Here is a 60,170-nt window from a genome sequence, read left to right on the forward strand (position 1 = left end):
TCTTATTGAGGATCAGGATTCTTCCAGGGCTATCCACCAGAACCCCCTACCTGGCCTCTCATTGTCAAGACCAAGGGCAGCAAGCATTTTCCACTGTATACTTTTGGCTGTGTGTGTGTGTGTGTGTGTGTGTGTGTGTTACAACCTTTCAAAAATGTAAAAACCCTCTGAGCTCAGCATCGTTAGCCATCTCCTGGTCTAGACCAATCTCCAGCGAAGGGAGAGTAGGTTTGCTCTGCTTGGTTTAGACCACTCACTCGACAGGTGTTCCAGAAACATTCCAGCTCCACTTCCAGCTGCCCCAGAGAGAAGGCTGGTTGCTGGTTCTCCCCTATCTGAGCTTGGAGGGCAGTCCCCACTGCACCTCAGGGGGAGCTGCCCCTCCTCCCCCCACCAGCCCTAGCCAGCAGAGGGGCCGCATCCTACGCCTTCTTCCAGACTCTGTTAACAAGCGGGCTGACAGCGCCATCTTGTGCCTGAAAGCGGGTGGGGCAGACCTGCGGGAGGATTGACCCCGGCGGTGAGATTAGCAGCTCCATCAGCATCATCTTCACCATCTCATCCTGACCACTGAGGGGTTTTATAGTTTCCAAAGAGGTTTTTCTTATTTCTTTTCTTTTTTCTGTTGAAGTAACATTGCATTATGTCATTATTTAAGTTCCAGGTGTTGACAGTTGAGAATCAACTTGTGTCTCTACTACTTTAAGTTCACCACGAAGGTCCAATGATCATTCCAGCAAATCTGCTCCAAACATTTTGCTGAGAAACCTATAACACTCGTTGGCTTTTATCAAAATGGTATCATTCATAACTTCTGTGTCATCTCTTTGTCTTTTCCAGTAGATCTTTTAACTAATGTCTATTTTTCCATGAAAGAATGGCTGCTGGTGCCTGAGATGTACTCAAATTTGGTTGTAGTTTGTTTGCAAGTTAAACTTATGATACAGTTAAACACTTGGAGTCATTTAAATAAATGGCAGGACTTGTGAAAAGGCAGGTGGAGGGCTGGGTATGTTCTAGAAGCAGGTGCAGAACCTCTCCCAAGGTCTAAACTATGCCAGCAAACACCTGTCAGTCATGAGCCCCCTCAGTGTTCCCAGCACCCCTACTTGGGTAGGGTGGCACTTTGAGGATCTCACATGTGTGATGAACCCATGTAGTGAGGTCAGTCCCAACCGCCCGAGGCAGTCATCCCTGAGAGACAAGCTCCAACAAATGAGTTAACTGCTCATGGCCAGGGTGTCATGGTGAGGTACAGCAGGGCCCTGTTTAGGGAGGTGACCAGGGCACACCTCACTGTGGAGGGTCCTCTCTGTACAACCTGAAGCACGAGAAAGAGATGGTCCACTTCTCTGCCACAGAAGCCTGCTCCTGAGAAAGAGTGGCATGTGCAAAGGTCCTGGGGAGTGGGAGAGTTTGGGGCATTCAAGGACATGGGGGGATGGATGTGTGTAGCTGCAGTGCAGGCGGGGGCCAGGAGAGCATGAGAAGAGGAGGTAGCAGAAGCCCCACAAGCCCAGAGCACACGCATTCCCCCGGAAGCAGTGTGAAGTCACAGAAGGCTTCTCAGCAGGTGATGCAACTCCGTTTGTCTTTAGACAACAGCGTTACAGTCGGTGTGGGGTGTCAGGGTCTCTCGTGTTATTAATGCGGCTCAGACACCACGCTGGAATTGCCCTTTTTAAGCATGACACACTGCACTCACCAGCTCCCCACCACCTCCACCTCCGGCATCCCCTGCGGTTGATTTTAAGGGGGCTAACATCCTGGCCATTCCCCCATCAGACCCCACGGAAGTGCCCACCCTGCCCAGGTTAGGCTGTGGATGCTCCTCACAGGGGAACACTCCCAAACCCCCCGTTTCTCGACAGCCTCTTGACAGGGACAGGGACACCGTGGAGGGGGAGGGAGTAGAACTGGAGGAGGAGGGACAACTTGTCAAAGCAACTCATGCTCAGCTTCGCTTGAGACTCAGACTCCTCCCAGCCCCCTCCTGGGGTGGCCACAGCCCCCTCTGATGCTCTCTATAGGGTCCGCTGTTGTGGGCCATCAGGCCGCCCCCCCTCACTCTGACCTGAAAGCGCAGGTGAGGCGCACTTGGAAGGAAAGGCGCCTGCGCCCCTGCTGGTCATGTGCTCCACAGCCACCTCCCTCCAGGTGGAAGATCTTACTGAATTGACATTCTTTTCTTTTTTGTAAGATTTATTTATTTATGCACACAAGAACTGGGGTACAGGCCAGAGGTGGGGGGGGTGAGAGGATTTACCGGGAATCAAACTCGTGCTGCAGAGGCTGCGGACAGCTTCATAGGCTGTGTCTTAACCCCTTGCACCACCAGGGAGGCCCTGGATCTGCCCTTTAATTTTAAAGATTTTTACTTATTTATTTATTTGTTTATTTATATAAGAACTGGGGTACAGGTACTGGGGTACAGGTCAGAGGCGCGGGAGGGTGAGAGAATTCACCAGAGACAGAGCGGGGAGCAGAACAGGCAGACGGACCGAAGACACTGCTGAGGGGAGCAGCGGGCGAGGCAGGAGAGGTCTGTGGCACCATGTGGGAATCAACCTGGCAGGCCAGGAATTGAACCCACGCTGCAGAGGCTGCGGACAGCTTCACAGCATGGCACTCAACCCGCTGCAACACCGGGGAGGCCCCCCGAATTGACTTTCTTTTTAAGATGATGAGGCTATTTGTAAAGAGCAGGAGAGGGCACTGAGCAGGTTTTCTAGGATCCCATGCAGACCGGGTAAAGGAGGAGTCAGAGTCCTCAGTGGTTTTGCAGGTCTTTTATTGGGGTTCACCAGGCATATGGCAGGCAGGGGTACTGGGGGCCGGGAGGCTGGCAGGCCTCCCAGCCCCCAGCAGGTCTTCACTCTGGGCTCTCCAGCTTTCTCTCAGCTTCTGCTTCTCTTACTTCTCTCTCGGCTTCTCTTACTTCTCTCTCGGCTTCTCTTTTGGCTTCTCGGCTTCTGCTGCTGCTGGTGTCCCCGTGACGCCGCCCTTAAAAGTCCAGTCTCTCAACCCAGGTGCACCCACTTCAAGTACCCGCCATCAGGCGTGCATTCAGGACCACAGGGTTCCCTCATCTATCCTAATGGCGGGAGGGCAGAAAAGCCTGATACCTTTTACCTACCCCACACTATTGCTATCAGTTATTGCTTTGCGAGAAAGTGCAGAATTCCAGGCATTCCCCTAATGATACGTATTTGGTTCACTAATAATATGTGTACCCTGTTTTTAAAAAAAATGATATGGCTGAGAGAGAAAAAGGCCTTGGATTTAACAGGCGTCACTGTCCACCTGCTGCAACTTACTAGCGCTGTGAGCATGGCCAAGAGGCGACCTCCATTCATGCCCAGCCACTGAGGCCCTCCGGCCGGTCTGCTCTGTGCAGAACAGGGGTTCACGTCAACCCAAATGGAATCTGTGGGGAAACCAGCTCAGGCGGTCATCGATGCAGGGAGCTTGTCACTGTATGCAAGACTCAGTATCCAAGATGCTTGCTGTGGAGTCGTTTATAATGGGGGGCGGCAGTGGGGGAGAGAAAGGAAAACCACTGCGATGTCTCTAAATGTCAGATGTTGTTCAGGAGTCTAGACTTGAGGTCCCTGGACTCCTGCAGAGAAGCTTCTGGAAGGGACTTGGCATCACCTGGGCCTCACTCCAATGCAGCCGAAGCTAGACTTCAGGGGGGCAGGGTAGGAATTCTAACAAGCACCACAGAAGGTTCTTATTCATACTGAAGTGAGAGTCAATGCAGGGGACCCTAAAATAATTAAGCAGCATACTGGTGTATTAAGAGGGAAAAAACAAATTACCTGAAAGTTCGGTATAAAACAATCCCGCCCCTGCACGTGCACACACGTGTAAAAAATTAACAGCAATTACTTCTAGGTGGGTTTCTCAGCATCAACACTATCAACGTTTGGGGCTGCATGACCCAGCACTGTGGGACAATCAGCAGGGGCGCCCTCCAGTCACCACACCCCAGTGTGTCTCCACACCTGTCTCGAGTGTCCTGGGGGCCGAGAGAGCTCAGAGCAGAGGACCCTGGCGCATGTTGACGCCCTACTTTGCATTTAGTCTCTCCCTGTTTTTTAGGGTTTTTTCCTAAAGTATTTTAGTCATGTAAAAAAAATCGTGTGCTTCTTAATGTCCCATGGCTGAGGCTTTCAAAAAAGAGACACTCAAGTGAAAAAGATAATCGCATTAGCATTTATAGTAAGTAAACTGATTTTATTATGATTTTAAAATAATAGTGGGAAACACACCCCTTCACAAACAACAACCTCCCTTCCGAGGCTTTAAAATATTTCTGATGCTTGGGGTAGGCACCCTGATTCTCCGTGCCTGTCCCCCAGAAGCCACTCTAGATATAGGGCGTGCTTTACAAGCAGGGCGGATCACGGCAACGTCACCTAAAAAACAAAGTTACAAATGTTCTAAAACCGACAGCAGGAATCTAAGGGAATGATGGTCCGTTCACTCGACAGCCTGTAGTGCACAGTATTCCAGTGAGATTAGCAGAGTCTGTAAGGAGCGGGGGGGGCTTACAGGTATTGATGTCCTGTCGTCGGTGGCCAGGGTCTTGGCAGCCACAGAAAGAACCTGTGCGGCTAAAAGCAGCACACCCGGCGCGAGGGAGCAACCGTGGGTTAACAACAGCAGGCTGGGCCAACGCGCTCTCTCCACTCTTCTGAAAGGTCCAATTTGTCTATAAATCTGTCTACATTTATGGTGAGGGCAGGAATGGTAATTCATTTTTAGAAAACTTAAAAAAAAAAATCACAACCCAAAAGGTGCCCAAATAGCAGGAAAGAAATGTCGTTATATTGATCTGTACACACACTTGCATCTCCAGAAAATAAAAATAACTTTGCTCCAGAAATTAAAGAGTCACCAAGTATAGGATAAACAAAATGGGATCAGATCTGCATGGATCAGAGGCAGGACGGGTCAACTCAAGGGGGCTGCTGCAGGAATGGTCAGGGGGCTGCTGCAGGAATGGTCAGGGGGCTGCTGCAGGAATGGTCAGGGGGCTGCTGTGCGCAGCCTGGAACGTGGGACAGAAAACGGTTTCCGTGAAAAACACTCTGGGCCAGTTTTTTTTCCAGCCTGGGATCAGATTCTTTCCTCTGGGCTGGATGAGAATGAACGAGCCCAGGACAGACTTCAGCCCCCATCGACCTGGCCAGACCGTGTTTACCTTCATCCGGCACGATGAGCAACAATGACCACGGACAAAGGGCCCTCACCAGCGTGCAGGCCGGTGTTTACCCAGCCTGGCTGTGCCCAGGTGGCACCAAAGGATCCTCACGCTCTCCCTCCGTGTCTTTCATGTGGAGCCAGGCTAGATCTTACAATAGACCTCAAAAAGGGAGGCAGCTGCATGCATTCGGTAGAAAATAGAGAAAGGCATGGCCAGGTTGACCACGATTATCCAGGGTTCAAAGCCAAAGACAATCTCCTCCAACCCGTTGTCATACTCGGGGCGGCAGCCGAAGGCAGGAGGTATCCAAAGCTGCAAGAGAAGAGAAGGCCGTTGTGGGGGGAGCTGTTAGAACCCTGCAAGCCGCCCCACACACCCTGGCGCTGCCTGGACTCGGGGAGACTGAGTCACACCTGCGACAGTGGCACAGCCCACTCAGCCTCCCCTCCTCTCTGCCTCTGCCCCCTCCTGCCTGAATGCTCTCAAACCCAGCCGGTTCTGTCCATCTCTGCAGCCCCCACCCAAACAGCTGCAAAGCACCCCCTCCAGAGGGAGCCTTCACCCCCCCACCCACAGTCCCAAGGTTGTGGAGGGATCTTTACAAACCCTTCATCTGACCTGTCATGTTGCTGGTCCCTCACCAGTGCCTCCTCCTGCCCTGCGCTCCAGTGCCCCTCAGCCCCCATGTGCCCACCACTCCCCAGGCTTCAGGGCTGCCCTCCTGTTGCTGCCTCTCAGGGACTCCCTGCCTTCCTTCTGCTGTCAAGCGCTCCTGTTCACCAAGTCCTGAGACATGACCTCTTCCAGGAAGCCCTCCTTGATCTAACCAGTGTGGGCAGGATCTCCCTGCACGTTCCCACAGCCCCAGCCTCGCCCCAGTGGAGGTCACCCTGCACCACAGCCGCCTCTGCAGACCAACATTGGGCTTGCAGGCCAGGCCTGGGTCTGGGCGGGCGAGTTCTAGGTCTTCTCTTGCTCCCTTCAGCTTAGAGCTACAACCCAGGCCCCGCTCCGGGAGAGGAGCACGCGCCCGGGAGGCTGACGTGCCCTGCGCCGGCCCCATAAGGAGCATCACCCCCAGGCCGGGGCTGGAGCCAGAGCCCGAGACTTCCCGCCCCGCGCGGGCATGACGAGTGACATCAGCCACAGACAACGGCTGCCTGGCCCTCGGACACCAGGCACAGCCGCGGCCGGAGCCACGGAGCCCCCAGGAGAGAGGAGGGCGGCCGGGGGGCTGGGCTCTGCAGGTGCCGGGCTGGCCACGGCTGCGCAGCCGTGAGAGGTGCGGCACACTGGCGCGGCACGCTCAGCAAGGGGAGGCTGGCCGCTCTTCTGTCCCGCACCCGAGAGTAAAAGTCAGAACCCGAGAGCCAGATCCCAACTCCCCCTCCAGGCGTGAGGGCCTCTGTGGCTTCCCGCCCCGTCGGGAGGAAGTCCTGGCTTGTGGCTTCTCAGGCCTGTGCTCAGACCCCCCCCCTTGTCTCCCCTTGTCTCCCGAGTTCTAGCCACGTGGGCACCCTTCCTGCTCCAGCAGCTCAGCCAGCCAGCAGGCCTGCTCCGCACCCTGCCTCCCCAGGCTGGCAGCTCTGCCCATCGCCCACCCCCACTGGCCCTTCCCCCGCCACACACAGAAAGCCCTTCTTGACTCCAGTGCCGCCCCCCAGTGCTCCCAGGCACCCTACCTCCACCCCTCACACGCCCACCACCCTGTCTCGTTGTGGGGTAAATGAAGGATCAGGCTTTTTTGTGCCTCCCGCCGCTGGCGTGGGTGACCAGGTGAGGAGCATGAGCGAGGGGCACACACGCCTGTGATCGTGGACACCTGGGCCCAGAGCGCGCGGGGTGCACATGTGCAAGTGCTCACACCTGTGCCCAGGTCGCCTGCCTGCCTCCCAGCCCCACTGCCTGCTGCCTTTCATGCCAGGCTGTCCGCCTGGCGTGCTGTGCACCTGGTTCCCTGAGGGCATCAAAGACCTGTAAAAATCCACTGAGGGCTCCGGACTCTCCGTCTACCCAAGCCAACAGCAAGCCCACCCTGCGCGCATCCACCACTCCCGTCCACTCCACGGCCGGAGGCTTCCCCCGCGGACAGGCACACCAGCCGCCAGCATCAGCCTCTGTCCCAGGCTGGTCCTGCAAACAGACCCTGCTCCCCGGAGGCCTGTGCCCGACGTGGAGTCAGTGCAGCCTTCCTAGGCTGCCCCGGAGCTGGCTCCCGGCATCCTGAGTCTCCCACTCCGCAAGGTCCATCTTCTGGCTGCCTTCAGCGGGAGCTCCTTAAACCACCGAGATGAAAGAAGAGGCCCCTGGACCAAATCAAACCTTCTGGGCCCTTCTTCCTTCAAATTTCTCCCGAGCTGACCTGGCAGGGGACAGAGGTCCCGGTGACCCAAAGCTACCAGACGTAGTGGCAGAGATGTGGCCTCCCCATTTGGGGGCCTTAGGGTGAAATCAAAAGCAGCAGCTCCTGGGTGGGCTGCACCCACAGAAATATGGGGGGTGGAGCTCCAGCCAATGGACTGATGGGGAAAGGCAGGGAGGTGAGGCTGCTCTCAAGGCTGCAGTGCAGACTTGGCTGGGGCCCCCCCAGCCCCAGTCTCTGCGAAGGCCTGCGTGGAGTCATCTTACCAAGCCCCTTCTTTCTGTGTCTGGAAACAAATCCCACCAACACACAAATCCCCCCACCCCCACCGACACTGCCCAGGTGCACACGCCCATCATTTCCTACCTGAGGGCTGCAGGGGCCTCTGTTCTGGTCTCCCCGCCTCTGGCCTGTCCTCCCCTCCAGGCTTCCCACCGCTGCTAAGGGATCGCTCCCACACACCCGCCTTCGAGGGTCCACAACTGTACCCAACACAACGACCAGACTCGGCCAAGTCTGACTCCAGCTAGATCCAGCTAGCCAGACCCTCAACCCTCTTCCCACATTGCTGCTCTGCTTGATATGCCTGGGATTCACGCTGCACTACGTGGTGCTCCCCAACTGCACTGTGGGGCTTTGCATGTTGTGTGCCTCTGCCCCAAACCCTTTTCCTTGGCTTGACCACTAGGTGAGCTTCCAGCCATTCCTTGATGCTGGGAGCAGAGAATATTGGATAACTGACTGCGCCTTTTTCTCTCTTGATACCTTCCATCCCAGAGGCTCAAAAGCCAAACACCCACTTTCCCAGCCTCCCTTGCTGCTAGGGTGGCCATGTGAGAGACATTACCAGCCCTCTCCCCACCCCACCTCCACTTTTTCCTGTTGAACCCAGATGTGATGCCTGGCGCTACTGCAGCCATCTTCTGACCATGAGGAGACACGCTCCACACCAAGCAGGGTCAAGAGGAAAGTTGAAGAGCACCTGGACCCTTGATAATCAGATTCAGCTGCCAGACCAGCCCAAGCAGCCAACCTCTAGAATTCTTGCAAGATAATTAAATGCCTTTAAGATGGAAGACACTGCAGGTCAAACTTTCTATTATCTGCAACCAAAAAATACTCTGAATTGAGATGTGGCCTCACCCCATGCACCCCCTACCCATTAGAGTCCTGGACCCAGGCTCCCTCTACCTGGCTCACATACCCTGTCCCAGCACTTGTCATGCTCCTCGTATTATGATTTTTCTTTGTCCCTCTGCCCTGCGCACTGTGACCATTTTGAAGAGGGAGCTAGAAATTGTGGCCTTTCATCTTTAGCTCCCAGCGCCCCACCGCCCCCGCCCCGGTGCACAGCAGGAAAATGGGTCTTAGCACATAAGCCTACGCTCCATCCTCATTTTTAACCTTACGCTGAAACTACTTTGGTTACAAGCTGCCTCCACTCCTAACTGGAAAGAAGGCAGGGAAAACCGATGCACTGATTATTTTTTAAAAAATAAATAACACGATGCCGTTTACCGAGATATTACAGAGGAACAAAAAGGCTGCAATATTCCTCAAGACTGTTCTCTTGGTGTTGCCCCGGAGGAACCGGGGGTGGCAGGCTGGGCCTGGGGCCCCTTCCCTGGCCCTCTCCTCCTCTTCTTCGCCGCCACCTTCCCTCAGACACAGATTCCCACGGCCCGCGAGCGGCACCCGGCTGTCCCAGGGGACCGTGTCCTGGGCCACTGCCCCGCCCTTGGGGCGGGAGGGCGCGGGGGATGATGCGCCATTGCAGACTGTGACCACCCGCAGGGTCCTGATGTCCTGGCGGAGCTTCTCGGGCTCCCGGTGCGTGGACTCGATGATGAAGACGTTCTGGATGTATTTCTCGACAATCACCAGGATGGAGTAGGGCAGGTTGTACCAGGTGTACGGGGGGCAGGCCTCGGCACAGAAGATGGCCAGGAGGGAGCCCCAGGAGATGAGCCAGGAGCCGGAGGCGGTGCCCACCAGGAGCTCGGTGTCCAGTTTGCGGGCCGGGTTTTTGGACTCGTCGAGGGATTTCTCGTCTATCCTGTAAATGCAGATTCCCAGCAGCCCCGCGGCCCCCATGAGCGCCAGCAAGGCGATGGCGTACAGGTAGAACATGGTGAGCGCCGACTCGCTCCTGGTCTTGGAGCGGCCGATCTGAACCAGATACACCACCACCACCCCGATGGTGGCGGCCAGCACGGTCAGGCCCAGCGCCGAGCCCACCACAACCCCGTGGAACTTGAGCTGCATCTTGGGGGGCTGGTGGCTGTCCACCTTGCGCCCGATGTTCTTCCACAGGACATAGAGCATGGTGGAGGCGAGGATCTGGTACTCTATGTTGAAGGGGTAGAGGTAGTAGATCCCGTGGGAGATGGCGGAGCAGAGCGTCGGGGGGGTGCAGTTGCACGGAGGCGTGTGGTCATCCAGAACTAGGGGAGACAGCAGAGCACGGGGGCGTTAGGAGGTTGGGAGCGGCAAGCCCAGGGACGTAGTCTCTCTCTGGAGTCAGCTTGGGTTTACCTGCTGGATCAAAAGCTTTAAAGCGCGGCTGCTCGCGCTTGTCGTCACGACTGCTGGCTAAATGGACAGCCATGAAGGTGTGAAGGGAGAACCGGCCACGCGGACCAGGTTTCACCCGCTGCGCTGCAGTCATTATAAATGCCAGGGCAGAAACTGACTTACCAGCCGTAAGGATGTTCACAGGCTATTGTTGAACAAAAGCAACCGGCCAGGGAGGAGAGAGTCTGAGTCCATTTTGCACGTTACAGACATAGAGCTGATGGGCAGATGGGAGCAGAAGAAACCCAGAGGAACACAAACTGAAATGTTCAAATAGCTGTTCTGGGGGAAAGGCATGGGACTCTCCTCTCCTTTTTCATGAAAAGAAACTTCCATCAGGTCTTTTTACTCCGGCTTTGCTGTGGCTACACAGGCCCCAGCCCCACGTGGGGACACACGTGTTCGCTCACCGAGATTGTGTTTCCCTGACTCCCGAAATTTTCTGTGACTATGATTTACATGTATGATTTCCAAGTTAATTTTTTAAAAATAACTTTGTGAGGGGAAAAAATCTTTCTGTTTGCAAAGGTTTTCTTCCTGAGAATATCTGTTGTGACGAGTGTGGGGGGATTCAGGCACCTCAGGCGGGACACGCCTCTGGGAGCCACTGGCGGTGACATAAAGCACCTTCCACAGCAAGGAGAGAAAATGCTCTAGATAAATAATGAACTATGGAGCAGAGCCTTAAAGATGACCTACAATCCCTGTCTATTTTATAGAGGCATGTTTTTGTTTGTTTGTTTGTTTGTTTATTTATACAAGCACTGGGTACAGTCAGAAGCGCAGGAGGGTGAGAGAATTCACCAGAGCCAGAGCGGGGAGCAGAGCAGGCAGAAGGACCGAAGCACACTGCTGAGGGGAGCAGCGGGCGGCAGGAGAGGTCTGCGTGCCATGTGGGACCCTCCTCCGGTGGCCGGGGAGCAGCCGCAGAGGCCGCGGGCAGCTTCGCAACCCAGCGCTCAACCGCTGCGCCACCGGGGAGGCCCATCCCTGTCTATTTTAAAGGGCAAGTCAAAAGGTAATCAAAGTATTAGGTAAAATTGCATGTGTGTTTGTGTATGTGCACACAAGAGTGGGCGAGCAAGCGAGCGAGCGAGCAAGAGGGGGGGGGAAGAGGAGGGAGGGAGGCAGGGAGATACCGCCTCAGTGTGCAAACATTTAGAAATTAAACAAATTTTAGTACATCCATGCAATAGACTATCAGCTGTATGCTTTGATGATGTGAAAAAATGTTACAATAACAATGGTCCACGTTGCTGCCTCGAGGCGTTGAGGCAAGACAAAAAAGAACCTTGTGACGTGCCTAGAACAGTGTAAGGCACTCAGCAAAACAATCTTTTAAGACTTCTTTGATATTGCTGTCATTGCTGTGACTTTTTTTTTTTTTAAAGAATTATTATTTATACAAGAGCTGGGGTACAGGCCAGAGGTGCAGTGGTGAGAGGATTCACCAGAGACAGAGAGGGGAACAGAACAGGCAGACTGAAGAAATACACTGCTGAGGGGAGCAGCGGGTGAGGCAGGAGAGGTCTGCTGTGCCATGTGGGAATCTCCCTGGCCAGCCGGGAATCGAACCAGTGCTGCAGAGGCTGCAGACAGCTTCACAGAGCTGTGCTTGACCCGCTGCGCCACCAGGGAGGCCCTGCTGTGACTGTTGTTGAGGCTAATGAGGAAATGAAAGCCCCCAAAGGAAAGGACCTTCCCAAGGGTGGGCTGCTAGCTGGGTGGAGACGGTGGAGAAATACAGCAGGCGTTTTTCATTTTGTCATCCCCACCCCCGTAGTGGGGAAAATCGCTCTCTGTGACTGGCCGGGGGTCTAGAGCTAACAGAGATGCTTGTCCACTAAAATGGGGGTGAGGGGGACTCATGGCTCAGCTCCCTTTACTTTTCAAACGAGAAAAGGGAGGCCCAGGGTGTGGACTGGCTGCCCGAGGTCACACGGCTTCTATGAGGGAGGAGCAAGCCCCAAGCCTGGGGATCCCGGCCCAGAAATGTGCACTCGCCTCTGCCTCGCCGTGCCTCTCAGCCCAGTGCTCTGGCATGGAATGAGAGATCACAAGCACTGAAGGATTTTGGAAGAAAATAGAAATATCAGTACTACAGGATCTCAAATAGCGACCCAGGGGAACAAACATGGCCAATATTATAAGCCTAGTAGAGTTCAATAAAAGTCCCAAATGAACTAAAACCATGACTCACAACCCATCATTAGATTTCTATGGATTTTTTAAAGCTATGCTTTCATAGAAAGAACTGGGAATAGAGGCTTCCTCAAAAGCACCCTCAGAAGCAGCTGCCAATCTTCCACAGGGGTAAACAAAGGCCTCATTCCCAGCCAAAGTGGCCATGAGCCATGGCGATTGGACGACAGCCTTTGGGCGGGTCCCGTCCGGACTCACTGGGGAACCCTCCATCACGCTCCGCACGCCCTGCTGAGACAGCCCGACAAGAGGCGTGGAGGCTGCAGAGGTTCGACAACAGAGGACTGTCCACCGGGGTGGGGTTGGGGCCCCCGCAGTTCCTGGGGCCTGCCCCTCCACCATTCTGAACACGCCGGTCTCTGCAGGCGCAAGCTGCTGCGACTCCCAGCAGACGGCCCCGCACTCACCGATGGTTATGTTCCCAAAGCCCAGCGTGATGAGTCGCTCCTTGTGTTCGTTGAGCTGGTGCTTCGACTCGTTCAGGACACTATTGGCCCACAGAAGCAGGTTGGTGAAGACCGAGTGGATCACCCCAAACCTGGAAAACATAAGGGCTGGGTCCTGGAGCAGTCCTGGAAGCGCTAAGCCCTATGGGGTGCTAGACACAGCGGGCATGTGCACACGCACCACACACGGGCACACACACACGCATACACACTCTGTCCGCCTGCTGAGCCGTGACTCTGGCTCTGAGTGGGTGCCCTGTTGGGCTGGGAGGGGCATTTCCACAGGACCATCCAAAACCACGATCTTGGCATTCTGCCTTAACCTGGAACCTGCCAGTACTCGACTCTTTGTCTACAGGACTAAAAGAAACTGGGTCTTGGGAGCAGGCACACCGAAATGGAAATTGACTGAAAGCAGGTAACCCACCTGCCCCAAATCATTTCTTCCAGGAGGGAAGAGGAGAGAAGAGTGAGGGACAGGTGAAATCTGGAGAGTTGGGTGCACCCTATGGTGGGCTGGCCAACCCACTGGTCACATCCACCCCCTCCGCATCGTCACTGACTTCTAAAGCCACGGAAGCAAGCCAGAGAATTGCCGTCTGGCTTCCCTTCCAACCAGGCACGGGGTGGGGGAGTGGGTGGGTGGGTGGGGGAGAGTCTGCTGGCACCACGGAAAAGGTTTTGTTTTCTTGACGAAAGCGATGAGAATGAAAAGCGCCTATTCACTGTCCCCTGCCCTTCCTTCCAGACTTGGATACACGGATGGAGGCTGGAGTTGTGGCAGCTCCCTTACGACCACGCGTCAACCAGCCCGGAATGAAACCCCGACCCACTGAATGGCAGAGTGGAAACATAGAAAGAGCTGCTTTGCGATGACATTGCTACACTCTGGAGTCCCTCAGAGGGTCAGGAACTAATCCAGGGTCACACAGAGTGAGGAGCCACATTAGGTTTTGAAAACTCAGCAAGCAGCCGGCTCTCCTAGGCTGACTCGAGGCCTGCCTTTGCTTCAGGCCACCTGCCGCCTGCGGGAGACTGAGGGGGAGAAGTGGACGGTGGATACTGGACCGGGAGAGCAGAGGGAGCTGTGGGGAACGTGGGTCACCGACTGCTTCCAAACCTCCAGAGTCTTCCCAGGCCTGCAGGTTTAGGATGGGTCACACTGGTGGCTTCAGCTCACTTGACCATGTGCCTTACACGTCAAAGGTAAAGCAAATTCTGGTGACCTGGGAGACGGTTCCTAAGAACTTCCCAGAGGCAGCGTGCCGGCCCCTCCCCCTTAACTAATCAAGAATGTGCTTGCCCACGATCTGCCCACAGGAGACAGGGCACAACTGAGTCCTCAGCCCCGCCCCTGTCCCTCCTCTACAGCTTAACCCCAGCTGACCCCCCAGGGCTCCCACGGGCAGCCACAGGCAAGGTCTCTCCTGTCTGACCCTGGCTTCCTCCGGCAGCTGCATAACGCCCGGGCACAGCTGGAGAAGGAACCAGACTCCAGGGGCAGGTGTTTGCCCATCTGCTCGCCCGGCTGCTGTCGGTCTGCGGCCAGCCTCCCTGCAGCATCTGGGCGGCATTGTACAGCGCCTTTGACAAAGGCGGACAATGCTGTTTGCTTCATTCTGGCCGCTTTTCTTTCCCCCATAATGCACACAGCTCCCCTTTCTCCTCTGTCCTGGCCCTTGGGGCCTTGTCCAATCCCCGGCCCCTTGAACCTGAGGAGCTGGTGCCGACGCCCACTGCAGCTGCGGACTCCTCTCGGCCAGAGCTGCCTGCATGCTGGCAGCCACCTGTTGGCTGGGCCTGGAAATTATCCTACGAAAGCAGGGCCAACGTGGTTTCCTCACGCCAGGGGCCTTTCTCATGCTCGGATCCCGAAGCCCCAGACCGCAATAAAGAGCAGGCTCCCGTGTGCCATTTCTGACCTCAATGCACGTTTGCAGCACTGCTTGCGAAACAATTGTTCCTCTAAGCCTCACCCTTGGGAAAAGAAAAGGAATCAAACCACTAAGGGGAATTCTCAGATCAGAAGAAAAGCCCTGTGTGTACGAAGAGCAGGGGCTAGTGGAATATTGGCTCAAAGGACTAGCAGAAAACAGCAGGACGGGGATGCAGGTTCCCAAGCCTTCAGGACCTGGCAGGAAATAGCAGTGAGTGAAGTGAGTAAAGTCAGGTGAAGGCAACATTAGGGAGTGGTGGGGACTGTAGCAAACTGAAGGGTTAGGGCCCATCTGGAGCAAACAACTGCAATTCACTGCTAGCCCCTTGTTGCCCCAGACATTTGGACATGACCACGTCTTCCAGTTTTTCTAGAGAAATCTAAATCTGAAACCTAGAGGTAATAAGCCATTTAAAAATGTTAAGCACTTCGACCTACAGACAAAAGAAGAGAGAACACTAAACCTCTGGTTCACCCACACCCTGACACTTTAGGAAAGAGGCTCAGAGACAGGGGAAGAGGCGCCAGAGATCTCTCGTTCTCTGCACACACTCAGAGGGAGGCTGTGGAGGAGCAGCAGGGAGACGGCCACCCGCCAGGCAGGAAGGGAGGCCACTAGGGAAACAAAACCAACCCCCCGGCACCTCGATCTTGGACTTGGAGCCCCAGAACCGTGAAGAGATGACAGGTTTCTGTGGGTGAAGCCCCCGCCTCACCCCGGCAGCAGCCGACTAGTATGCCGGTGTGCCGGGCGGGTGAGCGTGGTGGCGGCACGTGCACGGTGGATAAACATCACGCTGTTCACTAAGACTGACGGGAGGACATGGTTACACAAAAAGAAAAGCAGGGCAAGAGGAACAGGACCACCTGCGCCGGAGGAAGGAAACTATATATTCAGGGGGAAAGGCTGCTGCTTGAAGCGGATGCTTTTTGCACAACAAGGCTCAAGGCTCATGAAAGCGGTTTCTGTTTCATTCATCTTCTGAAGTTGCTCCATCCAGGGGTGACCGATTAATCAATCTTGGAAATATCAGCGTCATTGTCAGTGCTGGCGGGGCACTCTCTGCCCCTGACTGGCGGCTCCGGTGAAGAGGGATCTGTCTATAAAGCAAACACCGGCCCTTCCTTCCTCCTGCGTGCAGGGGGATCTGCCCGCAGGGTAGTGACACCCGGCCCTGAGGCAATTCACCCCTCCTCCTGTAGCTTCTTTCCCTCCCGAGGGAGGGAGGGAGCTGGACAAGGCCAGCTGGACTGAGCACTGGTCAAGGGCGGACGCGAGCTCCGGAGAGTGCCCTGTTCCTACTCGGGAGCCGGCTACGCAGGCTGAGGTCCTGGAGGGGAGGTGTCTGAGGTGGCAGGTGGGAAGCACAAGCCCCATCACCGACTTCCAGGGGGCGCCCAGGGAGAGGTTGAAAGCGGGTCCACTGTCCCCACCAGGCTGGGGCTCAGAGTCGCCCGGTCACCCAGCCGCTGACCCAGGGGAGCAGATGTTTCGCCGTCTGCGCCCGCACCACCCTCAACGCGCCAGACCAGCGCCCGCGGCCCATACCTTTCCAGGGTTTTGAACGACTGGATGACGTCCTTGGCGTGCCCCCACAGGAAGTACACCTAGTGGCGTGAGGGGGAGAGAGGCGCGTCAGTGGGAGACCCCAGGACCCCACACGCTGAGAAGCTGTCCAACTGCTGGGGACCCAGGGGGTGTCAGGACTTCCGTGACGTCCCCCCCCCCCCCGCAAAAGGCAAGGGGCTGCTGTCGTCTCCGGTGGCAGCGCCATTCCCTGAGGGGACAGAGCTCGCCGCCTGGGGCCCTGGCCAGGCTGTCACTAGCGGTCACGCAGGGTGGGCTGACCGGGTCGGAGGGGCAGGGGGTGGCCGGCAGCAGATCTGAGCACGAGCCCAGATTCCCCCAGCCTCATGCAGGTCCAGGAACCTCCCTGCTGTGTCCTCCGTCTGTGAGCGGGATGGGGGCACCACCTGCCTACTGGCTGGGGTGGCACTGGCGTGAGCCCCCATCCTAAGACCAGCCCTGCAGGGGTCTGGGGTAACGTCCCCGGCGCCTCATTGTCCACACTGGCTGCACACGACACGCAGAAGCGTGTGATTATCTTTAAGTGAAAAACGCAGACTAGAGGGAGTCCCTTGTGGTCTCCCCGAGGCTCTCCATGTTGCCGCTGGAGCAAGACTCGTCACCCTGGGATGTGACTCCCTGGGCTAAATAGCCAGTTAGCTCTGTGTTGGGGCGCAGGCACCTCCATAATAAAGCACCACAGGCTGGAACAGGCGTTCATTCTGTTTCCGAGGTGACAGGTGCTAGATCACCGTGGCAACGGTTGTTTCCCAAGGCTTTCTTCTTGCCTTGGGGTGCGGACACCGCCTTCCCCAGGGTCTTGGCATAGTTGTCCCCCTGACAGAGTCTGCATCCTGCTCTCTTTCTACAAGGACACCCCTGGTATCACACTGGGCTGGAGTCCATCCGGACCACCCGGCTTGCCCAATCACCTCTGCAAGCACCTGCTGTTCCAACAACCACCTTCTGAGGCAGTGGGGATGGGGGTTCCAACAGCTACATTTGGGGGACACATTCAGTCCAGAACACTCTTATGCAAGGTGACCCCTTGAATTAGTCTCCCCAAAAGTTCTCAGCCTACTGTACCCCAGAGCCAAGCTGCCCCAACCTCATCGGCATCATCCTCAAGGAGCTTCTCTGTGGAGGTTTCTTTTTTTTTTTTTAAGTTCTTTTTAAGAGCAGTATTTCTTGAGGTAACACTGGCTAACAGCACTGTGTGACTCAGAGGCCCAGGCGGGCGCCCCTTCGGGTGTGCACCCCACACCACGCCCTCCACCAAAGACCCTCCTCGTCCAACTGTGTCAGCCATTATTGGGGATTTCTGCTAAGGATGGAAGCTGCACTGGAGGTTTTCTGATTCTAAGCTACATATTTAGATTATATAGATGTAATTTAATATGTGTGTGTGTGTATATATATATATATATATATATAGTGTGTGTGTGTGTTTGTATCTTTCATTTCTTAGCCACACCAAGTTAGCCAATGCTGAGAAAAATAATCTCATACATTTCAAAAAGATTTTCATCCACAAGTGAGCAAACAAAAATGTGTCTGTGGGCCTCCTTGGTGGCAAAAGGGTTAAGATCCAACCTATAAAGCTGTCCGCAGCCACTGCAACACGAGTTTGATCCCCGGCCAGGGAGCTACCTGCATGGCATGGCAGACCTCTCCTGACTTGTCCGCTGCTCCCCTTAGCAGTGTATTTCTGTCCATCTGCCTGTTCTGCTCCCCACTCTATCTCTGGTGAATCCTCTTACCCCCCCCCACACCTTTGGCCTGTACCCCAGTTCTTGTATGCATAAATAAATCTAAAAAAAAAATGTGTCTGTGACATCAAGGAGTGACAGTAATGGCACAGGGTTACTTTTGGAAGTGATGAAAATGTCCTAAAATCAACCATTTTCACAGTGGCACCACCCTCTGAATATACTAACCACTGAACTGCATGCTTCGAATGGGCAAATTGCAAGGTCTGTGGGTTACATCTCACTCAAACTGCTGAATGAAAAAAATCTCCCAGGGAACCAAAGTCCCCCAGGCCTTTCCGGCAGAGCCTGGCTTAGCAGAACTTCTGACTGACATTGTCACGAGTTTTGCCACATAGGATCCCTGTGCAGACGGCTTAGGGGGCACAGGTCCCACCCCAGGGGAGGCAACTAAACCACTGAACCCCAGAGATGGATTCAGACTGTCCCCCCAACAGATGTCTTGATGTTTCAGGTTTTCACACACCTGGGTACCCTCAGCAGGCACCCAGGCATGAGCATCAGCCTGGCTTACCTGCAACAGCGTATGCACTGCGTGAGTGACAGGGAAAACTCCTTCTGTGGCTGATAAACATTCAGAAAATCCAACGAAGTACCCAATTTTAAAACATCCCAGAATGATGGTGATGGCGGCGAACAACGTGATACTACCTAAATCGGGAGGCAGGGAAGAGGTGCAAATACAGAAGTGTTAATACTCACTTGAAGTCATTTCAAAACAAGTTATATTAAAACCTCCGGTCAAACGATTTTTGACAATGTGTCAAGAACATTCAATGAGGAAATAATAGTCTTTTCAACAAACAGTGCTGGGAAAACTGGATGTCCACATGCAGGAGAATGAAGCTGGACCCTGGCCTCATTCCACATGCAAAAATTACCTTGACATGAAGCAAAGACTTAACCATAAAACCTAGAACTATAAAACTCTTAAAAGAAAACATGGCAGATCTCTATGATGTTAGATTTGGTAATAATTTCTTAGCTATGACTCTAAAAGCCCAAGTAACAAAAGCAAAAATAGGTAAGTTGGGCCACATCGAAATGGGAAAAAAAAAATTGTGCATCAGAGGGTACTATCAACCCACAGAAGGGGAAAGAATATTCACAAATGATACATCTTCTAAGGCTCTAGTATCCAGCATATAGAAAGAACTCTCACTAGGGAACAACAAAAAAACAATTTAAGAATTAGCAATGGCCTTGCATTGACATTGTTACAAAAAAGATACACAAATGGCTAATTGGCAGATTAAAAGATGCTCAAGATCACTAGTCATTAGGGGAAAGTAAATCAAAAACATGGGGTGTCACCTGACATCCAGGAAGATGGTTATTATGAAAAATAAATTAAGGGAGAGGAGGGCGGGCAGGAAGAAGGAGCAAATGTTGGTGAGGGTGTGGAGAAATCTGAATCCCGTGCACAACCAGAGGGAGTGGACAACGGTGTTGCCGCTATGGAAACCAGCATGGCAGCCCTTCAAAACATTACAAATACGATTTCCACAAATTCCAGCAATTCCATCCCCAGCATGAGTGAACGCAGAGACACAAGACACTTGTGCGCCCACGTTCATAACAGCATTATTCACAAGAGCCAAACGGTGGGAGCAGATCAAGTGTCCACCAGCACATGACCGGATAAACAGACTGTGGCCTGCGCGATGGAACAGAATCCCACCCTAGGAGGAAGGACATCGTGACCAGGCTGACTCAGGAGGCACCCTGAAGGCATCACACTAAGCGAAACCCGTCACAAGACGACATGCCCCGCCGACTGCACTCACATGAGGTCTGCGGAGTAGTCGGGTTCATAGAGACAGCCAGCAAAGTGATGGGGAGAAGGGGTACCGAGGAGCTGTTTGAGGGGGACGGAGCTTCTGAGGACAGGGCGCTGGAGATTGGCCGCACAGCAGAGTGCAGGTGTTTAACACGATTAAACTGTACCCTTAGAACGACCAAGGTGGCAAATGTCTTGTCAGGTGTATTTCACCACAATTCAAGATAAATAAACCTAGAGCACACATTTCTATGTAAACTCTACATACATAGAACATGTAAAACACATCCTGCAAGTGGCCAGAGGAGCTAGAACCGGAAGGCGGGTGCCGCGTCCTGTTAGCTGTACCAGGGTCCGACGAGGGATATGCTGTCCATGCAGCCTGGCTGAATTGACCTCTAGAAGCTCCCCCCCTCCCCCACCAAAAAAAAAATCAAGCTATGATTTTTCTATGAAAAAAAAAATCTCATCTTTTGAATCTTAAAACCCTGCCCTCTTAAGAAGGGGGTGAGCACTCGCAGGAGGGCTCTCTGCCATTTTCACAAAGCTTCTGAGGGTCTAAAAAGCTTCTGAGTAGAAAAGCATCTGTCCTGAAGGGCAGGGAGCCCGCGCAGAGGCACCGAGAGGCTGGGGCTGGGCAGGGAGAAGAAAGGACGCGTCCTGGGTGCTGTATCCAGCCCAGTTGCAACCGAAAAATAAAAGCAAACCAGCAAATAGACAGATGCAAAACAAAAACCTCAAACACAAGCCTCCGGAAAGGAAAATACGAGATGCATTCAAAAGCAGCTGAGGACCAGCCCAGGGGCGGGCGCCGAAGGCCCCAGGGCACGCAGACTAGGCCCCTCGAGCCGGTGCCTCTGCAGGCAGCGAGGCTGCCCTTCCCCTTTTCTCTCCCACGAGGCGCAGGAAACTGGCCGGTGGGGACCAGCCCGGGGTGGCCAGAGGGGACGCACACAGGGCGACTAGAAGCTGACAGCGGCCTCGGTGAAGAGTCACGCCATCGCCTGGCTCGCTGCCGCGGCTCAAAGCCCTGTGGAAACCACTCCAAGCCACTTTGTTGTGTGTTTTTTTAATGCTGGAGGAAAAACAACAACAATAAAAGCAGAAACTTAGGAAGATGGAGACTCAGTCCCTGCGCTCTGAAACGGCTTGACAGAGGCACGCTGGGTTTCCATCACAAAGGGAAAGAGCGAGGTGAGGCGGCGCCGCTGGCTGGGGCAGCGAGAACGCGGGCTGGAGCAAGGCAGCGGGCGCCCGGTCCAGTGTGCCCGAGACGCAACGTGGGGGTTCAGACCAGGCCCCCTGCTGCTCCCAGCCTCAGCTTTCCCAACTAGAAAATGAGATGGGGCTCAGTCGTGGTTCTCAAACTTGAGCGAGTGTCAGAATCACCCGGAGGACTTGGTGAAACAGACGGTGGGCTCCATGCCCAGAGTTTCTGACTCAGCAGGTCCGGGGCCCGGATATTTGTATCTCTGACAAATTCTCAGGTGGGAATTGCTTGGTCCCCGCCTGGAGAACCACTGATCTGGAGCAGCGCCCTCACGTCATTCCAAGAATTGTGATGAACACATCACACACCTTCTCATGCGAAGTCCCTCCTTCCTGTATCCATCCATCCGTCCATTTATTTATCTACACAACAAGTGTTTGGCAGACTCCTAGAATTCATGGGCCATTCTGCCAAGGGCTTAAGGGTGAACAAACAAGATGGATGAGAAAAAAAAATACACCTAGAAGCTTGCATAAGTCGGGGTGTGCAGGAAGGACAGAGGGAGAGCTGGCACCAGGCTTCTCACCTGCCGCTTGGGAAGCCAGAAGCCTGTGGAAGGCAGCCAAGGTCCACTGCAAGGAAAGATGGGGTCCAAGAGCCTCATTCCCAGCCAAGATGTTGCCCGCTCATCAGGCAAAAGACAAAGAAGTTTGAAGACATGCAAAGCATAGTCATTCCACAATATTTGTTGAGCGCCAGCTACGGCTCAGGCATTGGGGGTAGAAAAAAGTCAACAAAAGTAAGTATCTGTCCTTGGGGAGTCTAGTGGGGAAGACACAAAATAGTAAACACACAAGACATGCCGGGAAGTGTGCAGTGCACAGAGGAAAGGAAAGCAGCACAGGGGATGGAGGGTGATGATGGGGGGTCAGGAAATAACTCTCTGAGAAGGTGACAGTTGAACACCATTTTCCACGTCACGAGCCAGCCAGGCTGCTGTCATCTCCTCGAGGAGAAATCAGTCCTACTTGGTGGACAGAGGTGCTGGACGAATGGCCCATCACTTCCAGTGAATTTTGCAAAGGCAGTCAAGGTCCCTGCGGTCCACAGGGACACCCGTGGGTGGAGCAGAAGGCTTCCTGCTCCAAGAGCTACCTCGCAGCACAGCCCAGGCCCCAGAAACTTTCTCTGGAAACCGCAGTGCCTGGAATTCCCCAGGCAGGCGCTTCCCCGAGCGCCAGACTTCCCAGACTCACAGAAGCTGGGGCAGCGCCACGTCAAACCTGTCTCCCCAGCTCTGCTCCCAGGGAGAGCTGCAGCCGCCGGGACAGAGGCAGCCCTCAGCACCGTGGGCTCCCGGCATCCTCCAGGGAGTCTAGTCTCCTGCCTCTGGAACCTCAGCTCACTGACAAGATGGACAACGCTTTGCAAACCCCCACCTCCCAGCTCTCCCGAGAGGCTGAAGTCTGATTTACTGCCCAGGAGCAGGGACTGAAAAGGCGGACGGGACTGGCAAGTGAAGGCCGGGGCCAGGGCCTCGTCTGAAAGGCAGTGTTGCTATGGGGCAACTGCTGAGTGTCCAGGCCCCCTGACTTGTGCGCACCTACTATGTGCTCTCATCCACGCCATCGCTACTTGGTGTCTAAAGGCAGCGCAAATGTAACTTGGCCGCAGGCGACACCTGCCCGCGTTCCTCCCGCTGTCGTCGCAGGCTCCGGAAATGACACCACCACTCAACTCCGCATTTCATTCCCGTTTGCTTGCCTGTTGGATGCGGCACTAGGCTCACTGCCCTCCGGTCACTAAACCACAAGCCTCCTGAAAACACCCACTATCCAGACAGGAGTCTGCGCCAAACGGAAGTCGGGTCCGGCTTTCCCACGGCCAGATAAACCGGGCAGTCCCTGTCCAAGAAATGAAGGCTCACCCGACAGCCCAGCTCCCATCCGACTAGTCAGTGCGCGGACCCAGCGGGCCCTAGGCTGATGGTGGTGGGGGGAGCAGCTCCTGCCCGGCGCCGGGGTGGCGCTGGGGGAGGCCTACAGGGAAGGGGGTGGGGATGTGAAGGTGCAGTGGGCACCCACCAAGCAGTCGTGGCCGCACCGAGTGTGCAATTCCCGTCCAGAAGGGCAGAGAGCGGAGCAGAGGGTGGGCGGATTAAGGGATGAGCCCCAGGTCCTGCGAGGGAGCAAGAGCCCGTCCTGGTGGAGACCCAGGCCCTGGGCGCCCAGGCAGAGCCTAGTGAGGTGTGAGCATGCGGCCTGGCCCTGAAGGTGCCTCAGGCGGCTGCCCCCAGAGTCGGGCCACCACTGCCTCCTCCCTCAGACCTGCAGCTGTGGTCTTGGGGTGGGGGAGGGGGTAGGAGGGTTCCTAGCTTGAAGCTGTCCCAGTCTGTATGGGGGAGCGCTAGCGAGTGCCTCTGCCCCACCAGCGCCCAAAGGTGTCCACGCACTCATTCATGACTTCACTCCACCCATTCTGGACACCCACTCACGCCAGGTCCCCAGGGGGTCCTGGGACCAAGACATGAGCATCACCAGCCTCCCCAGGCCCCACTCTGCGAGCTGGAGAGACAGCAAAGCACAAGCACAGTGTGCACAGGGCACAGTGGGGGGCGGGGGGCGGAGGGGGCGGGAGTGGTCAGAACCATAAGGAGGGGGTGGGAGCGTCAGAAAAACTCCCCTGGGGAAGCCGGGGTGAGGCCGGGGGTCTGGGCCAGGGAGGGGGCGGCATTCCGGGCGGGGAACAGAACATGCAAGGGCTTGGGCGCACGAGGTGCTGCGAGGGACCCCACGCCTCCGAGGCTGGGGCGGGAGGGCGGAGGGCGGACGGGGGCGGGCTAAATCCAAAGAAACCAGCTGGGGCGGACCCCGGAGGGCCTCGCTAAGCCCGGGAAGCCGGCGCCGCTCGGGCAGCCCTGGGGGGGGAGGCGCGGAGCCTGCGTCTTGAAGAGCCTCAGCGCACCGCGACGGTCGGGAGAGCCCGGGCGGGGGACGCGCAGGAGGCGCGGGCGCAGCGCGCAGGCCCCGGGGCTGACCGCGGGGCACTCACCGCGGAGCCAGCGCGCGCCGGCCTGCGTGTCCTTCTGGCGGAAGAGGGGGCGCTGCGCGGCGCTGCGCCCCACGTACCACAGCATCCAGAGCAGCTGCAGCAGCATGAGCGCCGTGAGGAAGCAGAGCAGGAGGCTCTTGCCCACGCCCGCGGCGTGCACGGCCCAGGCCAGCAGGAGCAGCAGCCCCGCCACGAACACGTTCAGCCCGTACTGGCTGCTCAGCGCCTCGGCCAGCTTCTGGGGGACGCTGGCGCAGCGCGCGCCCCGTCGGGGGGCCGGGGCCTCGGGGGCCGCCGGGGCGGGGGGCTGGGGCCGCGGGCAGACGGCGGGCCCCGGCGCGCCGGGACCCGGACCCTGACCCGGAGCGCTGGAATCCGAGGCCCACGGGGGCGAGGCCGGCGCCTCTGGACCCTGGGGCATCATGGGGGACCCCCTCACGCACCCAGTTAGCCCCCCTCCGAGGGGTTTGCCGCCCGCCTGTTGCCCCTGACCTCTGCCTCGGCCCCGGCGCCCTTGACCAAACAGCCCCTGGCTTCTGCCCGCCCCTCTGACCCCGCGCTTCTGCCAAGCAGCCCCCCTCTCTGGCCACCCTCCAGCGCCTGCGCTCCCCCTTTCTGCCCTTCTATCCTAGGTCAAGATGACCGACTCGGCCGGCTTGCCACGTTCCCCCACCCCGCTGACCCGGGCCGCCCCGACTTCAGCGTCCCCGGCGTGCCCCGTCCAGCTCCCCGCGCCCGGCCCCGCGCCCCAGCTGCAGCCCAGCCCCACCCCGCGGGCGCGCCCGCCCAGCCCGAAGCGCAGACTGGCGTCGCCGGGAGGTGGGGAGCCCGGGGTCCCCCGGCCGGCCCCGGGAGTGGGCGGGGGGCGGGGCCGTCCCTGGGCGCCTGCGTCCCGGCCGCAGAGCCCCGGCTGCGCGGGTCTGGCTGTCCCTCCGTGTCTCTCTCTGCGCGTCCGTCTGTCCGTCCGTCCTCGTCCTTGGGTGTGTCTGGTTGGGCTGGGGGGCGGGGAAGCGTGAAGCTCGGTCCTAGGATCTGGAAGTAGGCGGAGGGGCCGGGGAAGGCTTGTTTGTCTGTCTGAGATGCCCGGACAGGAGGCGCTGGGCGAGAGAAGAGATCATCGCGCGCCCTCCTCCCCAGGAGCTGCCCGGGAGCCTGGGTGTCTGCCTGGGCGCCCGGCTCTGAGGCCGCTAAGAGGAGGCTCCGCTCCCCCTAGGCGGCTGCAGAAGAGCGTCCTGAACGCAGGCCTGGCCGAGCGTTCAGGGAAGGGGGAGTCGGGAGGGAGCCCGAGGCGGTGGCAGACCCGGGCAAGCGCGCGCACCGGCAAAGCTCAGCCGTTGCTGTCCCGACATTCGTTTTTCAGCGGCCCCATATAATTGCACAGGCCGATTCTGACTATCGGGGGCTCCTGGCTACAAGGAGCCCTGGGCTGGGAACGAGACCCCGCACCTTGGCTGCCTTCCTCTCTCCCATTCGCTGATTTGAGCAACAGGTATTTACCCAGCACAGCATCTTTTGCCTGGTCCTGTTCTGGGCACTGGAGACTCAGCTGTGACCTGCTGCCCTTGGAGTCGACACCCAAATGGAGACACATTCAGTCGACGAGCATTTATGAGAACTGCTTGGGATGCTGGGAACATCAGCCTAGGAGGTGGCTCTGCCACTAGGAGCTCTTGGCCCTGGTGGGGGCGGGCGGGGTGGAGAATGCTGCTTGGAGAGGAGGCTTGACTGAGCTCCACACCTGCCGGGAAGGGTGAGAAGTTCTGAGGGAGGCAGCCCCCCAGAGGCTTGAAGCCTTCCATCCTTCAAACCCAATGGAAGGAGCTGCCAGGTGGCAGGCGGCAGGGAGGACATTCCAGAGGGAAGATATGGCACATGCACAAAATTGAGTGTGCCCAGGTGGTGACTGGGGGCGTGTCCATCCAAGTGAAACAGTGTGCCCCTCAGCTGGATGGCCCCAGTGCCAGGCGGACACTCAGTAAGTAAAGCAGGTTCAGGATGTGCACATGACAGGTGCTGTGAGGATGGGTGCCGGATGGGCGCCTCCTGAACAGGGTGTGGAGCACCCCTCCTGCTCCAGCCTGGTTTGTTTGCAGCTCAGCGCTCATCACGTGACTCCAGGTGCTAACCATTGCTCTTAGATGAGTGTGGGTACAGCTGACTGTCTCTCCCACGGTGACCGGAGCCCTCGTCCACTGCTGTTCCTCCAGCACAGGGAAGGAACGGTGGTGCCTAGCACTTACTGGTGCCCCATAAATATGCATCAAACTGTGCCCAGATGTCTTAACCCCAGTACCTGTGAATGTCACCTGAGTTGGAAGTCAGGTCCCTGCAGATGACCAAGTAGAGGGTGAGTCCTAATCCAGTCTGACTGCCTTACAGCATCGCCCGTTACCCGCCCACCACCCCCAGCTGAGAGTGGCCATTCACAGCCGGACAAGAGTAACTACTGCCCAGGCAGGGAGCAGGGCCCAGATGTGCACGCAGCCAGGCAGGGGCTAGTCAGAGCCTCGACAGAAGTGCTGCCAGGAGAAAAGCAGCACATCAGGGACTCTGTCAAATGCTCGTGGTGTTGCGCCTGCATTTCAGGGTGGGGACACTCTCCGTGAGGGCTCTGAAGAGCAGTCACTTCTCTAAAAAGGAGCCTTACTTCTAGAGCTCACGCCAAGCGCTAATAGCTGAAAACAGACTATTTCAAAGTCTGAATTAACAAGACCCACAAAAAAGTTATAAAAATATTTTATTTAAATGTCAAGGGAAAAGTTATAGTTTGAATGATTAGAAGTTCACATGTTATTCAAATGCTAAAAACCCAACACTTTAGACAAAATCTAAAGTGATGAGAAGACACACGATGCTTTCGCTTGGTCCTCGTACCTAAGGGGAAGACCGTAGCAATGAGGTGACAGTCGTTGCTAAGGTTGGCTGAAAGGCACAGGGCGCTCCCACTGCTCTGTACACACACCTAGTCATCTTATACAAGGGACTAGCACCCCTCAAATGCATCAATATAGCCCCGATATTTGAAGTATGTTAAACCTAGTAAGAATTTGTTTATATTTACATTTTTACACCGATACTTTCTCTAATGAGTCAAACACTAACAATGCAAATCAGTTACTTCAATTTTTAACAGAATTATTTCTACCTTGAATCTGAAAACTTCAATAATCATTTGCACTTAAGAAGATGCAAATTAATTTATTCTGATTTCAACCACAGATGTATAAAGTTACAATTTCTCCAAGGAACCACTCACAGATGCAAAAACACACTGTAGCTTTTTCCCTTCATATCATGTGTTCATGCTTCCGGCTGGCTGTCGCTTAATCACTCGCTTTAACCGATGGGCCTTAACCTGAAAGAAAACCAAGGAGGCATTTATATTCAGCCGCTGAATTCAGCACTAAGAAGCACAGTCCAGCCCACAGACCCTCACCTGTGGCTCTCCGTCAGCAACTGTAAATTCATGTCAGCAGTGAGTCACACGTCCTAAATGTGTCAAGATGCTAAACTCAACTGAACAGCCAAAGATTCGGAGCCATCAGGCAACATAGGAGGGAGGCCAGTGGGGGGACCCATTGTGGGGTGACACACATCAACGGGACAAAGGGCAAAGCCCAAAAGGCCCTTGACACAGCATGGGGGGCGACATTCCCCCAAGGCCACATGTGCTCACAGCCACTTCCTGACTGGCCCCAGGCGATTCCACCCACGTCCTCTTCACCTGGTTACTGACTGTCCCTGCAAAGTTCCCAGGGCCTGCGTGCCATCCGTGAGCCGGATGCCAGTTTTCTTGGCATTTCATTCACTTACTGTATGAACTTTTACTTCTCTGGGCCTCAGTTTCCATCAACTGGCCTACAGGGTAGATGCAGGTGACATGAGGGACTAGCTCTGTCCTTTCACCAGGTCCCTGAGCATGGGAGTTAGAACTCTCGACACCCAGATAATGAATCAACTAACACTCAGCAAACGAGATGCCACACGCGGAGCAGCAGCCAGGGCCGCAAAGATCCGGGAGGCAGAAATTCCAGACACAGCACGCAAGATGAGGCGTCATCCACAGCATTTTAATGAGGCAACCAGGACAGTCAGAAAGTGGCAGACGTTCTCTGCTCAACTGGGTTAACACCACCCATTCCTCCCATGTTTCCCTTTCTGAAGAAAGATCTAGCTGGGGTTGTCTCTGTCGATGCTGACGGCAGCTAACTTCAACATGGAATGGCCTAATGTGTGAGCTTCTCCATGCTGGAGGCTGCCAGAGCCATTTTCCAGCTCTCTGAGGGCCAGCCCCCTCGCTGGACAAGTGTCACTTAGGACAAAAGGGAAGTCACACAAAAGGGAAGGGGACAGGCCCCTTTATGAGGGTGAGCGGCTCTGGTGTGACCCAAGCGACAAGGGGGTTACTGCTGCACCAGCTGAAACCTTCAAGTGAGTTCACTGACAAATGCCATCCCGGAAACCTTACCTTCAGAAATCACCCAAGGAGTGAGATCAACATCACAACCCCCATGAACTGGGTGAACAGCAGCAGTGGAGTGAAAAACGACCACACGTGCCAGAGCGCCACGTTGAAGCTGGAAAGGAGACAGAAAATGCACAGACCATTGAGGCCGCTGCAGAGGCCGGACCTAAGGAGGCATTTTTTACTCAGCTAGAGGAAGGTCACTCGGCCAGCAATTGTAACCAGGTGCTCGCATGTCCACATCCGTCAACATACTATATCTATAAAGGACACTCTTAGAGATACTTTTTAAGGATCAGTGTTTTTTCACTCTGCCTGCGAAGCAGGGCGTGGCTCGTGGCCCCCACAGCCGCAGTGTGAGAGTGAACAGCTCCAAGTCCTTCAGCAGGGGCTGGCGGAGTAAGCACGTGAGTCCGCGCAGTGCTAGCCCTTTACGAAGCACGTCACACGCACAGCTATGGAAGGATGCCCCCACACAGGGCCCCGCCAGAAAGGAAGGAGCAAGCATTTCAGAAGACAGCTGGAGGCGCGCACACCCGGAAGACAATCACTCCTCTTCCAGGCACACGTACGCGAGCACATAGACAGGACAACGGAAACGTACACAGGCACACAGAGGCATACAAAAGCGTGTCAAAGCATCGTTCATAATACCCTCCCCCGCAACACCCCAAACGCTATCAACAGAACACATAAACTGGGGTTCGGTCACAGGGTGGGAGGCCAAACAGCAAAGACAACGAACACTGTTGTGCACAATATGGACGACCCGCAGCGTCGCGTGTAAACAATCAAGCACACAGCAGACAAACCAGATGAAAACATTTTTACAGAGTTCTGAGAAAACAGACCATACAAACAAGGCTACTTAAGAGATGGGAAAGAAAGCAACTACCCTGAGGGCTGGAGCTGGCTCCCGCAGGAAGGCCAGCAACGAGGCGGGGCAGGACAGGGACCGGGTGCTGGGTAGCCTCGTGGCCTGGGCGGGTTCACGCCAACGCTCATTTTATGAAAATTCTCTCAGCTGTGCCATTCAGTTCACTCTACCTTCGGGGTGCACTATATTTCACAATGAAAATGATGTAACATTTGTGTTTTAAGTAAGTAAATACCGAAACAGAGGATGGCACGACTGAAAGGGGAATCCGAGGCTAGCGATGGCAGGGACAGGATTTCCCACAATTTCTTTCTTTCCTTTTGAAGTCTGGACCACACACATCATCAACTGATCGCAATTTTTTTTTTATTCCTATATTCGCTTCAAAGTTAACTTACCAAATTCCTGCTACAATGAAAGTGGCAGTTGTGATGGGTATCAAGGTTGGATACTTGACGTCATAGTCTGCGACTCCGCGGTACCACTCCAGGTAGAGGATGCAGTAAAAGGCAATCGACACGCTGACCAGCAACAAGGCACCGCCAAAGAGAAACCAGCTGCAGAGACAAAATGGCAGCAGGTCAACAGCCCCCAGCCCATCGGCTGGCTTCAGGGACACCTTCATGGGCAAGTTTTCATGGACAGCTTCAGTAAGTTATTTCTAAGGAGAATAGCAACTTCGGAAAGTCTTCATCTAGTGGGAGATGGGGGAGCAAGGACGAGATTGACGCACGTAAAGGAGGGAAGTCAGACGGTGCGAGTGGGCCCTGCACGCACCTGGGAAACCAGCCCACAAGGCAGAACCCTGGTCACAGCTACATGATCCTTAAATGCACAGAAAGACAGCAACTTTTCGGTGGTTTCGGAAGTTTGAGTGTGAGATTAACAAAGGTTCTCAACGGGTACCATGAACAGCTCCAAGTTAAGCAGGTTGCTTGGAATACTGAACAGCAATGTGGAGGGCGGATAATTCAAACTTGTCTCGTAAAAGATTTCTAAATGAAGCCCTCCCATTTTTAGAAGACCTTCACTCCTCCTCCAAGAGACATAGCCTTTTCCTCCTTTCCAATTCAAAGACCTGACCGTATGTGTGTGTGTGTGTGTGTGTGTGTGTATGCGCACACACACACACATGTGCACCCTTTCCTTCTAGCCCCTCCTGGTCACAGCAGCAGGCAGATCTAGGGAAAGAAGTTCCTAAGTCAACCCAATACCCAGTATCTTTTGCGTCTCCGTGGGGCTGGCATTCTATGTGGGAGAGGGGGCGTGGGGGTAGAACAGTCAAGTCACAGGCACAGTGTAGACTCTCTGAAAACAAACTCTTGAGCTCCGATTCTCAATCACCTCCTGGTCATTCCCTCCTCCCTGTACTTTATCTTCATAAAGACTGTCAGAACTCCCCCCCGCATGATTTATAAATGGATCCGGTCCTTCTTCAATCTGCCTTTCCTATCCTATTCACTTTTGTCTTGAGAAGGCTCCCTGAGACAATTTCAGGTCTCCTCACTCTGCTGTCCGCCTCCAGGGCGTGCACTCCCTTACTCATCTGTTCATAACCAACACCTCCAACATGATGGTGGCAGAAAGCAGGTGCCAGTTAAGTGTTATAAGAATTCAACTGACACAAAACAACATGAAGAATAAGACAAGAGTGTTTAAATTTTGAATCAATAAAGTTTTCTTACCTACTGGTGTGAAAATTTTCCTTAATGGTCTTAAAGAAATCAACATAATAGGTCACAACAATGGATGCCAGAATCCAGAATCCAGAATGGATATTAAGTCTTGGAAGAGGCTTCTCCTTTTTCTCAGCAGCTGAAGAGATTTCTGCAAATAAGAGAAATCCAACTTATTGTTACCTTAATAAGACAATTTCCTTGAGTTCTTTGAGACCCAGCTTCTCTTTCACTATCGCTCTAATCTCTTCTATGAATCCATTAAAAGAGGTTTATACATGCAGAAATACTAGGCACATGCTGTATGGTCAACACAGTCAATTATTTTCCTTCTAAATGCATTCTGAAATTGAATTTACATATTCAGTCTTACAGAAAGAATGATACCACCTACTAGTATAAGAATTATGATATTGTTTTCATGTAGGAAAATGATTCAAGAAAATACAAGAGGCAAACAGCACAAATCAGACTTGTATTTTTCCAAAAGTACTACCTATAGCTGCATATTTTATTTGTTTAAAAGAAAAGTTTTGTAGAGCAACTCGACAGTGAAAAAGCACAGTGGGGCACTAGCTGGGCAAGGGAGGGCAAGTCAAACTTCTTCTATCTGGGACCCAATCTGAAAGAATAGGTACCTGGGTCAAATGAGTTATTTCTAATAAATTCCTCAGACAACTGACATGCCCTCTCTCCTTCACGTGAGGACCAGGGGCAGACATGAAGGTTTGTCCATTAGCTGGCTACCCGAATCCATGGGAAACTGGTGCATAATACACATTCTGGGCGAGAGCCTCAAAATTCCTAAACTAGCAAGCCTGGACACGACGTTTTCTGTTTATTTTTAAAAGGTAATAAGTGCACGTGGCTTACAAAGCACAAAAGATGGGGAAAGACATCAGTCTCTCTCCCAGCCTCCTGCCCCGAAGCAACCACCAAAACCAGCGTCTACTGAATTCTTCTGAACTCCCGCATCTCCAGGCGAACACACATGGCACGCTATGTTCTGCACCGTCGATGCACCCCGCACACTGCTCTGTACCTCCTTGTGCGAGCGGCCACACTGGCACGTGAAGTCGGCGTGGCTGGCACGCGCGGACACATCCAGGCGCCCCGACCAGCTCCCTGCGGAGGGACCGAGCAGGCTCCGGCCCAGCCCCGCGGCCGGGCCCCCGGGCACCGGCGCCAACGACTTCCCCGGCGGGTCTCGGGGCCGCAGGTACTTTAATGCCAACGAGCGGCTTTCACCCGCGCCCTGGGCGCCCCGCGCGCGGCCGCGAGACCCTCAGGGCCTTGGGGACCCCGCCGCGTAACCCCGCGACCCGGGGCGGAGGCGGCCCGGGGGATGGGGTGGGAGAGGAAGGCCCCGGTCGCCGACCCCGGGCGGCCGCCCTCGGGGCCCCTGGCTCGGCCCGGAGCGCGCCCGGGAGGCGCCTCACCCGGCCCGGCGTGGCCGTCGGCGCGCAGCGGGGCCTCGGCGTCGGGCGGGAGCTGGAGGCGCCGGCGGAGCAGCTCGCGGGCGCGCCCGGCGTCCATCTTGGCCCCGGAAGCGGGCGGCGCGACGCACCCGCACTTCCGGCGGGACTTCCGGCGGGCGCGGGGCCGCGACCCGACGTCGACGCCGTCGCCCCCGCGCCGAGACCGCGGCCGAGGGGAGGGTCAAAGGCCGCGAGTGCCCCCCGAGCCGCCCCCGTCGTGCTGGGCCCGGAGGGTCAGAGGCCGCGGCCTCGCGGGGGGACGTGCCGTCCCGTGGTCTGGGCGGCCTCCGAGTGACGCGCGCCCGCCCTCCCCCGGGAGCAGCCGCCCGGCCGGGGCGCCGCGGCTAGAGTTGTCCCTCCCCAGCAACGGCCCTTCTCCTCCCCCGGCCGTCATGGACCCGCATGTGCCCCGCACCCCCAGAGGTCCCCTGTTGTAGGGGCAGGCATGGCCCAGCGCAGGGTTTCTGGGATCCCGTGCAGGCCCGGTGAAGGAGGAGTCAGAGTCCTCAGTGGCTTTTTGCAGGTTTTTATTGGGGTTCACCAGGCACATGGCAGGCAGGGGGGCCGGGAGGCCCCCAGCAAATCCTCACTCTATCTGGGCTCTCCGGCCTTCTCTGCTTCTCTGCTTTTCTGTTCGTTCTGCTGATTCTCGGCTTCTCTTTCAGCTTCTCCTCGGCTTCTGCTGGCGTCCCCGTGCCGCTGCCCTTAAAAGCAGTCTCAGCCCAGGTGAATCCCATCTACCTCTGCCCACACCCTACTCCAGGTGCCCGCCATCAGGCATGCATTCAGGACCCCAAGGATCCATCATCTATCCTGATGGCGGGAGGGCAGAAAAGCCTGACATTTTTCCTTACCCTACACCTGTTGACTGTCACGCTCTTGCCCCCTCCTGGCCGCGTCAGGCGTCCAGAAATGTCATGCTTAACCACTGCAGCGCTGGCTCGCACCTGCCGCGTGCCGGGAGCTGGCAGGCACCTTGCTAGGCACCCGGGATAAGGACGAATGAAACATGACGTTGCACTCGAGCCCCCGTACGGAGATGTCCGCGGAGACACACGGCAGTAGAGTGCAGTCCCTGCATGCAGGCAGTGAGCCCATGGGCAGCTGCATGTGCTCACGTGGGGAGGATGAGGTAAGTTTGAGTCCAGCTGAGCGGACCATTTGGATACAGTGCATAATAGGAAGACTACTTAGCTCCTGGGAATGAAGGGCATTTGATTCTGCTCTCGTGGGGAAGCAGGTCGTAGGGCTTCAAGTGGGTGGGACACGGTAATGCAGAGCCCAGGAGGCTACAGGTGGTGTAAAATTTGAATGACTCAGTAGGATCCCTGTGGTCTAAATGCTGTGCCTGTTTGCCCAAGAAATGTAGTAAGAAATATTCAAGAGACTGTCAAGTTCTTGCTGCTTTATTTCTGGTACATCTTCAGCCTTTCTAGGCCACCCTTTGAAGCAGAGGATCCACAGCTGGTAGATCGTATGGCTTGTCTACACAATAGTCCTTTTTCCTGCTTTGTTTCTTTCTCTTTTCAGGCTCACAGAATCAGCGTTCATCTCTTCAAAGCAGCTGGGGTCTTTGCGCTCCCCTCCTCTCGCTGGTTAACAGGAAGTGATCCTTCCCCTTCAGATAGTCTTCTATTGATTTTCTCCTTTCAGAAGGGTCAGTGCTGGGTCTCCCTGTAACTGAATATTCCCATGAGCATCACAGCCATTCCAGGCTTTCCATATGTAGGTTCGGGTCAGATCTGGTTTCCCCTCTGGTGGCTTCTGGGCCTTTGTATTCAGATCTGAACGCTTTCAAGCTTTTTTCCCTGGTATTTTAAATGGCACTGCTTGCACACCAGATTGATGGTACTTCAAGTCAGACTGGGAAAAACCAGATCTAAATGACACCACCTTCATCTGCTGGGGCCCATGAGCTAAGTTCTTAAATGTGTGTTCCATGCACCTGATGGCAGGTGGAGGATGTCACATTGCTACCCACGAGAAACTTTCACTTTTGGTGTGGATTACTTATAGGGAAAAATGAATTTGACTGTGATCTTTGCTGGCCTCCCTTTAGCAAAATACTGAAGCCCAAGGTATTGACTACGCAAGCCTGACCCCATCACTGTGGGTCCTGGTGCGAGGTATTTCATTGTTCTGCGTCTGTTTCCTCATCTGAGACCAAGCAGATCCCAGAGTGAAGACAGATGTGTCCTGTGGCTCAGGCATGTGTCTGCAGGCGGTACGCGGTCAAGCAATAGTAGTTACTACTCACTGCTCCTTCTTTGGGCCTGCCAGGAATGTTTCAAAGGCTGTTGTGCCGTGTTTTCACCCTGAAAGGGTGGTCTGTACACCCCTAGACCCGCCCACTGTGGGCAGGAGGCCCGGCCCCCAGCACTGGCCCCCGCATCAGGCTGCTGCCTTCAGGTTGCCTTTTCCCAGCTGAGCGCCGGAGTGGGGGCGTCTGCCGTGCGTCTGTACTTTTCTTTATTGACTGTTTTTCTACATTTGACCGTACATCATTTTCCCTTGGGGATTTTTCTTTTCTTACGTTTATAGATCAAGGATACCTTTGCCTATCAGATGAGTGGCGAGTGTGTTTTTCCACCTTACCCCCTACCTCTGAAGTTCTTGCCTGTTTCGTGGCTATGTTTTGTTTTGTTTTGTTTTTCTTTGCTGCGCATAGTCTGTGGTGGGAGTGGCTGAGCAAGCGCAGTGCGGTCCCAGTTCTCCATCAGTGCTTGCAGGTGTGACTGCGGGGACAGCCCACATGGTCAAGACGGCTTGAACCCTTGTCCAGTGGGCCCAGTTACTCCCTGTCCATTGTTGCTCCACGGGCTACATCGGGAGAGGTGCTTTTAGTTAACCACAGCTGAAACCGATACAAAATAATAACAGTAGCAACAACCATAGTAATAGTCACTGTAGTCTAAATGCACACTCGAGTGCGTTGGAGTCCCTCCGAAATCTTTCACAGGACTGAGAGAAAACTAGGATCTATTCACATCTGTGTGAGGTGCCCCCTGCTGCAAAGACACCATGTGTCTGTGGCAGATGGGGCTGTGCCTGCCTTTACCCCTCGGTCTTTACCATTTCGTTAACGAGCCTGACCCACCGTTCTCAAACTCGTTCAGATGCTTTGATGGAACACCTTGAAATAGGGATAAGCAGAAAATGACCAAGTGCAATGGACATTGACACCGACTCGGAGCATCTGAACTCGACTAGTGAGTGGCCAGCACCAAGAGGCATGAGAAATACTATGCAGGAACACCTGAAAATTGAGAAAATTCTGCTACCTAGATTTCTGTCCGAAACCCATGAGAGGGATTTCAGTTCTGCCTCTCCTTCATGATCAGCTTGGCCGAGCAGGGCTATCCTGTGACATGACTATCACTTTCTATTGCCAATTCCATGCCAGCCCCCCAGGCGAGGCTGTTAGAAACAAGACAGTAGAATTGAGTCTTTACCAACCTTTGATCTGCCGGAGAAATCTAATCTATGGGCAGCCTGGACAGACGGCCGTGGCTGCGACAGAAGCCAGTTCAAGGTCGTGGAGGCAGAGCAGCAGAGGTCGCCTGGCAGCAGCTCACAATGCCCGCTCTGTGGGCAAACAAAGACTGACCTTCCCAGCGGTGCCCGACCCAGCGACTCTGCAGACATGTCTGTGCTCCCCGGTCACAATGGAAACCATCACGGCAGTTGAATCACTCCTACCAAAGGGAATAAGTTAACGTTCCCCCAGATCTCATAACAGAAACAGCTAAACTAGCATTTCCACTCAAAACAAAGAGACTTTTCTCCAGTGCAGACAAGTGTTTCTTAGAAACCGTCAGTGGCTAGTAAGCAAGACAGACTTTTAAGGTCCAACCCCCTATCACAGAATCTGAAGAATCTGGTGAGCTGAGCAAGCTCTGGAGTTCCTTAATATGTGGAAAGGACACTGGTAGCAGGTAAGAAGGTGTCACTCCCGACGCTGGGGGTAAGTGCTGTGCTGTGGTATTTTTAATATCACTTGAAATCTCCTTGAAAGCTTGGGAGGCGCCATCTTCTCATTTTAAAATCCCATGGTGATGCCTCATGATTTCATTTGACAGCATTCACCTCCGGTGCTCTTGAGGAGATAGACACAGAGGTGGAAATTGGAGAAACACCCAATGTCAGTGTATTTGGGGCCAAAGTCAACTCACCTGCCCTTGCGCACCCAGGCAGTGGAAGCTGGTGGAAACTCCGGAAACCTGGCCCATCTATTGAAGCCGAAATGTACCGATGATGCAGCAATTCCCCTTCCAGGCCTATGCTCCAGAAACAGCCAACATAACAGCAGAAACAGCAGAACACCTCCCTACCGCACAGCAACCAAGCAGGCAGCTGCCTCCAAAGTAAAGGGGCAGAGGTGTTAAGCGAAGAGCACGTCTGTCCTCACACTGCAGCACTAGCTTCTGACATAGAGTCTCAGACTCTCCCGCGCGCCAGAAGGGAGGGCAGGGCTCCCTGGGCCCCCCGGACTGTCTTGAGCTGGGTGGCACTGGTCAGGGGTGTGCACTTGCTGAAATTCACAGAGCCGTTCAGGTAGGTTGTGATGCTGGTGTGTGTGTCAGTAGACAATTGACATTGAAAAATCAACTCATCCAGGTGTGTTTGGTAGTTTCAGGGCTGAGTCTTCCTGCAGCATGATTACACATCAACTGTAGCGTGTCCCTTGGGAACGGAAGTTTCTTTCTTGAAACAGGCCGCATGGGTCCCTTCGGCCACTGGTTCTCGCTGGGGCCTGGTCACATGGGGCTGAGTGCAGGAGAAAGCCAGGTGTCTGGGGCATTCCTGGGCCGGGGCCTGGGGTGCCCAGTGGTGGGCCCCCGCAGTCTTCAAGTGCATGCTTCATGTCCTTGAAGAAATGTCTCCAGACACCTACTGTGTGCCAGACACCCTGTGTGCGGTGCTTCAGTTCACGCTCTCCATCCTGGAAGTCAGTGTGAATCACAAACCCCTGGAATTTGGAGAAGCCACACAACCTGCCCAGGAGGGCTGTTGGCCAGTAAGACACCAAGTCAGATTCATGGTCAAGCCTGTGGCACCTGGAGCTATGGAGAGCACGTCTGTCCTCACACTGCCGCCCCGCAGGGAATGGAAGTCCGGTGAAAGTAGGTAAAATGGCAGGAGTGAAGAAATGGCTTCATACAGCAAGTAGCTGAGACACACCTTTACAGAATCAGCCCGGGGGTCCACCCCACAGATTGGCTCCCTCCCTGTCTAGGCAGGGCCCTGGAGACAGCGCACCTCCTGGAATTGCCTCACGAGGCCAGTGACTTGGGAGGGTTTCCGTGGCAAGAGGGCTGAGTGGAATTACAGGCACCAGGGGCACCGGGGGATGCAGGTACAAATACGTTGTCAGGAAAAGCAGAAATCAGCACTCTCAAGACAAGTTCCCAGCAGCATCTTTTGAAATGTGAAATCCCACACGGGCCAAGACCAGTCCCTCCTCTGCAGCGGAAGGAGGCGAGCTTTCTCACGCGCCCCAGCTCTGCTGCGCAAATCCAGCTTCCTGGCGCCAGAACGAGAGGCAGCCGTCGCTGGCCCATGTGTAATTCAGCAGTCAGTACAAAGGCACATGCTCTACCCGGGCAGCGAGAAATACAATCGTCTCCTTGGCTCACGAAGTAGGAAAGAAACTTAGAAGGCCCACTTTGGCCATTTCTTGAAAGCGTAATTGGAAGAAGGGACAAAGGCTGAATGTATGTGAGATCCAGGAGCCCCACAGCATGGCGAACATGTGGGGTGTGCCCTGCCCCACCTCCATGGCGGCAATGACCGCTCCCCCATTTCCTGCCCCAGGGAAGGGGCTGCAGTCTTACGGCCGCCGCTGTGGTGGCAGGACCACAGGGAAGATGCCACAATGTACAATTATCTCCTCTATGCTGGAGTCCAGCTTCAGAGAGTAAGCAAAAAGGGCCCCTTCCCCCCGCAAATAGCTAAGAGGATCAGCTTCCAGGGGTGGACTAGAGAACAAAGACACCCCGACCATGGTCGTGCTCACTAATGCAGACGACTTGGATGGAGCCACCGACTTTGAAAAACTTTGCTTATTCAACTCCAGGCACTACCTGAAAGACAGTGACCTGTATACCAAGGGCCGCAGCCGCTGCTTCCCGTTCCTGGACATCTAGTTTGGAAAAGAGCTAACTATAGGCTCGTCAGAGCTCATGGTAAGCAGGACTTGGCCAGCTCAAGTTTTAACCTTAAAACAAAAGTTTTGTGTAACAGGAGGGCTTGTCAAAGCCACAAACCCCTGCAGTGCTGCTTGCTGCTTGACTTGGGAGCAGCTTCTCCGCATCACCACCCTGAGAGGTGGGTGGAAATGGACAGCTGGAGACCGGGGCCTTTTTCACCGTCTTGTACTTCCTGAAGCAAAATGAACGTGGGGACTTGAGGTATTTGGCCATTTCGCAGCTTCCTCCACGCTGCCCTTGCCATCCATCAGGGCTGCCGTCTCTGGCTCCTGCATCCGCCGCCAGAGCCTGGCATGGGACAGACGGCCTGGAACATGCCATGTGCGTCCGCCTGACATGAAGGCAGCCCCAGCCCACGACAGTCGCACCTCGGTCTTGTGGAGGGCAAGGTATAGCCCACCTCCTCCTGGCCCTGCCTGTCCAGTGACCGCATGGAAGGTGGCCAGTGCCCACCGCTGAGGGGGCAGGAAGGAGGGCACCAGGTGGAAACCAGTGTCATGTCCCCAGCAAATGTGGGACCCCGGACAGCAGGGCAGCAGCCGTGTGGGGCAGCAGGGCTCGGGATACTCAGTCGCACACCCAAATCTGACAGGACTGTGTAGCCTGCGCCCGGGTGTGGCACCGTCACTTTCCAAAGTCCCCTAAAGTGTGTGTGTGACCAAGTCAGACAGGCAGCGGCCCCCACTGCCCTCTCCTCCAGACCCTCCCACACGCTGCCCACCCAGCTCTCCATCGCCCTTTTCCGTCCGCGTGGTGCTTGAGGGAAGCGAGGCCGCCCCCCCATTGCCACCGTGCTAGCTCTCGAGAAGCCTGGCCGATGGCCAACGAGGATCACAGAAACGAGGACTCGCCAGACTCAGTGCACGTTGAGTTTATTTCGTCACATTTGCCCAGCCTTGCCTTAAACGCATCACAGAAAAGCTGACAGAAGACAAAAGTTGACAGAGTGGCCCTGTACCCCCACGGTGCCAGGCTTTTTGTCCCTAACTGAGGTCTGGGTCAGGCCCCACTCCCCTGTGACTTCCAGAACCACTGCAGCCTCACATGGCTCAGACTGTTCCGACGACGGACAGCATCCATCAAATGAGGCTCCCTCTGCTGCCCGTTAGTAGAAGCAGAATTCGCTCCCTCACAGCCCAGGCGGGGCTTTCCTTTCCCACTGTCCAGACAGAAACAGTGAGGTTCTGAGAGGCCAACTGTTAAAGGGCCACGCCCGGCCCAACTCTGAAGCCCAAGACCTCACTCAAGCTCACAGAGCCACTGAGGCCCAGCGCTCCTGCTCCTCAGCCCAGCCCGAAAGGCCTGGGGAGAAGCTGGCCCACGGGGAACTGGGTCACTGTCTGCCCTTTGGCCCTCCTCCTGCTAATCCTCCTGTCCTAATCTGTAGTACTTGTTCCACGTCCCTCCTGGTGTTCACCTGTCGGCTGAGGTATTAAGGATAGAAGTTAACACCGGCTGCAGTGGTGATTCTTCCCACGTGCACCGGTTTTAAGGGATGGGGAGGCAGAGTGGCGCCAGCTCTCCTCTGGCACAGCAACCTAGGACTCAGACCATCTCTGCAAGCAGCTCAACTCAGCCGGAGTGCTCAACAGCAGAGCCAGCCTCACCGCTGTTCCTTGTGCCCAGTCACAGGCCGCTCTGCAGTGTCCCCAACAGCTTCTCTGGCTAAGGGCACCGGGCTGGACTGTTAAAGAGAAACCTCTCCAGGGTGGCCAGGAGCATGGGCAAGATTGTTGTCACAGCCCTTCCAGGCGAAAGGCTTCAACTCACAAATACTTTTTAGCAACACAAAAAACACACAAAAAGCTCTCAAAACATACAGAAGCGACATGGTTAACACAAGTTAATCTCACCAAAGGAAGAATTACTCTTTGACTTGTCACATTTAAAAAAAAAATTCCACATGAAAGCATTTTTTAGTACAGTAATTTTTACCACCACAAATTCAGACTTTTGGACAAGAATATACTTTATTTTCTCATAAAAGCCTACCAAAAATATATATTTTACTTAACTTAAAAAACAGCTTTGGAAAACAAAATTTGAGTTGTTATAATTCATTAAATGTTTTTCAAACAGCTGTGGAAGTGAAAGAAGAAATCACAGAATGGATTTAAGTTTTAAATATAAAAACATTCATTTCAGAAGCTTGACCTTCTCCTTTAATAACTTAAAGGTGGGGTTCTTGCTGATTTTCTTGTTAAAGATGACTTGGAGTTCCTCTTCAGATCTGTGATGTTCATTCGTCACAGTATAATACTGAGCAAAAACCTTCACAGAGAAAAGCAATTATCAAATGCATGTATGCATCCTGAAAATGTACCCCGAATGGTTTTTCTTTAACTGGGGGGCCAGCAGTGAGAAGTGAAAGGCACAGGCGCTAGTTGCACGGGTGCATCGGCCTGTGACAGCCGGGCGACTGGTCACATCCCAGCAACTGGCTGCACGCGTCCACATCGAAAAAGAGTTAAAATGCAGAAAGACAAGAGACTATTGTATTGCTCTGGAATAATCTAAAGACAGCGAGACATCTAGGCCAAGCACGTTCTAGTTTAACACAAACTGCCGGGACTGAGAAAGCGTGGGTGTGGGCCCACTCTTCCATGAGCCCCTGGGGCCACTGGAGCAGCTTGAAAGTCAGAGGTACATTTCTGTAACAGTTTAGATTAAAAACAGCAGTGGCATTTTAAAACAAAGGACTAGCTCCCCCAGGTTATGCACTTGGTCCATGCATCGTACCTTTTTCCTTAGCTTTTTGATGGCTACCTCATTGTCTGGGGCCTGTTTCAGCACAGCTTTAATAGTTCCCTTCCAGTTGAATTTACCTGCAATATAAAGAATAATATGTAAGACCTAGTATTTTGTTGCACTATCAGAGGGAAAGAAGCGACTTCTGCAGCATCTATCTGCTTGCTGAGTGAAATGCCCACATCAACACCCCAGCACGGTGTGTCGGCGCCTGGCTGTCCACTTGTCGTGGCCTGGAGGCACTTCACCGTAAGTACCATCGCTGCAAATTCTGTAAAAAGACTGTGGTGTCTGATGAACCCATGATTTACTTAAACATCCACAAAGACCTGGACAGGGGTAGCAAGGACTCCAAAGGTTAGGAAAAGTAGCTTTGGATGTGAGAGGTCAGCCATTTACTACCCATGGTATTTACTACCCATGGGTTAGATGAAATCATCTAGGGAACTTCTACTTCTAGAAGATGTAGAAGCATTTAAATATGATGAATATATTATATATAATGCTGATGAAAGAAATCAAAGAAGATTTAAATTAAATGAAAGGCACCCTGTGTTCATGGACTGGGGGATTCAACATAGTAAAGACACAAGTTTTCCCCAAATTGATATACAGATATAACATGATTCTTACGTGATTATAAAGGTTGTTTTGTAGATATAATTATCACAAATATAAATTACTATAAAATAATTTGAAAAACAATAAAGTGAGAGGAATAAGCTTACCCAATTTAGACTTCTGGAAGAGCTAAAGGAATTAAGAATGTGCAGTATGGGGAGGGCCAGATACACGTCAGCAAACCAGAGCAAGGACCTGGAAGAGACCTATGCAGACACCACCTGGGCTTTCCACAGACGTGCAGCAGCAGTTCGGGGAGACAGAGACCACCTTCCCTACAGGTATATGCCGCACGACCGGACAGATGAATCTGGAACTAAGGCCCACGCCATATATAAAACTTAGCTCAAAATGGATCTTGGACTAGGTGTAAAATATAAAGCTATAAAACTGTGCTTTTTAGGAAAATATCTTTGGGATCTAAGGCAAGGCAGAGTTCTCAGACCCGACACCAAGAGTATAACCTACAACCACTCTGCTGACTTTCCCAGTCCATGAACACGGGGTGCCTTTCATTTACTTTAATCTTTGATTTCTTTCATCAGCATTCTATATTCAGCATACAAGTCGTCATCTCCTCAGAAGAAGTTCCCTAGATCATTCTTCTAGCCCATGGGGTAGTAAATCAAATTTAAAAACTTTAGTTCTATAAATGATTTTGTTCATATAATGAAAAGACAAGCTAGAAATTGGGGAAAAAAAAAAAAACACACCTTGCTAACCACCCCTCCCACAAAGGCGTAGTATCCAGAATATGTAGAGACCCTCAAATCTCAACAGCTTAAAAAAAAAAAAGGCAGGCCAATGAGAAAATGGGCAGTGGCTAAGAGACATGTCCACAGAGGTGCTCAGACGGCAGGTAAGTAAATGGAAAGACAGTCGTCATCACTGGGGATTCCTAAGATAAAACCACCCTGAGCTGTCATTACACACCTATCAGAATGGCTGCAACGACAGAGTGACACCACCAGGCGCTGAACGGGGGGGTGGGGAAACTGGGCACAGAAAGCACTCCAGTCACCCCTAAAGAAGCCGGACGTTTCCAAGAAAACGCCATCGGTAACTCCCATACCACACAACTGGCGTATGCCCAACATGCACCCTGGGAAACAATGACGTCTGTGCACACAAAAGCCTGTGCATGGATATATGAGGCAGACTTATTCATAATGATCAGAAGCTGGACTAACACAGAGGCCCTTCAACAGATGAGGCCAAGCAAACCGGGGTGCTCATGCAGCCTGGAGCCCTGCCTAGCAATAAAAAGTGAGTTCATCTGGATGGCTCGCCAGAGAACGATGCCAAGTGCATCTCAAAGGCTTACGTACTCAGGATGCCATTTGTGGAAGGTTCTGGAAGTACAAGATCACAGAGATGGAGACCAGCCCAGAGATGGCCACTGCAGAGAAGGGCTGGGGGAGCATGTCTACAACAGGGAGACAGGGAGGGCCTCGTGGGGATGGGAATGTCTGTCTCTGGCCGCACTGACGTGAATGTCCACACAAAGGGGGACATGTCTCCTCCTGCAGTTTTACAAGGAGTCACCCTGGGAGGAAACTGGGCACGGGACATGAGGATACCATGTCTGCACTGCTTCCTACGCCCATATGTGACTTTCCAAGGGCCTCAATACCAAACATGCAATTTAGTAAGAGCCTCCCATATACAAAGTTGGAGGTGCATTTCCAAGCTACAAGCTAACTGGATCAGTTACGAAACTCGTTAATAAGCCTCAACTTCCACTTGAGTGCAGTCCGTTGTGGAGGAGGCAGCATGGAGAGGAAGGTGAGGGGGAGGCACTGGATAGCGACAAGTTCCAGGCAAGAAGAGACACGGTCAGACCCAGAGCCAGGACGGGGCGGGCCTCCATGATGTCCAGGAGAGAAGTGAGGTCAGGCCGCTCGGAGAACAGCCCAGAGATGGCCACAACCGTACTGGGTCAATTTTAAATTCCAAAGATAATGTCTAATTCCAATCCCTTTATGCTTAAGGCGCCACAGACAGTGGAAGGCCGACTCAGACCAGTCTCTTGCATTCCTTGAGTAGGGCGGGTCACAGCCTAGAAAACTGATTTTGATTTTTAAATCTGCCACATGCTCTGGAGGCCCCGGTTCACCCCCACCCCCCAACCCCCCTGGCCTAAAGAGACAGAGCAGGGCCTCCCTGGTGGCGCAAGGGGTTAAGATGCAACCTGTGAAGCTGTCTGCAGCCTCTTCAGCACGAGTTGGATCCCTGGCCAGCCAGGGAGATACCCACATGGCACAGCAGACCTCTCCCGTCTCGCCTGCTGCTCCCCTCAGCAGTGTACTTCGATCAGTCTGCCTGTTCTGTTCCCCACTCTGTCTCTGGTGAATCCTCTCACCCCCCGCCACGCCTCTGGCCTGTATCCCAGCTCTTGTATGCATACATAAATAAATCTTAAAAAAGAAGACAGAGCAGCACTACCTTTTGCAGGAGCCTCATGGTTTTCTGGTTCTCCATCCTCACAAGGTCCCGGGAACTTTTTCTTCTTAGAGTCTGCTTCAACTAAGTAATTAGAAAAAAATTTTAAAGATTTTCCATCATGATGAGGTAGGCGTTTAATAAGAGCCACGTGTGGCCGGGCGTGTCCCATCGCCATCCTGCCCGTTCCCCACGCCACGGGGGCTGCTCCACGTCAGAGGAGGACATGGGGACAGGGCAGCGAGTTCACTTGCCTGGACGGAGCCTGGTCGGCCCAGCCCCAGAACTGCGCTCTTTGCCCTACTTGGCTCAAATGCAAAGTCTAACAGCTTTTGTATCCTCTAAATTCACCTGACGACGCTCAGCACGACCGAGCCACATACCTTCCGAATGCTTGCGCTTCCTCTTCCCCGGCCGGGTCTTCGCCTCCTGCTCCTCGGCTCCTGCCCCCAGGGCCCTGTCTCCAGCCGCTGCCCCGTCCTCCGCTCGCTTGCCCTCACCCTTCTTCCTCTGGGTCTTCTTCTTGGCAGGCCCGGCGGCCTGGGGGGCATCCTCACCTCCGGCCTCCTGTCCCATTTTGCGCTTCTTAGGCTTTTGACTCTTGGAATTCTCTTGGTGGTTTTCTAATTTTAGCTCTTTCTTTTCTTTTTTCCGATTCTTCTGCCGTTCTTCTTTCCTCTCCCTCTTGTTTTTCGTCACCTCTGCCGGCTCTTCCTGCGCCTCACCGGCTCTGGCAGATGGGGCCCTGGTGGAGCTTTCTGCACAAGGACTGGCCACTCGGGGTGGTGGGCGCTCCTGCCCCTTATTACTAGCTGTTCCCTTGTCATTAAGCAAAACCAAGAAACACGTCAACATTCTCTCCGACACAGCGCACAAGCCTGTGTCACGGAGGAGCTGTTCCAAGGAGAAGACTCTTACTATTTACCACTGGGTAAGAGTGACCCCCAGAACTAAAATGTGGCAGTAAGTATTCAAAATGGGGAAAAACTCCCCACACCCACACCCTTCTCTGCATTTAACATTTGGTTCCCCTGGAAAAGCAAAGAATGCTTTGTTGTCCCTTAAGACCAGAGCTGTACGCTGACTCTTGACTCCCTTAGCGTGGACCTGTGCATCCACGGGCCTGGGCTCCAGTTCCAGCCTGTTAGCTACCAGCCAGGCAACTCGGAAAGTTATCTATCTGCTCTGAACTTGTTTCCTCATCTATAAACGGAAGGTAGTAACACCCACTACGCACAGTTGATGTCCAGACAGAACGAGAAAAGAGCTGGCTTGTGAGTCAGGCAGTAGCCACCCAGCTTAGCAATCTCTCGGGCAACAATCTGGGGTGCGGGGCCGCCCTGAGCAGAAGGGTGGGGGACACCTGGAGGGGGTGGAAACACTGGGCAGGCGAGGTAACAGCACGGCCAGGCTAAGACCAACTCTTCACGCGCTGCACATGCCATAACTCTAGCTGGCACAGACCCCAGTCAGGACGACCAGCGCAGCTGTGTGGGGCGGCTGCTCCCCAACTATAACTCTGCTGCACAACCTGGACCAGCCCGTTCTCAAGAGACAGCGAGGAGCAATTTATCAAACTGCTGTGAGCCCGGATGCAGACCTGGGCCAAGTCCCATCGGTCAGTTACCAGGCAGGTGATAGACAAGTCACCTTCCTCTTCCTCCTCTGGGCCGCGGGGTCCCGGAGGGAGCTGCGGCCCCCCTGGCTGGACTCACTCGAGTACTGCCACGGCCCCGCCTCGCCTGGACCGCACTGTCAACCCCAGGCTGAGTAAGCTGCATTTAGGCGATGAATGTTAAAGAAAACAGTGGGTGTTTTCTCAAGAGCCAAGAAAGTAACTAACCCAGGCGCAGGGGTAAGAAGGCAGAGGATGCGCTCAGAAAGACTCAGGAGGAAAACGGGCGCAGAAGCCTCCACACCGACCCTACAATCGTGTTCCTTGGAGGAAGGTACTTTTATAACCTGGTGCCATGGTCCTCAGCTACCTTCCAGGCAGCTCAGGCCGCCTCCCTGGCTGGTGCCTGGCCACCACCACCTTGAGAGTGGGGAGCAGGGACAGAGGGGAGACACACGGGCCCTGGCCTGGTGGCCACTCAACAAATTAGGGAATAAGTTCACGCCCCATCTTCTTTCTACTTCACCCCTGACTCCCCTTCAAGTGCTAGGCGACCCCTGAGGGAACAGACCACCCCCTGTGCAGTGCCCTCCTCCTGCCGGCATATGCTGCCTCGTGCTTAGCACCCTCGTGCTTAGTGGCCTGAACCACACACGCTGTTTCCCCAGTGGGCACAGTTTTGCATGCAGGGCTTTGGCTGGCGACGGCTGCCCCAGTGACCGGGTAGGCTTTGTGCTGGGGGACAGAGCGTTAGGTGGAGGGGAGAGCCTGTCTGACCGCCAGCCCTGCGCAGTGAGGGGATGAGCATGCGGGCTCGGAAGGACAGGCCCTCGGAACCGTTAGCTCCACACCAAACACTAGGGGGTGCAGTGAAGGCCCCAGCCAAGCCGGCCAGTAACAGCCCCATTTTCGAGCTCAGTGTTGACCACCAGCTGTTGACTGGTTGTTTCATTTAATTCCTGATATATTCCAAAGTGAAACTGGAAAAAACTTGAAAAAAAGAAACCCTCTGCAGTTGAATTAAATAACTTCAAGTCTTTCTTCCTTAAAACAATGGAAACAACCTTTTAAAAAAATAGGTGCTACACAAATGCCAACTGAATGAATTGTTTACAAGGTTGCATTTTCTTAGACAATGGCCAGATGCCCTGCCAAGAGGAAGCTTCATCTGTTCCTCACTCACTGCCAGTGCTACGCTCCTCAACAGAAAGAGGGTCGGCAGCCCACCCTCAAGGCTGCTCATCCAGGTATCCGGTGGCGCCGTGCAGCTGTCTTACCGGGACAGACTTGAAATCAACAATGAAACCATATGAAACCAACGGCCAGTTCTCAGACTAAGCCTCTCCACAGGTAGCCCGCACCTAGCCTGCACCTGGGGCCCTCGGGGTGAAACCACCTCAGTGAGGGGTGTTGGTGGGTGGTTTACTCCAGCGGAAGCCCCTCCACCACCAGGAAGGAGAAAACACATGGGAGTGCCTGCTCACCGCTGGGCATGAGGTGGGTCTGCTCTCCGGCTGCGACCCGGACCCCTCCTTAAAAGAACAGCCAGCACCTGTGTCCTCACCCGTTTATCTCCCTGCGTGCACTTGGATCACCTGAGACACCTGTACTTCTGCTCGGGCCTGGCCCAGGTCAGCACTCACTAATGTGAACAGCCACTTTTTTTTTAAGATAAGAAAACTGAGGCTCAGAGAGGTTAAATAACGTGTTCCAGATCACACATCCGGCAAACAGCACAAGGGGGTTCACACCAGGTCTACCGGAGGCCCAAGGCTCCTGTCCTCGCCAAGGCGCCCCGGTGCTAGACTTTTAAAGTCACCTCCTGTTAGCTGTCCCACTATCAAACATTGGGATTAAATACCTTTCTTTGCACAATAAGGAAATCTTCGCTGCAGTGCATTCAGTTATTCCTTCCCATAAATGAAGCACAGAGGCTCTCTGAAAAAGAAGGCTGTCTTGACCTCCCAAAATAAGACATTCCCATTTCATTATTACTTAGTTTTGACATACTACAAATCTAAAATTAGATCTGACTTACATTGCTGGAGGCTTCGGAAAAGATATTCCACACCTGCTCCAGAACAGATTCATTATGAACTTTGAGACTGTTCTTCATCCAGTTCTGTAAGGACAGAAAGGGGGGGACAGCCCACTTACCCACCGGCAGCCACTCGCAGCCTGCAGTTCCCTCCAAACGGACGAGCCCGGGTTCCCTCCAAATCACATACATACCTGAAATTTGGCCTTTTTCCTGGGAACGTTGTCAAAACCACTAATTTGCTCTAAAAGTTCCCTCACTTTGGGGCTGACATTGGGTCTTTTTATTAATTCGTTAATTTTCTATAAAAAAAGGAAAGATAAAAAACAAACAATAAGCAGCCAACACGGAGTCTCGCAGGAGCCAGCCCAGAGGGTGCTGCGTGGCTGCCGCCCACCCACACCAGGGCCATGCTGACGTCCAGGCCCTCACACTCAGCCCAGCGCTGGGCATCCCAGCTAGCACAACTGGGCAAGAAAAAGAAAAGCGTCCATAGTGGAAAGGGAGTGCAAAAGGAGCTCTGGTCATAGATGGCAGGTCATGTAGCACCCTCGAGAGTCCACAGAAGGAGCCTCAGGGACCCGTGAACAAGCCAGCGGAGGCACAGGACACAAGATCACACTCAGAAGTTGCATTTTATACACTAACAGTGAGCAATCGGACGGGGAAGTCAAGAAAGTAATTCCATTTAAAATAGCATCAAAAGAATAAAATGATTAGAAATACGCTGACCCAGGAGGCAGACAACTGCGGGTCAACTGAGAAGACATGGTGGAAGGTGACCCAGCGGAAGGTCAGCCACCCCATGGGCTGGAGACTTAAGGTTGTTAAGATGCAAAGCTACCCAGTCATTTGCAGATTCAAATAAAATATCAAAATCCAACTAATTTTTTCTCAGAAATGGAAAATTCCACCCAAACGTTCACATGGAATCTCAAGGGACACCAAATAGCTAGAATTATTTTGAGTAAGAACAAAGTTGGAAGGGTCACGCTTTCTGATTTCAAAGCTTACAGTCGACCGGGAGCTCGTGTGAGGGGGACAGTTTCTCCCGCTGCGGACGGGGGCTGGAGAACCGCTCGTGGTGCCAGGGCAGGGAGAGGGAGGTCTCCACTGGCCATGGAGAGGCAGCCCGGGGAGCCAGCAGGGCCCCAGAAAGAGCGGGCGCCACACAGAGGAGAGCAGAAGCAAAACAGGACATGACAACCCCCAAGGCCGTGAGAGCCGTCTCCCCGCCCCGCCTGCCTTTCGGAGCCTTTCCTGCTGCCCTGTGAGTGGTGGATGACCCAGGCCTCTCTGAATTAGGGGTTATGCTGCTTTTGTCATTTTTATTATGTGTGTTTTCACTCATTTTAGCTAAGGACAAAATTCCTCCCCTCATATTTATGAAAATGTTTTATTTTGCCCAATTCTGATGAGTGGCGGGTGAACATGCTCTGAGTTATTAAAGTTGCATTAGCCCTGGACACAGATCCAGATTAGAAATTTCCATTCATTTTTGCAGCCAAGGAAAAGCTAGTGAACATTCTCAAATATTGTTCCCACGAAATCACAAAACACGATGATGGAAGACAAAGCACAGGCACGTCTGCAGCAGGAGAGCTAGGAAGAGCGACTTTTCTAGGCTGAGCTGCTCAGCATCCAGGAGTCCCGGGTCTGGCCCGCGTGGATGATGCATTTATTCTTAGGCTTCCAACGAGAGCGGATGATGAAGATGAAGCTACCGGATGAATTAGGAAGAACTTACCTGAAGCCACGCCTGCTGCTTAATGTCGCCTTTGTGGGTTTTCCCTTCATAACCTTTGCCGCCGTACTTCTGGTCCTCACTGATGCATTTCACGTGCTGCTTATAGTCGTCCCCCCTGGAAAGGGTGAAAAGGGCCTACCATTAGTGGTTTCTCCATTGCAGGCTCTGTCTAATCCTCGCTTGCTGCTCCCGCAGGGCTCCGCGGGAGCACCCCGCCATGCCATTCCTAGGCTTCTCCCCACATGCTCACTCTCCCCCTCCTCCAAATTGTTCAATACAAAATCCATGCAACATTCACCCCGTTCCCATTTGCAAATGTATTCAACCCAACTGACAGACAGTTGCCTTTTTTTTTAAAGTCCTAAGCGAATATATACCAAATAAAAAAGAAAGTAATTCCTGCAACGGGGTGACTTCAACTTAATTTATAAGATCTGTATGATTTCCTAGTGAAATAACTGGCATCAATAATTAGCTGTAGAGTAACTTAAAACCTGATAGAAGATGATGGTACTGTCAGGTCATTGAAAAGTTCTGGATCTCAAAGTCTTGGGGAAAAAAAAAGTCAGTTCTAATACAATCTTTTTGAAACTCTGTGTGGGACAAAGGCAGGGGCAAAGTCCCCAGGCAGAAACAAACTGATTTTCACATGTCTCACAGGTCCAGCCTCTGCCCAGGGTCAGGTATGAACAAAGACTTTTCAGCTGTTGTCTTTTTTTTTTTTCCTAGAGGCATGTCTTATTTATTTATTTATTGTTTGTTTGTTTGTTTGTTTGGTTTATATATGCACTGGGTACAGTCAGAAGCGTGGGAGGGTGAGAGAATTCACCAGAGCCAGAGCGGGGAGCAGAGCAGGCAGAAGGACCGAAGTACACTGCTGAGGGGAGCAGCGGGCGGCAGGAGAGGTCTGCTCACCATGTGGGACCCTCCTCCGGTGGCCGGGGAGCAGCCGGGGATCGAACCGGCTGCAGAGGCTGCAGGCAGCTTCGCAACCCAGCGCTCAACCGCTGCGCCACCGGGGAGGCCCTGTTGTCTTTTTGTTTTTTTTAAAGATTTATTTATGCATACAAGAGCTGGGGTGTAGGCCAGAGGTTCGTGGGGTGAGAGGACTCACCAGAGACAGAGTAGGGAGCAGAACAGGCAGATCCACTGAAATCCACTGCTGAGGGGAGCAGCGGGGAGACAGGAGAGGTCTGCTGCGCCATGAGGGTAGCTCCCTGGCTGGGGATCGAACTCAGGCTGCAGTGGCTGGTGATAGCTTGATAGCGCTGAGACTTAACCCCTGCGTCACTAGGGAGGCCCCAGCTGTTGTCTTTTTGTTTTGCTAAATATCATTGCTCTCAAATGAATTAAAACTGTAAGCAAATATACAAATGCACTGAGCACGTGAGGCAGAACCCTCTGGAGCTGGGGGAAGTCAGCAGAAGTGCTGGCCACCTGCATTCAGGAGACCCACCTTAGGAAACAATGGGTGAGCAAATCAGGGTCTCTGTTGCCTCGGGCCCCCTAGATCCCCCTTTCCAGAAACCCCTCGAGAAGAAGTGTCTGACACGCTTGGGGACGAGGAGCTACACTCCCATTATCACCGCCCATTTTCCCAGGCAGGCCCAGCCTCTTCTACCAGACACAGATGAGCACATTCCTCTCGGCCTGCCAGCCCACCTCCAGTGCCGTCAGCACACCAGACGTGGGTCTGGCCTTGGTCTGTGTGGTCCCCTCCTCCCAGGGTCTGGCTGTGATGCCAACGAGCGCCCCAACTGATCAGATGTTCTAAACGCCACCATCCCTCAACCACCCTTGGAAAGCAAGCATCTTTGGAAAACACAACTAACTTTTCTCATCACTTCTTTCCTGAAGTTCACCTCTATTTTTTTTTAAAAGATTTATTTCTTTATGCATACAAGAACTGGGGTACAGGCCAGAGGTGTCGAGGGTGAGAGGATTCACCAAGACAGAGCAGGGAGCAGAACAGGTAGACTGACTGAAAACACTGCTGAGGGAAGCAGCAGGCGAGACAGAAGAGGTCTGCTCCGCCATGTGACTATCTCCCTGGCTAGCCGGGTATTGAACTTGTGCTGCAGGGGCGGCAATAGCTTCATAGTGCTGTGCTTAACCCCTTGCGCCACCAGGGAGGCCCTCACCTCTATTTTTAAAAGCTTTTCTGAAACTGGTATGGACCTTAACTATGGACCTACAAGAATTACATGGAACTGGGCCTCCCTGGTCGCACAAGGGGTTAAACACCACACTATGAAGCTATCAGCAGCCACTACAGCACGAGTTCAATCCCCAGCCAGGGAGCTGACCCACATGGCGAAGCCAACTTCTCCTGGCTCATCCACTGCCCTCCTCAGCAGTGTATTTCAGTCAGTCTGCCTGTTCTGTTCCCCACTCTGTTTCTGGTGAATCCTCACCCCCACCCCCCAACCCCCGCCCCCACATGCTGGCCTGTACCCCAGCTCTTGCATGCATGAATACATAAATCTTAAAAAAAAAAAAAAAAAAAAAAAGATGTGGAACTTACCAGAAATCTTTACCGCAGTCAATACAAGAAAGGCATTCACAGTTTCGGCAAGCAGACACATGCTTTTCCACTTGTATTTTCTTCACCGATTCACCACATGCGTTGCATGTAAAAAATACCATTTTTAGCTAAAAGTTTTGTCTCGTTCCAAGACTGGTTTTAAGTCTTGTCCTAAAAAAAATTAAAAAGAAAGGAAAAATAGGTAATTGTCATTGTAATCTGAAATTTCTGGCCCTAATAAGTGACTCACGCAGTAAGTTTTCAGTCAATTTCACACGAAAACTACAAGCCTAGAACCGAAGCCAGCTCCATTACCCCAGCTCTGGCAAGTAACAATGGCTGACACTGTCGGAGTGTGAGTGGACCACAGCCCAGCCCCAACCTGGAGCCACAAGCGCGGCTGTGTGGGTGGGCAGCCACCATCCCAGCCCCTCGTCTGGTATCTGCAAATACGTGTGACTCGTCCCAGGGCGCTGGCCTCCCAGGGACAAGGACCCAGCTCCCACCAAGTCCAGCGCTCTCCCCAGGACAACAGATGTCCAACTGATGGCAGCAACAGCCGGAGCGAGCGGCCAGGAGACCTCACGTCCAACTGATGGCAGCAACAGCCGGAGCGAGCGGCCAGGAGACCTCACGGAGGAAACAAAGGCTGGAAAAAGAGCAAGATTATCAACTATTTATCAAAGTCTGTAAGGAGCACTTTTGCATAAGAACAGGAGAATCATTCACGGTATCTGCTGTAAAATGAAGTAAGGCTCGGCAGTGAAAAATGCCCCTCAACTGGAGCGATGGCCCAGCGCTCTCTGACCTTCCCAGCTGTCTATTCTGTTTCTTGACCAAGGGGAAGAGAGGGGAGAGGAGGAAGGTTCAGGAAGCTCTGACATCCAAGTGAGAGACTCAGCCCATCTCGGAGGGTGAAGAATTAAAGGAGAAGGAAGAGAGAAGCAAAATTGACTAAGAAATGACTTGACAAAGCAGATGCTGGAACTATCTGTGCAAAACATGCTACTCTCAGGGGATTCCCCAAGCACAGCGCAAACACGGGCCCAGGGGGGGTTAGAATGTGGTCACATGTCCATGGAAAAACCCCTCCCTAATCACTGTCATTTGCTCTTTTGTGGCCAGTGTTCACGTTCAGAAATGTGTTAGCTTTTCTTTGCAAGGCAGGAGAAGGCAGTCTCTGGACACCTTCCTGGGGTTCTGGGACCCCGCGTCTGCCTCCCACCCTGGATCTGAGGGGACCATGTGGCCGCCTGCGCGCTAATGAGATAAGCTATAAAAGCTTGCCCTTCCCTCCAGAGCTGGAGGACGCCCAGGACCCTGAACACATCCCTGGAGCAACACCTTTTGTTTATGCACTGAATCTAGTGGTTGCATCTATGGGGGGGGGGCCTGAAAATAACAGCAAGCTCAAAGTCATCCCAACTGCCAGCAGGCATGGCACAGGCCCCAAGGCCTAGCACAGCTGGATAATTTTCAAAGTGCAGATGCTCCTGCCGTATGGACATGTGTTGTCCCTCCGCCAGAAAAGAGCGAGCATTGCCTGAATGATCAGACTTACTCAGATTTCACCAGACTAAATCAGCGTGAAAAAACTTAGCGATGTTGGAAGATTTCTAATATTTATACTTTGGAAACTAGGAGAACTAAAAATCAGCTACATTAGGCTTTTGGGTACCCTGTTTCAACTTTTAGCACTAAGTGCAAAAAGACAGAATTCTTTACAGGGCTGAAGCTAAATACGAGTCCCCTTTTTCTTTCTTAGGTCCCCATTGTGTGTCACGGGCCTGTCCCCATATAACCAGAGATTCTGGGAGCTCCTCCTCCCAGAGGGGTGGGCATGTGGAGAGAGCGAGGAGAAAGTCATGTCTGTGGCCTCGCTGAGAGCACCCTCACGTGCTGCTAAGTCACTGGGGTTCATTCACCCTGCTGACATTTACCTGGGTGTGCATCCTCCCCTGAGCAGACCGGCTCCCCCTTTGAGAGGCTGCAGCTATCTATTTGGCAGTCTGGCCAATTTACTGAGCTTTCATCACATGCTACAAGCCAAGAAAAAGATGAAAGAAACCCACATCATTAGGTCTCTCCCAAAGGCATTCACTTTTGTGGTCACAACGGCACCCAACACCTCCAGAGCAGGCCCTCTCACACCACCACGGCCTTTGGGAGAAAGTGAGCTGCAGAGAGAGCAGGAGATACACCTGAGGCACAGTGACCGGCAGGGGCAGCCTGTGGCCCAGTGACAAGCCCAAACTCCTGCCCAGCCCCTCCAACCTGGCGTTTCCTGCCCTCCCCTGGTGTGTAAGGATCTGTGGAAGTCTACCACGTGCCGGGCACTACACCAGGCACTGGGAGGCTGGGGCAATCCGTGAGCACGTCCCAAGTGGGCCTTCTCTGCAGGGAAGACAGCCTCCGAGTACTACCCCACCTTCTTCCACACCAGCCTGCTGAGTCCATGCTGCGGAAAACCTTGACATTTACGGAGCACCGACCACGTGCCAGCCCTGTCCCTGGCGGCACACACATGTGTGCCCCCGCAGTCCTCACAGCAGCCCTCTGAACGGGGTGCTGCACTCGCCCTAATGACGGGGAAACTGAGGCACGGAGCGGCCCCACGTGCAGGGACGGCAAACCCGGGCTCCCACGCAGTCCCTGCGGCCCGAGCTGTCAGCCACGACGCCCGCAGCCCCCCAGACGCCAGGAGACCCGCGGCCAGCCTCAAGCCCGGCCGGCGGGCCCCCCGGGACGAGGGCTCCGGCGCGAGGGCCGCCCCCAGGGGCCGGGAGGGGTGCGCCGCCCCAAGCGGAGCCCTCGCGCCCCGGAGCACGGCCGGGGCCGCGCCGGCGGGGGCTCCCACGGGGCCGTGCGGGCGTCGGCACACGCCCCGCCCGCTCTCGCCGCCGCCCCTCACCTCTGGGCCGGCGCCGCCAACGGCCTCAACCCGCCGCGGGGCGCACGTGGACTCCGGCCGCCGCTCCACGCCCAGCCGCCTCCCCGCGCGGCCGGCAGCCCCCGCCCCCGCCCGCCCCGCGCCTGCGCCTGCGCCTGCGCGCCCCGCCCCGCCCCCGCGCCTGCGCCTGCGCGCCCCGCCCGCCGCGCGCGGAAGTGACGTCGCCGGACGGGGCGGGGCGGGGCCGGGCGGCAGCGCGGGGGCGGCGGCGCGGCGGGCGGCCTCCGAGGTGAGAGGGCCGCGGGCCGGACGCCGGGCTCGCGAGGGCGCCGCGGCCTGGGCGGGAGCGGCCGGCGGGGCCGAGCGGTCGGGGCCCGGGGCCGGCCTCACCCCGCCCCGCAGGCCCGGCCGCTGCGCCGCGGGAGGGGCGCTCCGAGGGGCCCGGGCCGACCGCGCCCCGCGGCGGGGGCCCTGGAGGCGGCGGGGGGCCCCGGGACCGCCGGGCCGGGCTTGGGGGGGCCGAGCACCCTCGTCTCCCCGCGTGCCGGGGCTGGACGTCCCGGGCGCGGCGGCCGCAGCGCCCCCGGCCGTGTCCGCACGGCCCCCCCGCGCCGCGCGGCTCCCGTGTGCCGAGCGCCCCCTCTCAGGACGCGGCGCGGCGAGAGGACCTGCCGGCGCAACCTCGCTTCACCCGGTTACCCCTTCCTAAAGCCCGAGCTCCGGAGGCCGCCGCGCCCTGAGGTGTTGGGGGTCCAGAGCTTCAACATGCGGCTCGGGGCGCGGGGAGCACAGCGCGGCTCGCCGCGGCAGGAGCAGCTGGAACGGACGCGGAGGGGCTGTCTCCGGCCGCGGAGGAGCGGGGGGTCGTGCGGGCGCACCCCCCTGCCCGAGGCCACTTCGCCGCCCACTTTTTAAAAACTTCGGTCCGCCTGGACCTCGGATGGAGCGCTCTTTGACCAGCTTTCTTTCAGCCTGGGTGTCACCTCGGGGGAGTTTTCTCCTGCGCGGAGACGCCTAGGACGCGCCCCGAAGGCGCAGTGACTGTATCCGAGCTGCCTGCCCGGCCCTCGGGCCCGGCCTAGTCGCGGCCGCTTGTAAGTCCCGTGCACGAGGGAAACCCGAGTCCCAGCGGCAGAGAGCAGGGCCCTGGTCGCCTTCAGCGCCTCCATCCTCAGGAGCGGCTGGTGCAGGACACACTCGTGGCGGATAACATAGCATCAAAGTGAAGGCTTCAGGGTTTAGGACACAGGATAGAAATCGCGGCTTTGCAACATAACTGTTGCGTCACCTTGGGCAAGTTAGTTATACTCCCCATTTTCTTCATTTCCTCACTTGTAAAATTTTGATAATAGGGTTGAAACAGTTGAACAAACAGATTATAGTAAGCTCCCTACTGTGCCCACCCAGCCTGTCTTAAGTAATCAATGTTAGCTAGTAATAATAAACCAAGGATCCTTTTCTTTCCAGGCACCCAATGGGACCAGGGTAGTAGCTGATTATTCAGTCTTTGGCTGTTCAGTACCTTGAGGATTCCACTTGGGATGTCCCCGCCTTCTGTATTCCCCTTTAGGGCAGTATCACCCCTCCTGTGGCTTTTCAGTGTTGAGCTTTATAATTGGCACGACCTCTAGTCCTGGCTTTTTCTTAACCCACCCTGATCTCAAACCAGGAGATCAGGCCAATATACCAGATTCTACATATGAGATGCTAAGCTTTCCATAAAGAAGAGGGGTGGGGACAAAAAAGGGTGTGGAGCTGGGGTGAGGTGATGGGGAATGAATTGGAGATCTGGAAATGGTGGTTGAAAAGCTAAAGTTTCAAATTTAGGACTTGTCTGCTAGGAACAGCTGAAGACCATGTGATGCAGTTGCAGGAAGTTCTGTTGGACAGCCTTGGTCTAGATCCTCGAGGAATGGTTTATTTTAACTGTTACTTCAACAGGGAGTCATGACAGTGACTTGGGGGTCAATCAGTGGGTTTTGGTGCCTTTAGTCACTATTTTGCCCATGGACTTTGTCGTAGGTCTCCTGCATGGTTGAGCATGGACTCCACTGCTGCTCACAGCCGCCATCTGCTCCAGCAGCTGCAGGAGCAGCGCATTCAGGGCCTGCTTTGCGACTGCATGCTGGTGGTGAAAGGAGTCTGCTTTAAAGCACACAAGAATGTTCTAGCAGCATTCAGTCAGTATTTTCGGTATGTATTTTAGGCTTTGCTTTTCTAATTGTACGGTTAAAAAGCTCTTCTGGCATGGAAATACTTTGTCTACTTTTTTTTTCTCGGATTTCACTGATTGTGATTTTGCACTTTTGTATTTAAAGAAACCTGAAAGGAAAACCACCTTTTAACTGAAATGTATTTGATGATTGAAAGTATTTTGAGGTCTTTGATTTTAATAATTTTAATTAATGTCGGTCCTCTCTATGTGACTTTATAATCTTCAATTGAGGACTAGTTCCTAATAAGAATTTTTCTGTGATAAGACATCAACAGCCCATATACTTGGTTGTTTTTAATATTTTAACATGTTTTAAGAATGTTTTGGATTTTGTTTCTCATTTTAATATCCTAAAAAACAGGTTGAACTCAATTTCATTTAAGTATTCTATGTAAATTTTTTTGATTAACTGAGATTTATCTCCCTTGAAGCACTAAAGCTCCTTTTTTAATACCTCCCTCCTCTGAAATGCAAACCATTTTACAGGGTTTCCTCCAGTAGTTAAGTTTAAAAATTGAATATATCAAGGGTTGGTTTATTATAGCTATTTTTATTCACATTTTTGGAAATGTTTTGTATGCATGAGGTACACAGTTGTCAGACTAAACATGAAATATTGACAGATGTGTTTCCTTTATTTTCCTATTCTCTGTGTGCAAGTTATAGTACATATGGAGAATTGCAGTTTGGAAAAAGATCAAGTAATGAGTATATTTCATAATTATACTTCGAGATTTATTTGAAATGTTGGATATTGATCATATTAATATAACTTCTTGGAATTGCTTTATTGGCTGCCTTGCCAAAGTATTGTAAAGACTGAAAACATGACTTTATTTTGTTTGCTTGTTTTAATTAATTGATTTTTTTATTAATTTTTTTCTTACATCATTGAAGTCCCCACAGTTCTCCCGCCATCTTATGACCCGTGAACTATCACCCGTGTCCCCTTATGTGCTTCCCTCCCATGTTTTGCCTTCCCCTTTGACCCCCTCCTTGGCTGTGTGCCTGAGTTCTGGGATCAGCTTGCTAGTCTTAGCTTTTTCGTGGCCTTTCATCAGGTTTCTCTATAGTCTACCTATAAGTGAGACCATCTGTATTTATCCTTTCCTTCTGACTAATTTCGGCCAGCATAATCACTTCCAGCTCCATCCATGTTGACACAAGTGACATGAGTTTGTCTTTTTGATCACTGTATAACTGAATTTTAAAGTCTTGGCATTTATAGGCAGGTAGTAATTTTTAATATAACATGAATTCTAGTTATAAGAAAAAGTTATCAGAAGATGAATTGTTAACACTGAACAGATATCCTTTCTCTTCTTAGGAGCCTCTTTCAGAATTCTCCGGGCCAAAAGAATGATGTTTTCCACTTGGATATTAAAAATGTAAGCGGCATTGGGCAGATCCTGGACTTCATGTACACTTCTCATCTAGATCTTAACCAGGACAATGTACAAGTAATGCTGGACATAGCCCAGTGTTTGCAAGTTCAAAATGTTCTGAGTCTGTGTCATACATTTTTAAAATCAACCAGTATAGACCTGCCACCTGGCATTCCATGCAATAGTACATTCCCCCTGCAAAGCGCTTTGACTCCTGATGCTAATTGTGTTGTAAATGAAAACTACCCTCATCTCCTGCAGGAGTGCTCAGCAGACGTTCAGCAGAGCAAGGTTTTGGACACATCCCATCCTCATGCTCCCCCGTCAGTTAATCTTCATCATTCTCCAGGCGAAACATCCAAACAAGCCCCTGAGGCTTTAGATGGCAGCAGCGCAGAACTGCCTTTCAGACAGCCCAATTACTACTACAAACTCAGGAACTTCTATAGTAAGCAGTACTATAAACAAGTCACCTGTCCTGGTCACGAGAGGGTAATGGAGCAGCCCTTCACTTTCAGCACATCCACTGACCTCAGTGCTGTGGAAAACCAGCCCGGTGCTGTCAGTCATTCCGAATGTGTCCTGGAGTCTGCTGAGCACCTGCCTTCCAACTTCCTGGCCCAGCCTTTGAGCGAGTCGGCCCCAGACCCCGAGTCAGACAGCACATGTCAACAGCCCACCAAGCAGATGAGGCTCAAAAAGGCTATTCACCTGAAGAAACTCAATTTCCTAAAGTTACAGAAATCTGCAGAGCAGACATCTGACCCCAAATCAGATGACAGACTGGCGAAGACAGTAGGCTCTGCTGGTGAAAGTGCCGTGGAGAAAGCTAGGGACCAAAGTGCTGAAGAAAAAGAGAGTGAAGAACTCGCCAGTTCTGAGAACTTTCATTGCACTGATGAGCTAGAGCGGCCCGAAGACCCTGCAGCCCTGGAAGAGCAGTCTCAGGCTCTTCACTCCCAGAGGCAGTACACGTGTGAATTGTGCGGGAAGCCTTTTAAACACCCAAGCAATTTGGAGCTTCACAGACGCTCTCATACAGGTACACTGATTCAGTCCCGCAGGCTCCAGGAGAGGAAGTCATGCAGATGACCAGACACCACTGCCTGCTCCTGTCTTTGTAAGAAGTTT

The 60,170-nt window shown here is 53.8% G+C and overlaps 4 protein-coding genes across 4 annotated transcripts in view; 1 reads left to right on the forward strand and 3 right to left on the reverse strand.

The window, feature by feature from the left end:
- Nucleotides 1–5,353: 5,353 nt before the first annotated feature.
- OTOP1 (otopetrin 1) lies at nt 5,354–24,582 on the reverse strand (the record flags this gene model as incomplete). The annotated part of the gene is made up of 6 exons (XM_084234253.1): nt 24,106–24,582; nt 18,583–18,715; nt 16,282–16,340; nt 12,758–12,888; nt 9,093–10,018; nt 5,354–5,524 (listed from the first exon to the last, which is right to left on the reverse strand). Exons 1-6 carry the CDS (start codon nt 24,531–24,533, stop codon nt 5,354–5,356), a joined length of 1,848 nt encoding a protein of 615 aa, XP_084090379.1. The 5' UTR covers nt 24,534–24,582.
- Nucleotides 24,583–28,586: 4,004 nt separating this feature from the next.
- On the reverse strand, nt 28,587–32,663 carry TMEM128 (transmembrane protein 128; the record flags this gene model as incomplete). Its single annotated transcript, XM_084232903.1, has 4 exons — nt 28,587–28,686; nt 29,850–30,008; nt 31,137–31,278; nt 32,567–32,663. 4 exons carry the CDS (start codon nt 32,661–32,663, stop codon nt 28,587–28,589), a joined length of 498 nt encoding a protein of 165 aa, XP_084089029.1.
- Nucleotides 32,664–40,950: 8,287 nt separating this feature from the next.
- LYAR (Ly1 antibody reactive) lies at nt 40,951–52,671 on the reverse strand (the record flags this gene model as incomplete). The annotated part of the gene is made up of 8 exons (XM_084233507.1): nt 40,951–41,085; nt 41,554–41,639; nt 44,629–44,709; nt 45,009–45,444; nt 48,279–48,362; nt 48,473–48,580; nt 50,026–50,140; nt 52,550–52,671. 8 exons carry the CDS (start codon nt 52,669–52,671, stop codon nt 40,951–40,953), a joined length of 1,167 nt encoding a protein of 388 aa, XP_084089633.1.
- A 4,809-nt stretch (nt 52,672–57,480) lies between these two features.
- ZBTB49 (zinc finger and BTB domain containing 49) overlaps nt 57,481–60,170 on the forward strand; it is a gene marked incomplete at its 5' end in the record, with an annotated part of 17,201 nt that continues 14,511 nt past the window's right edge. The window contains 3 exon segments of the mRNA XM_084234254.1: nt 57,481–57,632; nt 58,963–58,966; nt 58,968–60,081. Coding sequence (XP_084090380.1) covers nt 57,481–57,632; nt 58,963–58,966; nt 58,968–60,081 — 1,270 coding nt within the window.

Source organism: Talpa europaea, assembly GCF_964194135.1.
Source record: "Talpa europaea genome assembly, chromosome: 5".
NCBI lineage: Eukaryota > Metazoa > Chordata > Mammalia > Eulipotyphla > Talpidae > Talpa > Talpa europaea.